At 40.9% G+C, this 58578-nt stretch overlaps 5 protein-coding genes across 6 annotated transcripts; 2 read left to right on the forward strand and 3 right to left on the reverse strand.

Moving 5' to 3' along the window:
• The first annotated feature begins 6207 nt into the window (after positions 1–6207).
• Positions 6208–9870, forward strand: LOC115736652 (BTB/POZ domain-containing protein At3g19850). Of its 2 annotated transcripts, none has more exons than XM_048284630.1 (3): positions 6208–6741; positions 6849–8000; positions 9186–9317. In XM_048284630.1, exons 1-3 carry the CDS (start codon positions 6679–6681, stop codon positions 9273–9275), a joined length of 1305 nt encoding a protein of 434 aa, XP_048140587.1. In that variant the 5' UTR covers positions 6208–6678; the 3' UTR covers positions 9276–9317. The 2 variants fall into 2 exon arrangements, with proteins under 2 accessions (XP_048140587.1, XP_030524311.2); XM_030668451.2 differs by having other exon boundaries at positions 6212–6741; positions 9286–9870.
• Positions 9871–12613: 2743 nt separating this feature from the next.
• Positions 12614–18359, reverse strand: LOC115736651 (inactive leucine-rich repeat receptor-like serine/threonine-protein kinase At1g60630). The gene is made up of 3 exons (XM_030668450.2): positions 16727–18359; positions 16157–16636; positions 12614–13511 (listed from the first exon to the last, which is right to left on the reverse strand). Exons 1-3 carry the CDS (start codon positions 17613–17615, stop codon positions 12853–12855), a joined length of 2028 nt encoding a protein of 675 aa, XP_030524310.1. The 5' UTR covers positions 17616–18359; the 3' UTR covers positions 12614–12852.
• A 9040-nt stretch (positions 18360–27399) lies between these two features.
• On the reverse strand, positions 27400–33459 carry LOC115736789 (TIMELESS-interacting protein). Its single transcript, XM_030668652.2, has 5 exons — positions 33040–33459; positions 31776–31898; positions 30038–30140; positions 29083–29213; positions 27400–27907 (listed from the first exon to the last, which is right to left on the reverse strand). Exons 1-5 carry the CDS (start codon positions 33367–33369, stop codon positions 27713–27715), a joined length of 882 nt encoding a protein of 293 aa, XP_030524512.1. The 5' UTR covers positions 33370–33459; the 3' UTR covers positions 27400–27712.
• Positions 33460–34598: 1139 nt separating this feature from the next.
• Positions 34599–39912, reverse strand: LOC115736757. Its single transcript, XM_030668588.2, has 6 exons — positions 38560–39912; positions 36794–36849; positions 36471–36701; positions 35432–35723; positions 35091–35287; positions 34599–34998 (listed from the first exon to the last, which is right to left on the reverse strand). The coding sequence occupies exons 1-6, from the start codon at positions 39748–39750 to the stop codon at positions 34845–34847; spliced, it is 2121 nt and encodes a 706-aa protein (XP_030524448.1). The 5' UTR covers positions 39751–39912; the 3' UTR covers positions 34599–34844.
• An 8677-nt stretch (positions 39913–48589) lies between these two features.
• On the forward strand, positions 48590–52309 carry LOC115736654 (eugenol synthase 1-like). The gene is made up of 5 exons (XM_030668454.2): positions 48590–48827; positions 49116–49250; positions 50578–50806; positions 51497–51700; positions 51942–52309. Exons 1-5 carry the CDS (start codon positions 48630–48632, stop codon positions 52142–52144), a joined length of 969 nt encoding a protein of 322 aa, XP_030524314.2. The 5' UTR covers positions 48590–48629; the 3' UTR covers positions 52145–52309.
• Positions 52310–58578: the final 6269 nt, after the last annotated feature.

The following is a 58578-nucleotide window of genomic DNA, read 5'->3' on the forward strand; positions in this document are numbered from 1 at the left end:
GGCGCCGACACAGTTTAGGCTCTGCCCTTGCTCGGCCTCAACCATATTCAATCATGCTTTCAGTTTAGGTCGACTCGACTGGACTCGATTCTGTACCTTGCATTTTATATATGGTGTGTTTCCAAGATCACCTCTCGGGTCGTGCCCGTTTAATTCAGAGGTGTCAGGTAGAAATCACTTTCTAGTTAATTCGCTCAATTGCAAATCCCCGTATTCTCTTTCTCTCTCTCTCTCTTAGGTGTACTCTCTTCTATGAATTCCAGGACACAGGAAAGAAGAAGCTTTCCTAATATTACACACACCACAAAGGCCATGGGATAATCCAGAGAACGATGTGCCAGAGTGTAATTAGCATCTTCCATGGGTGTTTGTGATAATCTCTCTCCCTTCAGGATTCATGCACAGGTCATCCATGCGCATCACCGAGCCGAGTGCCGCATCATGCTCCGTCGATCCTCGCATGCACGGTCGCTGATCTCGCCGAGCACTCCCGTGAGTACGCCGAGCCCGGCCCTAGCTGTCGCCGTCAATCACCGTTCAAACTTGGAAGCTTATCCCCAAGATTAGGTAGCGATTTCATCCGAGAATATTTAGAATATTTGTTGCCTAATTTGAATATTGCATATCTAATCATATTTCTTGCAGATATTGTCACACACATTTAGAAATGCAGTCTTATATATAAGATAATATTGTGTTAAAGATAACGCAATATTGCCTCATAGATAACCCTGCACTTTATCTATTGTTTACTCCGAATCGAACTTTTTATTTATCTACTTTATCCCTTGATTTATGTCTGCATTTATTCATTACACATTTATTTGCTTGTTTATTTTATTGTTCATAATGCATGCTCCCATGATGTGCCTATGTCCCGAGGAATATGTGCAATAGGGCGAGTATCTGACTTGCACTTGCACATGAAATCGTCCACCACTTCCACTACTTGTGGATTGGGTTCATGATTTCAAGAAATAGAGTTTTACTATCCGACCCAGAATATCTGGATATGATTGTAACTCTATACGAGAATTCATCATCCGACCCAATCTACAGGGTATGATGTGAATTAAATCGAAAATTCGGCATAACAGGTGTATTATGGGCAATATTTGCTATTTGCTTTTTTGAAATAATTGTTTACTTAGTTTAAATCGTTTGCTATAATTTTTTTTTAAAAAAGGTTAGACATTGCTTAGGTTAGAATGCGTTTTTATTAGAATTGCATGTTAAGATAATATTTTAACATGGGATTACACTTTGAGAAATCAATTTCTTAACTTACATTAAATGTAATCTTTCTTAGAACATATTTTTATTTTAGTAGCTTATTTATTTCGAATTTCATGGAAAAAAACCAAAAGAAAAATCATCATCATGTTTAGTTCACATAGCTTAGGTTTCATCATTATGTGTATGCCGTGTGCCACGTGTGTCAATTTAATGTCATAGGTTTTGCCATGTCATTAATTGCATTACATTTAGTATGAATGTCTAGGATAATTAATTTAGAATGAATGCTAGGTTCATTTAATTATCATTATGTCATCGATTGCATGCCATATAATTTGCATGTTTAGTACTTTTTGCTTGTCATAATAGCGTAGAATTTATCGTTATGCAAAAAGAACTAGGAACATTTAATTGCATCTCATATAGTATAGCCTACATTCATTTAAACCCAAAAAACCGAAAAAAAGATTTCTTTGATGCGATGCTAATTAGAAATCATGTTAGTACTGTCTGAATTTACTTTTGCTTAAGGACAGTACACTTCTATCCCTCGCTTGCAATTTTTTTATGCTTTCATTTATTGATTGTTCAATAATGTCAGCACACCTGCATGATCACGACTTTACTCTAAAAGTAATCAAGCTACCTACTAAATGATTTTCATGAAATAATGGTATCGAAGGGCATTAGAGAAATTTAGTGTAATCAAGTCCCTAAACTAATAAATCTCTGGTTCGGAAATGTAAAATAATATCTCATTATTTTACTTAGGTATCTAATCAACCTAGCATAAATGATTAGTGGCGACTCCTATGGAAGAGTTTGGGAAAACTCGAACTATGTTATTTAATTTAATTAACTTGGTAATCCATCATTCTAGAAACTCAATTTTTAGGTCACGAAAGAAAGTTGTCCAAAAAATTTCTAAACTTAATGCATTTTTTTCAATTTAATCTAAACTTTTTTAATTTTGTTAATTAAGTCATAAACCTTTTCGATACCAATTGAGTTCATCTAGTCAATTTTGGCCAAAAATCGCTAGCATGGATGCCGATTGTCCTTTGTGGCATGCTCGGCACTGACATGAATAATTCTTAATAATATTTTAATATTTTTAAAATTCATTTTATTTTCTCTTTCTTTTTTTCCTTTTCTTTTCTTTTTGTTTACATCTCTGGCTGACGAGGTTGTAGGCCAACCACAGCCAGCCACGGGTGAGGGCCTCCGCGCCCTTGCCAAGATCTAGGCGAGGGTTTCGGGCCCTCGCCCGGACCAAGCAAGGGCGTTGCGGCCCTCGTCGACCCATACGTGAGGGTGTCGGCCCTTGCTTGGATATGAGCGAGGGCATGACTCCCTCGCCGATCCTCGTTCGTGGCTAATGATGGTCGACCGGCAACCTAGCCGGCCATAGATGAAAGAAAAAAAGAAAGAAAGAAAACGAAAAAAAAAAAAGGGAGAAAAGAACAAACTATTAAAAAAATAAATAACAAAAAATATTATTAAAAATTGTCCACTCAACATCGGCCATGTCACATAACCGCCGGTGTCCACATCAATTATTTTTGGCCAAAATTGGCCGGACGAACTCAATTGGCAAAACATGAAATGTTTAGAACTTAATTGAAGAAAATAAAAATAGGACAAGTTAGTAAACGTGAAATAAGTTTAGGATTTTTTCGACAATACTTCCCGCCACTACCGCTTTATTTGTTCTTGAGGCCCGATTGACTCAGACGGGCCGAATGAGCCATCGGGCCCATGATAAAGTCAGCATCTCTAGCTAGATCTTGTCTTTCAACCATCTTCTCTGCTTTCAGTTTGTCCGGTAACGAGAACCAAAGCATAGCCAGGCCCCATCGACGAGAGAGTTTGGGCTCTGCCATATATTCGAAATCGATAGGCCTAGTCCACGCTCTTCGGCCACCCAAACTTTCACAAAATTATCTTTGGACACTGATCGACTCGACTTGGCTCAATTTCATACCTTGCATTTTATGGTGTTTTCAAGATCATCGTCTAAGGCCACTGTTGTTAAATCGGAGATGTCGGGTAGAAATCACCTTCCTGATTGCATTCATAAACTCTTCAATCTTCTATGCGGGCTCCTATATTCCTCTCTCTTTCGCATTATCGCTTTTAAGACTTCCAAGAAGCTAGAAACAGAAGCTCATCTCCCCTTTCTACTCCTTCCAATTCTATTACCATCCCAATCGATCATAACAGAGGAACGACTCTTAGCTCGAAGAAGACCCGAGCAATGCCAATCTCATATTCAAAAACCAACCACGACAAGAAGGCAGCTTTCCTTCCTACCGCCTCGAGAGCACTGAACGACTTCTGCCCTCGCTCTCGTACATAAGTAGGGTTTCACATTTAATTAAGCCATGGAAAGGACATCCAATTAGGGGGGATAATCCGAAAACCATGTGCCGCAGTGTAGTTAGCATCTTCGATGGATGTTTATAATAATGGCCGGTTCATTAGGGCTCACGGAAATGGAATTAGGACCAAGGTTAGGTTCGGCTTCCCAATCACTCTCCTTTCTTTATTTGGAAGGTCTCTTTTAAGCTGGAGTGGGCTATTAGGGCAGAAATCCTGGTTTCAGCTCATGAAAGAATCTCGTTCCTACACATTCTGTAGTACCTTTGCAGACAAATGCTGCATCACATGAAATAATGTCATTAGATCTGTCGGTTGATTATGTTAAGGAGAGATTGACTAGGCATTCGATGTATTAGCACAAAATCCAATTCTATTATTGTTGCGTGACAAACCAAACATGAGAATGGGATCATCATTCCATTCCCATCTCTCATTTCTTAAGTTGCCATCAAAACAAAACAAAAAAGTGGGTGGATCATACCCAAGGCTCAACCTGCTTCAAATCCTATTTCATTCCGACTTGAGTCGATCATGTAAAATTGAGGCAAAATCTAGCTATTAGTATTAGGAGACTAAGAATCTTAATCGGCTATCGAGCTCACAAGTAGCTAAGGGCCTATTTGGTAATGCTCATATTTCTCTGGTTCCTATTATTTTGTTCCCGGGGGAAAAAAAAATAGAAATCTATTTGGTAACGTCAGTCAATTTTTCTGTTCTTGAGAGCATATCGGAGGCTAGGGAACAGATTTGGAACAGAAACAAACAAAAAAATCTACTTCTTAGTTCTCGAGAACAGAATTAGAACAAACAATTTCTGCTCAATTTTTTTTTTTTTAAACAGAATTGTTACCAATCGGACTCTAAGTGTTATCATAACGTGAGACTCACATGCAAATGAGAGAGCCCTTCTACGGGGTTAAAGAGGTATCTTGCTCTTTTATTTGAACATAAAGAAGTGTGAGGAGAAAGGACCGGTCCAATAATCCCTTTTGAAACATTGTCCTAAAGATATTGCACACACTATGAAATGGTTGATTTGAGTCATGCTATTTCACTTGTGCGAAACTTGAAGGTTTGAGGCTGACTAGCTAGTGAATAGAGGTGGCAAAATGGGTTTAGAACTCATGTTTTAACTCAGATCTAATGGTGCAAGTCATAAATAGGTTTCTTTATGTTTTAAAACTAGAATTCAGTGGGTCATAAATGGTTGAAAACAACTTAATGGGTCTTAAATGAGTTGATAACTAGTTGAAAACAACTTAAATGGATCTTAAATGAGTTGATAACTAACTTATTTCAAACCCATATAAAAAATTGTAAAAGTTTTTGCTCGTCTTCTAGTAGCCCTAATGCATCAGTTAGAGTTGGAGATTTTAGGGCAGCATTTATAATTTTCTATTTTTTTAATTTTCTGATTTTTCATTATTTTATTTTATATTTCTTTTTGGTTTGTCTTTCAAAAATTGTCCAATAGATTTGTATTGCATGGTAGTGTTTTAGCAGTATTAAATTTTTTATAAGAAACAAGTTTTCATAGAATAGGCTAAATATGGAACTATTATAGCAATATGTGCCGAGTCAAGAATGCATTAGGTATGAATCACTATATTTGTATTATATGAAAATGAGTCAAAACGGGTTAAGTGAATCAATTTGGGTCATATCATTTTTTACCCGACCTGGCCATTTGACGGAACTACCAATAACCATAGCCTTCCGACGCATTTAAAGTTCAAAAATTCTCTCCGGACCACAATAAAGCTACCTAACAACTTTTTTTGTTTTTTTGGGCTTAGATGAATGGCGATTAGTTCAAGCCATTATAATATTGAATATGCGAGAGTTTCTAAATGAGGTGCTTCGTCCACTTGCATTGGTTTGGATTATTGGGAATGGTAGAAGAAACCATGAACTCCTATACACTCGATACCGCTTATCCAAAACACACGCGAGAGGCAAGACTCATTTTTTATTTCATCAAATGCCGATACATATTAAGAGAAAAATCACCGATTAATCATCGGTTTTGATATCACATGTTGGGCAAGTATATGCGATTGGACTTATATTCACTCAACAATCTAAAGCAATTCATTATGGGCCAATGAAGATATATTAAGCGCTCAACACTGTATCCATTCGGATCCATACGGGGAAGTGTTTGTACAACGTTCATCTCATCAAAGGTCAAATGCCCACAACTGAAAGCACAATTTGCAGATGTCACGTGCGTTTTTCGACAGGCAAAAGATTATTGAAGGCCGCCTACTCTTTGTAGGCTCTGATCATTATTGATGTGCCAGAGCAAGGCCTACCGCATCCCCCATTCATTGGCAATGGCAGTTTCTGAGGCATAGATAGGCAGCAAATCTTAACTTTCCTATAACTGGGGTGACTTGTCAGATTGGCTTGGATAATACTTGTTGGGATTTCTGGTCACCCTTTTCCAAAAGTTTGTCCTTTCGACGGAGTTTTGAACATTTAAGTTCGATTTTAACCCTTTCCAATGCTACACAAAGTCCTCCAAATTTCATCACTTTGGTCATCAATTTGAATTACCAAGCTTAGCATCAAATAAAGACTCTCTCTCTCTCTCTCTCTCTCTCTCTCTCGGGGTCCACCTTCACGTGTCCCGAATGAGGAGCACGTAAATCCAAATGCATGGAGAGAAACTAAACAGCGTATGTGCCAAGCCAAGGGAATACCAAGAACTCAAATGGAGGGGCTTATACTAAGCGACAAAACCCTGCTCGCTCATCACTTTCTTTCTTTTCTCTTCTCCAATTCGTTGTACCAACGTGGTTGTCTTCCCCTGTTTTTGTAATCCGCAATCTGAAGGAGGAGAAAATATTCTGTCTCCCATTTTCTGTTCTGCTAAAGAACAACGCAGCTCGGATTGTTTACAGACGCAAAGAGAACCATATGACAATACAATAGCGCGGGCGTGATTCGAGTTCTGACACCTGTAACTGAGCCACGCCACCAAACCCAATTTTCTGCCATTGAAATATATAACAGCCTTGAGCGTTGCTTGTGGTGTCATTCGATGCAAAGAAAAACATGTCGCTGCACTGTGACCTGCAGATTCACGTCAACGGTCAACAGACATTCTTCCTGGACGAGGTAAAGCTGAATCGCTCCAACCGAATTCCTCCTCCTTCTCCCTTTCCCCTGTCTTTGCTCTTCCAGTTCTTGATGGAAGTTAATAGGCGCCTCCGGTTTCTTTGCAGAAAATCGTATCGGCCTACTCGGGGAGGTTGAGGAAGATCATCAGGCAAGAGAAGAGGAGGACCCAGATCAAGAGTTCCGGAATCGAGGTGGACAACTTCCCAGGCGGCTCCGATGGGTTCGAGCTGGTTTTGAGGTTCTGTTACAACCGTGGCGAGATTGGGATCACGGTCTCCAATGTGTCCCTCCTTCACTGCTCTGCAGTCTTCCTGGGGATGTCCGAAAAGGTCGCCGCTTCTAATCTCATGCCACAGACTGAGAAGTTCCTGGAAGACATGTTTTACTGGTCCTGGAATGATGTGATTGCCAGCCTCAAGAGCTGCGAAACGTTCCTCAGCTATGCAGACTCGGTAGGCCTGCTCCCGAAGCTCGTCTGCGCGCTGCTGGCAAAGATCGCTCAGAATTCAGACCTTAACCTAATTAATTCCTCGTCTTCGTCGTCGTCGTCCCCTGAAATGGCTTCCAGGTTCAGGTTCTCCTCTTCCGCAAAGACGACGCCCGACTCCAAGAGCCCATCTCGGTCGAGCAAAGCATGGTGGTTCGATGATTTGACCATCCTGTCTCCGCTGATAATCGAGATGGTAGTCAAGAGCTTAGGGGCTCATGGGAGCGAAAACAACAGCCTGACCCTCACAAGATTCCTGCTCCATTACCTCAAGACAGTGTCTCAAAGGAAAGGCAACACGACAGAGTTTACGGCAAGCACAAAGTCCGACTACATCGGTCTCACAGACACGGTGGTCCACGGGGTCATCCTGGTGGGGAAAACTGCATTTTCTTGCCGGGGGCTTCTCAGGGTGCTGAGAATCGTGTCGGGATTCGGAATCAGCAAAGATTGCAGAGTCGGCCTGGAGAGACTTATCGGTGGGATGCTCGATCAGGCAACTCTGGATGACCTCCTGGTCTCTGGCCATGACAGAGGTGTTTATGATGTGAATTTGGTGGTGAGGCTGATCAGGGTGTTTGTTAATGGCGATGGCCGGTCCGCACAGAAGATCAAGAAAGTGGCCAGGTTGGTGGATAAGTACTTGGGCGAGATAGCCCCAGATCAGAACCTCAAGATGTCCAAGTTTCTTGGCGTTGCAGAGAGCTTGCCAGACGCTGCAAGGGACTGCTATGATGGGGTCTACAGAGCCATTGACACATTCCTTGAGGTGAACAACTTCGTTGCCTTGTCTCTCTTTGCTTTTTCTTATACATATGTTTGCCAGATAACAAAAATGATTGAGAACCATGGGTTGGACATGAAAAGCTAGTGAGATGAAAGATGATGAGAAAGATAGTAGATAAGACAAAAGATGCTTTTGCCATAATTGTCTTATCATCCATTGATGGTTTCTATCACCTAAAGTTTCATCTTTTCCCGTTTGGTGCTTCTAATCCAGGCATGTAAGGCTTCAGTGAGGAATATCTGCATTTTTTTTGTACTTCTGCTTTTTCTTATACATATGTTTGCCAGATGACAAAAATGATTGAGAACCATGGGTTGGACATGAAAAGCTAGTGAGATGAAAGATGATGAGAAAGATAGTAGATAAGACAAAAGATGCTTTTGCCATAATTGTCTTATCATCCATTGATGGTTTCTATCACCTAAAGTTTCATCTTTTCCCGTTTGGTGCTTCTAATCCAGGCATGTAAGGCTTCAGTGAGGAATATCTGCATTTTTTTTGTACTTCTGATTCTCTCGGAGGTACCAACTTGCTGAGAAGGTGTTAAACACTCTCATATTATACTAAAGATAGAATTTTTAGGGAGTTCCAATGCTACAGCATAAATGGCATCCTTTTTCATGGTTCTGCAGCAGACATCTTGTGAAAACGTTAATTCAGAGCAGCATCAGTAATGTAGGGACCAAGACACTTTCACATGAACTTCATGAGTGCTGTTCGTCGAGCGCGATTCAAAAGGGTAGGACAGTTTTTCCGGTCACTAACGTAACTGCATCATGTCTTGTCTGTGGCCCAGATATGACTCGGCCAATATCAAAACAAATCTGCTTCTATTAGTTCATCTCTCTCTCTCATGCCTGTTGCCCAGTTTTCATTCACGGACGCTTAACTCGCTGCCGCTAGTTAGCGCTTTCGTGAATTGTCCTCTACTTGAGAGTACACCTGCATAATACAATCTTCTATTATGCGCAAGTGTATCAACTTGATTATTCAATTCACGCCCACCTTTTGACAAGAATGCTCTAGTATGATCATTGATTAGAAAATACAAAACTTGTAGGACCAACCTGAATGCCCCGAAACATAGGGAATCATTCACTTGTTGGAATGTCCCAATAAATGCGTAGGCTGCATCCAATAGTTCCATGAATTGCCTGTGTTTGGGAGTTAAATGTTCAAGCAGTGGAGTCGCCCAGCATAGTTAATCATCAAAACAGATCAATCATTTGGAACAATTTCCCTAATGTTTTTGGCTGATATTCTGCAGTCGCACCCAAGCCTTTCCTTCGAGGAGCGGTCCAGGCTGTGCAGGTGCCTGAACTACGAGAAACTAAGCCTCGAGGCCTGCAAGGACCTGGCAAAGAACCCCAAAGTCCCTCCGAGAATCGCTGTACAAGCACTCATGTCACAGCAATCCTATGTGCAGCCTGCCAAAGACTTCCTCCCACAAGAAATCGCGAAAGAGAGCCCCACAACCATCGACGGGCAGATAGTGGTCTATGGCGGGATCGACACCGAGAGCGTCGAAGAGGAGAACCATGACATGAGGATGAATCTGCAGAGGATGCAGTGGAGGGTGAATGAGTTGGAGAAGGTGTGCAAGCAAATGCGGGGTCGGATGTCCAAGATAGTGAAGCACCCAAGTAGCAGCAGTAGCAGGAGTTTGCCCAGACTCTGTTGAGATCAGAGGCCTTTGCCTTTTTTGTTTCTTACATTTTGACCTTCAACTTTGCAGATATGTTTGTGGCTTGATGTGTAAAAGTTGCATTCCAATGTGGTTTGAGATGGGAAACATGTAGATTCCAAGTTTTATCTGTAAATTATTTACTCGAGGAATTGTGATTTTCTAGAGGGCAACTTGATCCTCAATCATGGACCATCCCAAAAGAAATTATACAATAAAATAAAACTATATTATTAAAAAAAATTAAAAGATCACCAAAAATCCTAAGATATGTTGACTGTGACACATTTTCCAAACTTTTTTGTGACACAGAAAACTTCAAGCTTATACCCGTGTCACACATTTACTCCAAATATTTTCTTGTGACACCAAAAACCTCAAACTTATACAAGCGCGGCACATTTATCCCAAATTATTTTTTTATGATACCAACAGCCTCAAATTTATAAGCATGTGACATATTTTCCTACATTTTGAGATAAATGTGTCGAACGAATGTAAGTTTAGAATTTTTGATATCACAAGAAAAATTTTGGGTTAAATCTGTTATACCAATACAAGTCCGTGGCAAATGTGTTACATTGATACAAGTTTCGGATTTTTTACGTAAAAAAAGAAGAAGAGAGTTTTGGATAAACGAATCAAAATTGGCATATTTTAGGATTTTTATGACCTTTTACATAAAGCAAAAAAAAGAAAAAACGCTTTTCACGTGCACTTGACATAATTTAATAGTGAGCATAGCTACAAAAAAGACTATTGGCTGAGAAGTGTTTTGAGGGTCGTGTCTGTCGTCAATGTTCGATGTTCATGTGACTAGTAATGCCAGCACAAGTTTAGTCCCGTGATTAGCATCATCTATAGCTTCAAAAATATGAACTTTTCTGAGCCAATTAACAGATTATTTTTGTCTTCCATCATCTTTTGCTGTACTAGTTCGTGCATGCAGTACTGGCTTTTTTTTAATCTTACACTCCCGTGTTCTTCCCTCGGACAATTCATAACGACTTGCCATTTGCAATGTTTTAGGATTCAATTGGACCGTCAGATTATTTTCTTGGATAAATGGCTCTTTTTAGCAATCTCATCGACCATCCACGAGAATGATTCTTGCAGAGCAAATCATTGAGAAGATCTTGTCACTGTCAATTGCTCAATTCCTCATCTTACAAATAGTAATTGTGTTAGTGATCCGTGTACTTTTGGTTGCAATTTGCCATGTGGAGAGTCTCGTGAGTAACGAGTGTTAAAAGATTGCCCGAATACGAAGTTGCCCATAAAACAAATTAGGGGTGAGCGGTTTCCGATCCGGTCCGGTTCCCATACAAAATCGGGAACTAAACTGGTGGTCCCGGTTCCCACTTTTCGGAACCGCGGACCGGACCAACCACCCTCGGAACCGAGAACCAAACCGGACCGTCGGTCCGGTCCGGTTCCCCAGCGGTTCTAAGGGTTTCCGGTTCGCGATTCCGAAGAGTGTATGCACACTTTGATAGAAGACGTGGTCGAGCTCAAGGTTAAGGAAACAAGGGTCGGTGTACCACGAGCTCGGCGGAGTCAAGGTCTCTTCAATTGGCATCTCCAGATCGAACTCTAAATGACATAAACCTAAACAACAAGTAAATGTTAGGTTTGTTTTTTTAAAAAAATTTTAAAAAAAAAAAGGACCGGTCCGGTCCTGGGCCCTCGAACCGGACCGCCCGGTCACCGGTTCCAATTTTAGGAACCGGGAACCGGACTGGATCCCCCTAAAATCAGGAACCGGACCATCGGTCCCGGTCCGGGTGGTCCTTTTTGCTCACCCCTAAAACAAACCAAACATATAGGTCCTTTGTTTCGTGAAGGATAAACTATTTGGGTGGGTGCCAAATATGTTGGCGGTGTTATGGCTAGCTCTATAATATGGACGGGTAAAGGGGTTATATAGATGCGAAAGTAATCAGATGATATCAGGTGCGGTATGCTTCTATCAAACGAATATGTAAATATGTAGAGAGAAATAGAAGAGTTGCAAGCTGATCTTTACAGTGGTTCTATTTAGATCAACCCCTTGTCCACCCTTTCAGACTAACCGACACCGGTATGCTGAATTCTATTAGTAACATTTAAGAGGTTATGATGAAGCTTGTGCTGCTTCTACCAAAACTAGTAGATCACACTACCAATTCCCTGGCATTGCCACTACTACGAGGCTTGTAGACTTCTCAATGTAAATAACAATCGTTGAGTCGCTCTTACTGATAGTCAACAATTTTCTCAACAAGAGTGTAAGAATGAGTATCTCTCGATTTATAAAAAAGTTCCCGCGATTCATGTATCTTCAACATGTGCCAATCTTCTTATATAGTTTTCAAGGTCCACAATGACAGTCCAAAAATCATCTTGAGATAAGTTGTACAATCACCAGGAGATTTGTTCGCTCGTACAATCAAATCTACTCAGTAACCGCGAAACTTCCACGGAATATAACAGCTTATATGTTAGGAACTTAACAGGCAAAAGGCGAAGTCTAGTGCTAGTTTCATACGTTTCCATTTGATCACGTCCTTACTTGAAAAACAGAACTATGCTTCGGTAAGATTATAGGGCGAAGTCTTAACACAGAAGCAGAAAGCAACTTCTTGTAAGAATAATAAGATGCAGTGAGAATAATTTAAGGACAGCAAATACCAGGAGTTTCAGCTGACAAGTTTATGACAACAACTATCCATCGATGCAACGGCGAGACCCAATGAATCGGACAGGTCAAAAGAGTTCGACGCCATGAACAAGACAGTAGAATCAACTGCAAAAAGGAAAAAGAACACAGAAAGGGTGGAGTTTCATCTTAAACAGGTATTGGGTTGCACCTTTGTTGGAGTCACTGCAAGAAGATGGCAATGCATAAGAGCTTCTGAACTTGCTCAACGTGTTTTGAACATTCTAAATTTCATTAGAGCCATTTACTCAAAAGTTTCATTCCAAATTGTCCGATGCAATCAAGTTCCCCGGACCTAAATGCAGTCATCGTGAATCGATAGGAAGGAAAAAGAGCACCGGAAACAATGGTGAGGATTTAGTATCTTTACATCAACAGACTTATACCGCCTGGTACTGCAAAAAAAAAAATCAAATTAATGGGTGGAAAAGAGAACATTGGAGCCTAAGCCCTCATATGCTCAAGTGTTCTTCCCTGGGCAAGCTCTGCACCGTGTCTGACCATCGCCCCGGTGAGTGATCGCTACTGTTGGACGAAACTTGAGCCTCAGATCTCGCATCTCTAATCATCTTCAGAACCTCTCTCATGGCAGGCCGGTTCTCAGGGACAATGGACACGCAGGCCATCGCTATGTTCAAGAGAGCCTGAAGTTTTTCTTCAGAGGCCTCATTACTAGAGGCAGGTTCGTCCCCAGATTCCGTTTCCTCCTCACGGACCGACCGGACCCACCTCGGGATATCCGATCCGTGCGCCTGCACGAGGTCCTGAAACGGGGTTTTCCCCGTGAGGAGCTCCAGGAGGAGGACGCCGAAGCTGTATACATCCGTCTGCTGGGTGATGGGCCTGCGAGGGTCCCGGCACTCGGGGGCCCTGTAGAAGAGGGAAGTGGCGCTCGGTTCTTCAAGCGAGTCGGGGTCCCGGAACGACATGAGGCCGTAATCTGTGAGGCAGGACTCGAAGTCGGGGCCGAGCAGCACGTTGGAGGATTTCAAGTTCCCGTGTGTCAGGCCGTGGTTTTGGTGGATGTAGAGCAGTCCAGTCGCCAAGTCCTCGGCTATTTTGAGGCACGAGGTCCAGTGAAGAGGCTTGCCGCCACCTGAAGTCCTTGATCCTGCAGAGAGAAATGAAATTTCCATGTAAATTCTGCGCAATAAACATGCTTCACCGACTATCTGCTCTACGTATGTTCAGCGCACAAATTCGAATCAGCAAGCGATCAGTGAATCCACCCAACATGATTCAGCAACAACCGGCCCTGCGCGCTAGGCAATCTTACAATCTCGGCGATTACCTTCGATGTATTGCCCGCAACATAGCAAAAGTTATCCAATTGAATATGCAAAAGATAGAACTGGTGGTGACAAATGAGATAAGAACGGTATGAGAAATCCAAGTCGGTAGCACCCAAGAGCAAGACGAGAGGACTAGTACGAGACAGCAAAACACTCACAAATCTTCTGACAATTCCAAAAGAAAAAGCAAAAGGAAACAGATGCAACGAACAACGACCAGACCAGAGACTGATAAGCAGAGTGCAGAGTGATGCAGCATGCACACGTCAATGTGAAAATACTAACCAAACACTCACCGGTGACAACATTGTCATGGGATTTTAGACAAATTTCATGCTGTCAAAAAGCCTTTTTCTCGCTTTTTTTTTTCCTTTTTCGACGTACCCAGTCTTCGAAATTCGAAAATCAAGCATTGACGCGGAGGCGACGGGAGGACAGCAGGGAAAAAAAAGGTTCGCCTCACGAGATCAGCAATGTGCAATCAACCAGTAACCATCCTTGGGAGAAACGTCCACAACCTCTAGTTATTGCACTGTAGCTGCTCTGGTGTGTGCTAACGCTCATTGTTCAAAGATCCCAAGATGGGTTTAACTTTTCGTACTTAAAACAGCGGCAGCATCGGACATTTTCATGCAGCCTAGATGGTAGATTGATCACTTACCAAAAATTCAGGGTTCACATTGAACAACTTAAAAGTTTAAAGACAACATTACGCATTTGACAAAAGTTTGGGGACCTCCGTGCAATTATCCCAATAATGAAACAACCCCTCCGGACCCTTCTGTGATTAGCTTGTTCATGATTTTTTTTTTTGGCCCTGACAATCAACCAGACAAAGCTTTCGCTTCGTTGTCGTATCGACTGGAGGTGAGAAAGAGCCCCACCAACAGTTTGAAGTCGGCGTCCTCACGAGACAACTTTAAACATGGCGGACGGTACAAAAGCGAGTTGGCAATTTCGAAGCACACTTTTTCTAAGAAAATTTAGATTATTATTCTAATTATAAAAAAAAAGCTAAATAAAATGTCCTTGTTTACCTAACAGACTTGAGATTGACTGGTGGATATTAAGAAGATTTCGATTTACAGAGTCTATGGGTGAAATTCTTTTCAGCACTGCAAAAAAAAAAAAAAAACCCAATTTTAGGTCAAGTCTCAAATCTGCCCAAGACTTTTTTTGTCTCAAAAAAAAATTCCCAATTTTAGGTTCAATCCCAAATCTACCTCAAACTCTTTTTTTGTATTAGAAAAAACCCTAAACTTCATGTTCAATCTCAAATCCATCCCGAACTTTTTTTGTTTAAGAAAAAATCACCAATTTTTACTCTAATCTCAAATCTGCTGCATTAGCCAACTTTCCAAAAATGGCCGTGTGGTCGTCCCTAATTCTCACATCCTAGAACGGATTCATCTAGGATGATTTCTCTATTTGGGTGGATTTAATATCGGCTAGGAAATGCCGCATCAAATTGGAACTGGGCCACAGGGTATATTTGAGAGCATATGAAAAACTTGTGATTTTTGTTAGACAAAAAAAAAAAATCGTGGCAAATTTGGGAATATACCTAAAAAAGGGAGAAAAGCAAAAAAAGCTTTCATTTGTTTTAGAGAACAATCGAAGGATCCTTATTCATATGAGTAAATCTAAATATGGCTAAAGGAAGAAGTACATATCGATTGAAATGGAATAATCCAAGAACGTCGTTGGAGTGGAAAAATTACCAACGAAATCACGGACCACTATTAAGGATGTCCACCATCGTCAGATCCGTGGGTCCCGCGAGAGGTCGAGCGGTGTGGGGCCCACCGATCCAATCAATGGTTCCCCCCAACAACGTTATTTTTAAATATAAAGCTTTAGGATGACAACACAACTCGACCAAAACATCGAACGTGTTAGTTGTTTTAAAATAATAATAATAATAATAATTCACCAAGATTCACGTGAGGTTTTTTTATTTTATTTTTTTAAATTATTTTTCCGACGAGCAGCTTTTATCGAAAGATGTGTACCTCACAAAAATTCATGACCAACATGATTAAAGTTTAGAAATCCTAAACTCCAATTTATACATGTTTTTTTTTTTTTCGCTACACAAATTTTCTCCCAGTATCATTCGATTTTTCCTATATATAAAAGTTTGCCTCCCATTTAATCAAAATGCTCTAATTATATGCTACATAAAAATAAATAAATAATGGGTGAGAATATTCCCACAGATTATTTAAGATTATCACATATGATATATGCACATGCACATAAAAACAAAATAAAAATGGCAGACAAAATCGGGTCCCCTCTTTTTTTCATTTTTCTTTTTTTTCCATAACCAAATTTGATTGGCCAATTAATTAAAGCAGGGCCCCCCAAAAAAAAATGAAAAATTTAATACGAAGAGCCAAACGCAAACATCAAATGGACCGACAGACAAGACCAGCAATGGGGGAGGGGTGGGGGACATTACCGTGGATGAGAGTGAAGAGGCTGCCGTTGGGGAAGTAATCGTAGACCAGCAGCCGCTCCTCCCTCGCCTGGAAGTAGGCCCGGAGCGGGACGATGTTCGGGTGGCGCAGCCTCCCGAGGCCGTCCATCTGCCCCCGGAACTCCTCCATCCTCGGGTACCGGGCGTCCTTGAGCCGCTTCACCGTCACGATGTACCCCGACTCCATCACCGCCTTGTACGTGCTCCCCAGCGTCCCCCGCCCCAGCGTCTCCGCCGACGCCTTCAGCAGGTCCTCCAGGCTGTACCCCATCTGCTGGTCCCCGGCCCCGAGGAACACCAGGCTCCCCAGCCCCTCCCCCTCCCACGAGAACCCCGCCGCCGCCGCCGCCTTCCCCGCCCCGTTGTTGTTGCTGCCCGCGCCGCCCCCGCCGCCCCCGCCTGTGGCGGATGCTTCCCCTGCCTCCTCCCCTATCTCGACCCCGCCCTTGGATCTCACCTCGCCTAGTAATCGACATTGGGTTAAGACATTTGGCAACGATTTAACTTGACGCGAATCGGTAATCTGAATTTGACAAGTAAACATGAATTGACCTGAAGTCTTCCTCTGTCCGCGACTCCGGCAGATCAAGCACAGCAGGAGCAGGCAGATCAACAGCAACGCTAATCCACCGGCTGTTCCTGCGACGATCTTGATGAGCCTTGAGCGATTAGAATGCGATTTCTTCGCCGTCGGGTTCTTGGGATAAGCAGGGCTCATAGACGGGCCTCCTGACCCAGTGCTGTTGCATGGATTGCCGAGCGTCGACCCGCAGAGATCCACATTGCCAGAAAAGCACGAGGCGTTGAACCTCGACAGTGCGGTAGTCGCCGGGATCTCGCCGGATAGCCGATTGTTCGAGACGTTGAAAAACCGGAGGCTGGTCTGGTTCAGCGGGGGGATCCCGCCGGTGAACCCATTGTCCTGCAAGTAGAAAACGTATAACCTCCTCAGGCTGAGGACGGACTCGGGTATCTCCCCGGAGATGCGGTTCCCGGCGAGGACGAGGATCTTGAGGCGGTGGAGGCCGGTGAGAGAGGGGGGGAAGCCTCCAGAGAGGGCGTTGCCGTTCAGGTAGAGGGACTTGAGGTTGACGAGGCCAGAGAGGTCGGGGATATCGCCGGAGATGGAGTTGTCCTTAAGGCTGAGGACGCGAAGCTGGTCGAGCCGGTTCAGGGCCTTCCCGTCCAACGTGCCGGTCAAGTTCAAGGACTCTAGGACGAGCTTGGTGACACGGCCGTTCATGCAGTCTCTAACCCCCGGCCAAGAGCAGACGGCGTTCGCGTTCCCCTCTCGCCAGGGCAGCGAGTTGAGGGGGTCGACGGCGGACTTGAGAGCAAGCAGAGCCTCGGCGTCGCCTGATCTGGCAGTGGGAACTAGTACAGCGAGGAACAAGAGCAAGAGCAAGAGGAGAGAGGAGTACCCCGAAAAGAAAGACCCCATTTTTTCGAGTTTTTTTCAATCAGCTATAGTTGAATCAGTATGGATCGATCTTGAAGAAGAGAGAGGGAGAAAAAAAATGGGCCCTTCAGATTCATCGCTGTGAAGAAGAAAAAGAAGAAGAAGAAGACCAAATGCTTGTCGAAATGTGAAGAGAGCCTTCATGATGATGAGGGGAGAGAGAAGACCCGCCAATTTGGGTCATTTTCAGAGAACCTAAGTTCGTGCTTTCTTCTCTTCTCGTTGGACTGGACTGCTAAACGACAAGGCGTGAAAAGGGAAGGAGCTGATTGGGGGGAGGGAGGGGCAATAAAGAAAGCGCATCTACTCAAAACTGTAGCACCAGCTGCTCTGCTTCGGCTGCTCTTACGCCGACCACTCACTCTCAGCCGCGGATGGGGGAAATGGGGAAGAAAACAAATATGAAACCCTAGAAGTTGCAGTTGCAGAGATAGCATTCAAGGGGCGAGAGAGGGAGCTCCAATGGTGGGAATCGGACTGTGAGCTCTCTCTTCTGGCACATTCCATTCAAATTAGGAGAGAGAGAAACAGAGAGAGTGGGGGGGTTGTGTGCAGCATCGTTTCTCCCAACCTTTTTCTTTAATGGATGGCATGAACTCACGGATTATTACGGGGGCGGAGGACGCACAAGCACAGAGGACAGAGAGACTTTCACGTGAGCTGAGCTGATGATCTCAGAACCCTCTGTTTTCTCTCATCCAACGATTTCTTTATTTCGCCGAAACCTGCAGGCATTATTGAAACCAGATAATCATCCCCCAGTACTAAAAATACACACCATCTTTTACGATTAGTTTAACTTTAAGTACTCTTGATGTCCCCCTCTTCGCTTTTTAGTCACAGCTGAAACGGAGCTTTTGAGGCTGCTGCTAAACAGTCGCCGCTCCCAATCATCGATCTTGAAACTTCAGAAACAGGGATCGAGCAGCCATGGCCGAGATCGAACGACCCACCATGCTCTGCCACTGCGATCTGAGCGCCCGCGTCGCGCCTCTGCAACCGCAAGCATCGCGGCGAGAGAGGAAGGAAGGAAGGAAGGAAGCACGAGAAGGGTGGTAACTCGAAACGAAAAGCCCTTCTTCGATGATGGCTTTCTCAGGGAGGTCGATGCAGCCGGGAGAGAATCAGTCCATTAAAGCTCTGTTCTGTTAGAAAGGGGAGAGAGAGAGAGAGGGGTATTGGTGGAGGGCCTCTTTCGCAGAGACACCATAAATACAGGATGGATCAACAAAACGTTGGGCTCAGACTAGATCGCAGCGGGGTTCTGGGGTCCAGAACTTCCATTTGACCGAGAGAGAGAGGACATGAAACGCTGAAAAGAACTAATGTTAATGGTGGGTGCAGGTGTTTCTGAATTCTGATTACCTCCTCGGCGGTCCCTTGTGCTCGAAACATTGCCGCAGCGATCGAGAAGGGTGGGAAAGTTCTGGACGGGATCCCGGTCCGTGGATTGGATACGTCCTCCGCCGTCCAATTCGATCCCATCCGATCCGATAAGATACCCCGTAGGATTGAGCTTCTTCGCTTGCGACTCAACGAGCACGGAGAATTCGTGGGTCAAGCGCACGACACAAACTCGATTGTCCAAACCATCGTGTACAAACATTTCTATACGCTCTTTACCAAACAATCGAATAGCAATTCAATGAGGAGCAAACTACGAATAAATTGTACTTTGTGGGCTAGAATGCAAATGAACCAGACACCACAGTAATGGGGTGCGGGCGTACCACGTTTTAGAACATGACACCCTAAGGTTGGTAGTCATGATATAATAAAATAGATATGTTTGGTGTCTGCTCAAGACCAAACAAAAATGGATATAAGAAGAATATTTTCCACATAAAATTATTCCAAGGAAGGTGGGATAAAGATGAATAGATCTAATATTCATAATATAGGATTAATTTCTCTCTAATAACAAACTTCTTAAATTAATTAAAAAATAATATTTGAGTTCTAACAAAAAAAAATTAAAAATAACAGAAATAAGTTTTCATTTATTACTATATTTATTTAGATATTTGAATTTCTTCATATCTTATCATATAATAAAAATATGTATAATATTCAAATTTATTACATATTTGAGGTATTTTTGTATTTTAGGTTTATTAATATAGTTTACTCTTTAATAAATTCTTATTAGAGGAAGGGAAAAACAAAATAAAAAATAAGAGATTTTTTATAATAAAAAAAGAGAAATATATAATAAAAATGAAGCATGCAAGGGATTCGTAAGAGATTCTTACCATCTCCGTTTATGCAATTTTTAAGCTCATTTACACTAATATGACGTTTAAAAAAAATAATGAAATTGATAGAATGTGACAATATCCGAATTTATTTATGCGATTTATCAAATAGTGGATAGAATATATCAAAATTCCTGAATTTTATATCATATCATATCATATCATATCATGTCATATCATGTCTAGTCTTATCTCGAGCGTAAATCCGGACAATCAAATGTTGCCTAAAATATGGTACAACGTATATCAACCGAGGCGGGGGTGTATAGTTAGTTGGGGTATTAGGAAAATCGCATTGAACTTCCATCAAATTCGCCCGGAATTTAGGTTTATCCAGAAAATCAATCATCCCCGCAAAATCTCTTCTTCAAAAATGGGTTTAAGATTGAAACACGTGTCTATTTACTTCTTCTTCTTTTTTCGAAATAAGACTATCGATACACAATTTGCCCGGAGTTTAGCGCATCGAAGTTTTTTTTTTTTTTTTTCCACATAGATTGGCCCTTTGATCATTGAACCGGTTGAAGTGGATAAAGTGAGCTTAGAATCATACCTGAACTTTGAGAATTGGTAATTACAGATAAGCGTACCTTCTTGATGGAAGATTCACCGGATCGGTCTAAAGGAATGATAACATTCGAGATAATTATCCTCCACCTCAATTCAATCGTAAATATTTATAATTTTTTTCAATTTAGTTTTAAATCTTTCTGCGATATTCCAATATAGTAGCCAATTTTTTCTGAAAATCGCTGATTTGGTTGTCCAGTCATCGCCGACCATCCTACACAATACACGCCACATTAACGATTTCATTCCGGTGAAAATTAGCCAAAATGACTACATTGAAATTAGGAGTGATTGAACAAATTTTCCCGTCAACCTTCCCGGGAGGGGATTCAAGCGGTACCCGGGCACGTGGATTGCACTTTAGGGCATTTAAATTTGCTAATTCAAACTCGCCATCGTCAAACATCGACTTTCTATTGTCGTGTTGGATTTTCTGTTGCCATGCGTTGCTATAGCTATTGGCATTTAAAGCCATCCGCAATCCGCGAGATGGACAAAAATGTCGCAAAAAGCGCGGCAAGGAGATGATCTTCCATTGGCAAATTGAATAGAGAGAGACAGAGAGAGGACAAAGTAAATTTACCTGATTCAGCGAGAATCACATAATAGCTCCAAGATTAACGGTAGCGGTAATACTAGGGCCCATGTTGCGCTATTAGAAAAGTTGCTTGACCTAAGTAAGATTGACTAAGGGCTCACCCTAGCATGTCTCTAGTTCGTACTAAGAAAGTCCACACGAAAGAAAGAGGTCACGCTAGACTTAGCCAAAAATGATGGGAACAGTCAGCGGCATTCGAATTTCCTGAGCCCGCCACGGGAGGTCGGGATCTGTAAATAGAAGAATCAAAGGAAGGAGAGGCGCAGGCTCGATGAGATGGTTATGTCGTGCCACTTGAGCGTTAGTCTTAACACTTTAATACCCTTTACTTTACTTTAATCTCCGATCTTGCACTTTGGATTTCCTTTAGATTCTAGCTTTACGCAACTTAATTTTCACGCATTTTATCTTCTTTTTTGCCTCCATTCGGGTCAATTGTAACCTCTTGTTTCAATGTATTCTACGGAGGTAAAGTGATATTGGGAAAGAGAAAAAAAAAAAAAAAGTGAGCACGACATTTGATATTTGGGATAAGCGTACTGAAAATCCTTAAAATTTGTTGTGAAAGTGCAATTGAATCATAAAATTTTGAAGAAGTGCAATCAAGTCGTAAAATTTTTGTGCGAATATGCATTTGAATCTTAAAACTTTCAAAAAGTGTAATAAATTCTTAAAACTTGTTGGTATTTTTCATTTGTCAAATTGGACGAAGTTTCGACTAAAAAAAAAAATTAGACGGAGTTAACGGATAGACTCAATTGTACCAATTTGATTAGTTTGAAAACTTGATTACATGTGCACGGGACAATCCTCTCTTTCTTTTCTTTTTTTTTGACCTTTTTGTCTTTTTCTTTTCTTTTCTTTTTATTATTTTTCATTAAACTAGAAATTACTGGTGACCCGTGTCGTACTTACACGTGGCGAAAAGTGAGGTGGAAGTCACGCTTATTCTGATGATCCCAGCGACCGATGCCAGCTGTGTCTTCTGAAGTGGGCCCGGAAAAAGAACGACTTTTACTTGCCTCCCGAATATGCATCAACTTATTCTGACCAAATATATATATATACTCATCAAACTTTTTATACAAAAAAGAGAGAGAGAGAGAATATGCATCAAGATTTTCAGACAATTTTTTTAAGATACCGGTTTTTTATTTTTTATTTATTTATGAACTTTTGGCACACGTTCAAAAACTAAATTGAACATGTACCAAAAAGTCGATAGATCACATTAAGCAATTTAAAATTTTAGATATCACATTACACATCAAATTAAAATTCATAGATCAACCATCGTATCATTGTCCCTTAAGATTAGATATATTGTTGGCACGGGGTATCCCGATCTTTTCGGTGTAGGTACGTTGGTTGCGCTTTTGGCATGTGATCAATGTCCGGAGCATTGCATGGGCCCTCCTTCCAAGTTCAAGTCCGATGATTAGAAAAAGCAATCGTTTCCTTTTTATTTTTATTTTATTTTATTTTCAAGCGTTTCCTTATTTATTTTCTCTTTCTTGAAAAGAAAATAGAAGAGGGACATCAATTCATCATGCGCAATTCATTCAAACTGCAACCATTGGATACTAGAATTTAATCCGTACAAATACGCAAGGGGTCCAGTTACGGTCCATCTCGGAAAATGACACAAATGGCCTCGTAAATATTATTTCCAAAACTAAGTTATCACAATCATTTGTTTCCCCCAAATCGCAGTTGTTCTTCAAACCCTAACCCTACATTTTGAAAATGGGGAAAAACTAAAATGGCTTGGAATCATTCTTCTCCACCATGCTTTACCTAGTCTCAAAAGTTGCGGAATCTAAGGGCACTCGTGGTAACACTTCTGAAACATAAATCTATCTGATTGCGTAACTTTATTTTTCTACTTCTGAAGCAATTTTTTGCTTCATAAATAAATTTTAAACAACTTTCAAAAGTAAAAAAAAAAAGTCACTTCTCTCCGGAAGTTAAAATCATAAAGAGAATATCTACCGCCCATTTTCGTCATCATTTGCCGTTGGTGATCGCCGTCCACCACCACTGATCTTCTCTTATCGTTAAATAAACAATTATATTTAAAATAATAATAAATGATTTTTTTTAAAATTCTTAAAATATTTAAAAAATAAAAAATTACTCAATTTTGTATTGCACGAAAGTGTTTTAGCAATATCATTTTTTTTAATGAATTTTAAGAAATAGATGTTCCATGATTTGGTTAAATAGCGTTCCGCAAAGACACAATCACTACAAAATGGATCGAGCAATTGACCCAAGTGGCATTCCACGAATATTTTTAAGTAGATCGAGAAATCCCACATAGATACAATTATACTATTGCTGTTGTCGTCATTGCATTTCTCAAGTCATCTGTTTTGTTTCTCGGACTCTTAAAGCAAGGAAATTTGGTGTTGAGAAGGCAAAATGCATATATGTTTCTATTTGTCAATATTCTTCACACCTTTCAAAGCATTGTGCAGGATTTGTAAATGTCATTTTCAGATACACTCACTTGGAATTTCTCCTTAAGTTCTCAACGAGTACCAAACCAAATTGTTGCTTATCATAAACCAACTCCTCCAATGGTATAGTTTACTAAATACAACATGTTGCACCTCTAAACTACAAACGGTTCAGGCACGAAGAATGTTTATAGGCAATAGGACACTAGGAGCGCCAATATTTTTGTGCGACGCTCATTTTAATGCAAATATTTTTTTTTATCACTTAAGTGTCAATTTTTTTTTTAAAACGGTTATTTCAGTACCAACTCCGGTGAACTTCATCGGAAATCATACATGGCGTCTACATGACTTGCCGTAACATCCTAGTCAACAAAAAAAAAAAGAATCAATAAAAAAATCCACGTAATATTAAAAACTAAAAAATAATCTAAAAGTAAAGAATAAAAAAGAGAGCGGTTGCGGCGGCGAGGGTGCCCTCGCCACCGCCGTCACCCTCCATCGCCGGCCGGCGATGGGTGGAGGAGTACCTAAGGAGATCGTTGAGGTGAGGGCGGGCGGCGGCGGCGAGGGTTGCCGCTACAACTGCAGGTTTTCTTTTTTTCTTTTTAATTTTTTAAGTTATTTTTTATTTAATTTTATTTTTTAAAAAAATTAACCTAATTTTTATTTTAAAAGTCCACATGGGCTGAATTAAAAAAAAATTGCTACGTTGGCGCCATGTGGGCAGACTTTTAAAAAAAAAATCACATAATATTAAGAAATTAATAAAAAAAAAATGCCACATGTATTGCTTCGCCGGAATTGGCACTTAAGTAATCTTTTTTGGCCCGAATTGGCACTTAATTGATTGTTTTTTCTCCGATTTGGCACTTAAGTGATTCGAAAAAATATTAGCACTAAAGTGAACGTCGTACACAAATATTGACACTCCAAGTGTCCTTTTGCCAAGGCTTATATACTATGCCCATTGCGATATCCGTACTTTTAGCGTAGATATATCAGCTCAACCATTATATTTATTGATAAAATTTTTCCCATAAAATTAGTCCCCATTTACATAAAATAATTAAATGATAAATTATATGTAAATCCGTTAGCATTTGCATTTTACTTTTCTCGAATAACATGCATTTTAGGCTATGATTAATAATTTTTCGGAGAAGATTTTGTGTCAATAATATTTTAAAAGTAGAGATTTTCAACCATTATTAAACGAATTCCGTTCCAAAAGTAGAAATTTGGTCATGTTATTAAACGTCTATCTCTGATCAGAAATTAATTTCTGGAGTAGAAGTAGAAAAATTAACTTCTACTCATAAGTAGAGTGAAAAAATCAATTTTTGTCCAGAAGCTAATTTCCGAAGCAGAAGCAGTGCCATGCTCCTCCTAAAGAATTGACAATACAAGGGGGACTCGATGAATTGTAGTGGTGAGCCAACAAAGATTGAATGGAAATGTCATAGTCATTTCATCCATTTTTCAGTCTGGACTAAATTTCTTTCAAAAAAATAAAAAAAAAACACGTTGGACTTAAAATTTCATCAAAAAAGCCATGTAGAATTATTTGTTAGAATATGTAACACTCAAGTAATCATTTTTTCACCAATGTAATATTTAAGTGATCGCTCGAAAAATTTTAAAAAGGAAGTGAGTATCGTACGAAAGTTATAGCACTTTTTTTTTTATCCTTTAATTTGGCAAACAAGGGACGTGCAAAATGTTGTGGTAAAAAGTCGAATAATTTGTCTAGAAAATAGCAAACGCATGCAATATCTTCTATATATTGCTTTTTAATTTACCACATAATGGTCGATTAAGCTAACAGAATTTGAGATCAAAACAAAGTGTATGTGTTGAAATAGTTTGTTACCGTAAAAAAAAAAGTGATTATCCCCACACAATGGTGGGGATAAGATGCTTATTATCCTCAATAGATGCGTTGATCGGTTGTCTGCAAACACGACCAAATCATACATTGTCCAATACACGTGTTCAAGAACAGCAACCTTCTCTTCTCCGTAACTTTATCTTCTTCACAATATTCACTATTATTTTGTCTTTTTCACACACAAATTTGACGAAACATTCAAGAAAAAATTCCAAGAGAAAAATTGAATTATTGTTAAACTCTTTTCTCCACAGCTTTGATGTATATCCTAGAGGTATATTTGGTCTAAACCCAATAGTAACAATAATGGGGGCGAGCAGTTCATCAAGGACAGTAATCGTAGTTATGCATCAAAGTATCAAAGTATTGTACACTACTGCTCTATTTTCGCCGGCAATCAAATTTCTCCAACGGTACATAAGTCAACTACACAATCTGTACTATCTCATCATTTCATCTTTATACATAATCTTACTAAACCATGGAAACAAGGACAATAAACAAAGCTGCACTGTTGAAGGGAAATATCTGTTAGCAAATTACTATTTCCTAATGGCGTGAACGACGTCGTCAGGAAGCAAATATGACTTTCGTGTATAATAGGACCATAGACTTTAGGAATAATCTCCAATAGTCCCTTTTTTTTTTTCTTTTGAATCATTTTTTGAGTGGCTGATGAGACTTGGCAACAAACCCTGATCAATAAATTATAGATAATAGGTGAATTTAGGTCAAGATATTGTGAAGTGTAGACCCGCTCAGCCCTGTCCAGTAAGATACAGACAGCGTTTAGGTGGATTGTCAGAAAACTTCACGGCCAAATTATAGGGCACCAAATCTTCTGAAAAGTAATTTTGAGTGTACCTTTGTCTGACTTTTTAAAATTTTTTTGGGCAAATGTATTAGTCAGTCAACTAACAACAACTCCCAATTTTCCAAAAATTTCCACGATATTTCATTTGGAAATTGGGAATTTCTTTAATTAGCATGCTTAAAGTACCGGTCCACTTGAACCTTTTTGGTTCATCAAGCAATTGGGATGTACTCAACCGGTTAGATTAGATTACAAAAAACGGGTGTCGTGAGAAATAATGCGGCAAGCAGCATTAACTTCCATTGCTTTCTACGTTCACGGGAGGGTGGTTGAACGGTCTTAGGAAAAGCTAATGTGGGACTAAGATTTGGGGTCCAATTGGAGTGCAATGCTTGTCTTTGATAGGTCTCACGAAAGAACTATTTGAGCATTTATGGTCATAGCTATCTTTCGTAATAGCCTGAGGTTGGCCAAAGCACCGTTTTGTTCATGGCAAGTTATGACAAAAATTGACACTATTGTAACTACAATAATTTCAAATAATGGCCCGAAACGATTCCGAATATCTCAAAAGAGCTTTCAAAGCAAACTTTATGTCAAATAAGGCCATGAAGTGACTAACTTAATCTCAAATAAGGACGTGAACTCATGAGCTTGATAGCCGTAAATAATACATACACATTAGCACAGTCTATCATTTCATCAATTCAAAAGGTAGAAAATCCAGTTTCCTGCCCAAGGCTAAGTCCGGGTTTGGTTGTGATTGTGATGCAAGTTACTGTTGTTGTGGAAGTGTCATGGTCATCTCATTTTACGTGTTAACTCACTAAAGATTCTCAGTATGTTTACGACAAAGCTTGATTTTTTTTTTTCCTTTCAATTTTGTCTAAACTTAATAAAAGAGCCACCTGCCCTAAATACATTGGCTACTTCTGGATTTAATTTTGGCCACCATATCAAAGGCTGAGAATAAACTACTCGAATAAAGGATGGAATAAAGACAAAAACGTTGAGCATAACAAATATGTTTTTAAGCACGTGTTAGCGAGGGTTCCGGAGTTGGCATCATAATTTAAGCATTTCAGCAATTAAAATATACATTAAATAGGAACATTATTCGGAGTTGTTTTTTAAAGGAGTGCATAGAATGCAAACCTGATAGTTTTCCACTCACGGTTCACCTAAGAAGCCCATTGATTTTCTGATATCAACAAGTCACCTCCAATTACAGTCGTAGCTAAGACAAAACTGCAACAATGCGATCACCATGTAGAACAATCCGTTTTTCTTGCTTGGAAAAAAGAGCAAAAGTTTTGGATCAATCGAAGAAGTAATGGACTTCACATCCTGTACGGGAGAAGTCACAGATCAAGATAATAAAAGATTTCAGCGATAAAATACTTTCCAGATATCTAGAATTCCTGGTGTGCCATGCCCATTAGAAGCAACAAGTAGCATTGGAGGACATGTACGATACAAATAGCCCGAGTTAGCTTCCTTGTTGAGAACGAGAACGAGCTGCAGCCTTCTCCAATGCCTTGAGTCTGTTGAGTTCCATGCGAGCTTTTTGCTCATCCGAGATCTGGCTTTTGGTGTGTTTACTAGTCACCGTATTTGTAACTTGATTCTGTGATGCATTCACCAAATCCAAGACATCATGCCCTTGGGTGCTCCGAGGTGCATCCTGCAGAAATCACAAAAAAGAGGGGGCAAATACTAAGCCTCTAAGTTCTAAGCGTACACATCATACAGATAACCTGACTTCATCACACCTCAGGCGATAATGTCCAGGACGTGATGACATCATATGACAAAGGAGCAGTAATACTGCCTAGATTGGGCAAATTTATGCTAATGCAGACAAACCCATTGCATCCAATAAGAATGGAGACCATTAAGCTCCCGTTTGGTCGGCTACATATAAAATTGGAAAGAAAATGATTTGCCATGTCTTCAGTCAATTAATTGGATTAACACCTGAGGAAAGCATTTATGGAGAGAAGGGATTGCCTTATCCTAAGCTGAAGGGTATGAGAAAGAGAGAAGCAAAACAAGGAGAGGATGAGGATAATAAGACAGATATAGATTGAATTAACATATGCAAGACCTGTTTGTCCAGTTTGTAATTTCGTTGGAGCCAAATACTACTTATTGAACCTGATCATGTGAACATAAGGCCTCACATAGATCTTACCAAATGTAAGCCAGCTCTTCAAGCTGCAGCATGAAATGTACCATGGAACAAAAGCCTTGGTCTAACAAAGAAATTATTTTGCAAACAGTAGATATGAAAAATCACTATGGTGGATGACGATGTTCTTTCTATTTTTCTTTTTCCTTGGGAATCTGGAGATGCGCTGGGCACTCAGCTTTGAAGCTGATAAGGCAGGACTCATTCTAGATATAATAGGTCGCCAGTCAGCTCAACCGAGTTTATGTACATGCGTGTGTATGGATGTATATTTAGGACTTTGCAGTACTCTCCACAATTGTTGGAGATGATTTTGAAGAAGGGGAGAGGATGGACTGTACAGCCAAAATAAAATCAGATCTTGGTTTTCTAACCACAATTAATAGCGCAAATATGACTTGGATATCTGGAGAAGTTTCCACATACTTGAGAATAGGAATAAAAGATCGTCTACGTGATAGCCTGATCCATCAACCATAATACCAGATAACCGAGACAAACCAGCTTTTGTCAATATATTCAGTAAATTCTGTCACGAACGTAATATAAAACAAGTCAACCTGGCATGGATCCACTATTTCCAATACGTACTGAAATCTACAGCTACCGACAAAACATTTTGAATTCTTTAACTTGTGAGAGTCTACATATAGAGAGTTGACACTTACTTCAAGAGCTTTCTCATAGATCTCATGAAGTATGTCTTGTGGTAAGTCATCAGCATTGGTGTTATTTGATGATTCTCTCGCATGTTGTCTCGTTTCCTCGGTATCTGTGGGTTCGAAAGGTGTTGAAAGTCCTACAACAGAGTAGTACAGGATTAGGGGCAACCAAAAACATGCTGCTTTCAGATACAAATCTTGTTGCAGAAAGGAAGTTCTAGGTTAGCTTTCAGAATTAGTCCAATGTTCTGTACAGATCCTGATTGCTCAATTGAAGCTCCAGAAAAAATGACAATACAGTATTGATCCTCGTCAATGATTATTAATAACCCGCTTATCACACCACCAGAACCTGGGCTGCCAGCATAAAGCTAACACTGACAATTCTTCATATTAGCACGTAGAATATTAAAGATAGCATGATCTGATTGGACCAACAAGATCAAACAAACACAGAAGACAACCAAAAAATGGGTGTTCCTGAAAATACTAAGCCAGAAATCTGGAGCTGCAACAATGTTGGTAATGGTGGCAGATTATTTCTAGGCTAGGCATAGAGCTCCATCACAAGGGAACGAATTTCAAAATCCGTTCTGTAAGCATTTACTCTCATCACAAAGAATGACATTCCATTAAGCTGGCAAATAGAGCTAATCGTCAATCTTAGGGCAACAGCTCGGAAGTACATGAAGATCAACCCTGTTATTATGAAGTAGCAGATTTCCATATGCAACACCTATTGAGTCTCTGTTAGGAGCTAATGAGGCCAAAAGTGTTTATCCAAAAAGTTGTAGACTACATTACAAGAATCTAGCAGGGTGAAAGGAAAAGGTACAGATGGGATCTGAAATGTCAAGGAACAATTTGCAAGCAGCAACTGTTTGCAAAAGACATGCTCCTAGAAAGACAAAAAATTGAAAAATGTTTTAGACCAAAAGAAATGGCAAACTAACTCTCTCACCTTGGTCATTGTTTACACCATCTTCCTCCGGTGAAGGTGATTCATGCAACTTCGTCAGATCCCTACCACTAGCAACTCTCTCCCTTAATTCTCCAATGCATCTCTGCCAAAATATCGAACAGAGAAATTATCAAAAGGATTATTTACTGAAAAAATGTACCCAGTCCACATTTTTCAGTTCATTCGCTTTTCTTTGCAGATATCACTAGCACTTGCCTATCCTCAAGCTACCTCCATACATATCAAATATCAGATCTGTCATCTGAAAGTCCACAAGACTGAAGTCCCTTCAGTTCAGGGATTTTAGAAATCACATTAGAGAGGCTGATGTAACAGAAGCATTTGATTGGGATCATAATTCATCACACAGTATCACCAATAAAGGTTAAATCTGCAAGAATTGGCTAAAGATAAGCGCTGAAAGTACATTACCAAGTGATGGCTGATCTTAGCCAAAAGGTGGATGGGATGGCACTGACTAACAGCAATTTTTTTTTTTGTTTCGCCTTCTATTGCAATATTGACTTTTTGAAGAAATTAAACCATACGGAGCATTGAAATCCCGATGTGGCTCAAACGAGACAGATATATCCCTCAAAACAGATTACAAGTTCAATAGTTACTCTTCAGCCTGGTGTCCAGCCTTTACTGGACCAATTGCGTATGTGATAGTCATCATCTCTTCATATTAGAGGTCATATGTCAGTTATTTCTCGTAAATAGCAAGAGAAGGAATTGAAATAAAGCATCAAGTAGGCAATGATATATAATCTATACAGGATATCAACTAATAAATGGAAAATTCCTTTGCTTTTCTTTTTTCTTCTTGATCAGTCAAATAGCACGAATGCCAATTGCAAACACAACAGAACTCGCCTTCATATTCCTTGAATAAAGCTGAAAGAATCACTATACAGTATGTGTATTTGAGACTATAGGAGAAAGAAGCATGTGTGGGGAAGGGAGGAAGAGGAAAGAAAGAACCCATCAACATCAATGTAACTTTAAGCCCTGAATTGTAGTTTTTAAACTACAGTATTCGATCTTAGCATGGCCAAAACAAATGATAAAGACGATCGAAAAAAGTGAAGAAAGTGAGCTTTTGCACATCATGAATTAGAAGCCATAACTTTAATTAAACAAGTAGTTCTTCTCCAAAAAGAAATTCGGTAACCCACAATGGCCAATTATATTTATGGACATACCAGAGAGACAATCACTGCAGTTCACAGAAGAAAATCACCTAGCTTTCTGAGCACCATGAAATTAGATCACTAACAATCTAGCAATCAGACGACAATTCACAATTCCACAGAGCCATGTGATTTCTGAGATCAACTAATTCAAGGGCAGAAAACAGCTTCCTACTTTGGAAAGGGTTATTGTATGGTTAACATTTTATTACGGCTTGATCTATCAGGGGTCTTTCCATTAATTCAAGACAGAAGTAACCAAGAATAGCATATTAGCGAATAAGTGCTAGTAAAATACGCTCAACAGGTTTATTATGGCTCGATTCATCAGGCACTTTCCAGTAATTCAAGACTGAAATGACCATGAACAGGGTATTAGAGGATGCCGACAAAGTAGACAGTCCAGATTCACCATAAAGAGAAATATTTTTATTAGTAACTGACTCAGTCACGTAATAGCTATAAAGCTAAGTTACATAACCCTGTATTATTCAAATGAAGTACAATAATCAGTTCTCATCTCTTTTCTAATTCGTAGGAATTACCTTTACTTGTTTTGAGGCAGCCACTTGTTCTACCTTACGAACAAACTGATCAAATGAGTAATAGGGAATCAAATGAGAGTGCCATTCCCGGTACATGCCAATTAAGTTTCCCAGATCACTAACCTGCAAATTTTGAAAAAGAGCATCGCTATAATTTCCACTTTACAAAATTATATTTTAGCAAAAAGACGGAAACAGCTCATAATATCGTCAAAGAACTGAAATTATAAAATGACAGAAAACAACAGGAACGCGGATGAACAAAGATCTAATCTGCAACTTTTGTATGAAGTACTTCTGCATTACTTAGTAGATAAGCCAGAAATTTGAAGTTGGGAAACTGACTAAAAGAATATTTTACCCTGCCCTCTGCTTGGAGAAATCCTACTTCCCTTGTGAACAGAACAGGATACAAGAATCACAATGCTACCATCAGGAGATAAGCTTGCGCTTAGATGTTTTTCATATAAATTGAATGCGGATCTCACTTATCACTTGATTCTTATGTTGCTCTAGCAAAGGTCTTCCTGGTAATTCGAATTACAAATTAATGATCAATCCTCTCTAGCAAAATTATTGAAAGCATCGAAAGTCAATTATGGAGAGCTCTATAGACCAATACGTGATAAAAATTCATGAGGTTTGGACACCATCACTCCAGTCATATGTGACATCTTCAACTGAAACAACACATAACTTACTTGTAAATATGTAATGCAATTAGTGAGTGGGTGATTGAAACTTCTGTGTTAGGACTATATATTTCCACGGGTTAAAAAACCTGTATAAACATACTGGGGGGCAAAAACTGTGGAATGGTTTATAATGTACACTGCAGTAGTAGGAAATTTAAATCTTAGGGGGACCAAATCCCTCAGTAGTGCCACCCTTGGCACTTCTAGGTTACATAATTAGCTAGTAAACTTTAACCCGTGATGAGTGTGCTAGTTTGCAAGTATGTTGACACCAATTTCGGTCAGACCCATCTCTGAAGTGAAACAGAATAGGCGATATAGTTTCAATATCTTACTGTCTCCTTCTTCTCTCATGTCTCAGGCACTATTCGGGATATAACAATGGGCATCGGAACAATGGAAAGTGCGACGTAGAAGGTGACAGATCAAGTGCTTAGAACAACGGATCAGCCGTCGATGCTTTTGAAAATCTGCTAGACACTTCTTCACAGTAACTTGACACAAAATCGAAAAGCAAACTTCCGAGCACTAGGTTTCCAGGACAATATCATGACCCGAAGAAGGAGAACCTCGTTGCCGCGGCCACGATACTTGAAGTTGCGAGGGAAGTGGCGAAGGACATAACCGAGGCCGTCGTCGGATAAGAGGAGCTCCGGCGTGAGCTTGGGTCGCTTCATGGGGACCTTCTTCGGCTTCGCCGGTTTGTCTTCGAAGCTGGTGGCCCTAGCTGCGCCGGAGGGATGGGGGATCGACGAAGAAGGAGGAAGGCTAGGTCTAGGGTTAGGGTTTGAGTTTGAGTTTGAGTTTTGGATGGGATCGGATGGGCAGTCGCGGGACCAGTGGCCCGGGAGGCCACACTTGTAGCATCCCGTCGGCACTGATTTTCCGGCGGTCTCCATTTTCCTTTCCGATTGGGATCTCCGATTTAGCTGTCTCTGACTCCGTCGCAGTTTTCTCGGGGATTTCTATTGAAATTTCAGAGTAGCCCCAAACGCTATTTTCCCTCCATCGGGTACGCTGTTTTGGCGGGAATAAATTTGGTTTGGAGGAAGTCTTTTGGGCCGAATCATTCGGCCCGATTCCCATTTTTTTTTATTTATTTAAGGTTAAGCAAAATGAACCGATTGAACGGGAAATCTTCGATTAAAGAAAAAAGGGGAAATCACTTGAAACGGACCAATTCGGAGGTTCCCGGTTCCATAAAATTAGAATCTGTGATTCGGTCCCCTTCTCTCTGCAAACCCGACCTCCGGGACCAAGCCGACTATTTTTTATTTGATTTTTTTTATTTCTTGAATGTAAACTTAATAATCCACTAGCCATTTATTTTTATTTCTCAAATATAAACCTAATTTTAATTAATATATTAAAATTAAATTCAGTGTTGCACACTCCTATTAATAATTCATTAGTTCCATTGGACAGTCAAGACCGGTTGGTCCGGTCCGGTCCGGTCCGGTCCAATTCTCGATTATTAGGCGGGACCAAACCAAAGCGAGAACCGATCACTCCTATTTTATTTGGTCATATCGTCAAAGTACGGTGTTAAATCAACTTTCAATGTTATTCCGATTGAATTTTCAGCCCAAGTAAAAGCCCAAACTATCCCCAGACAGTTTGCATGTCGTCCAATATTCCATGAAAATGCATGAGTATCAGCTTGCGTGGCTGACGACTGCAAGACAAGTCTCACCTGGAGGATGACAGAGCCAACGTGGAAATTTCACATATATTAATACGTATGCAATTTTTTGCGAGACGAAAGTTAATTCTGTATTTGCTCATGAAAACCCTTTATTTTTCAATGCACTTTAGAATTACAAACTCTGAAGTGGTTTACCAGCTAAATTGCTTGGGGTCTGTCTCACTTTGATTTTTTATCGTCGAATTTTCCTCCATTCTGTCCATGCATATTTAACGACGAATTCATCCTCAATCTTTAACCAAAATAGCTGGAACGACGTCTTGTGACCCCAGCGCGATCCACTCATCCCCATTTCAAAGTGCAAATCGTCAACTTTAAAAGCACGGCGTTCAAACAGTTGAGACTTTGTTCTTACTTCTTGGCAAGTCTAAACGCTACTGTAGAATGTAAAATCACTGAAACGAATGCACAACAAAGCCCAGATGCCTGGGAAAAGAATAAGACAACTTGATAATTTGTCATCTTCAGCGCCCCTGTCGAGACAAACAAGCATATAACCTCTATCGTATCCTCGAATTTCCATTTTAATGGCATGGGATGAACTCGAAAAATTCAGCTATATACAGCAATATAATTGGCATCACCGCAACTTTGCTCATCTCTAAATGTGATCTCATAAGTTTTAGTGTTCTTCATTCTTCTGCCCACAAGAATGGTGTGCCGGTCGCATCAGGAATTTACAGACCAGTCATAGTTTTGGTAGGCGAGGTGAATGGGACCACCGTCGCTTAGGAGATGCGTCAAGAGACCTGCCTTGGTCGCATCCAAGTAGTTGAGGATCCACCTTGGGATTTCCCTGTCCTGTCCAAAGTCGGCACTGAACCTGAAACAAGCATGCGGAGAGGCGTCACGTTCGAGAGCCATTTCAAAGTAAAATGCAGACGGGACAGAAAGGCTACAATAGCGGTCACGTACCACTTCATGATCCGAGTGAGTTTAAGTGTCCTCTTATCTAGGTCCACATCTACCCCACCATTCTGGAAGAACTCCCTGGCGGCGCATCTGAGTTCAGATTCAACTCCTTGAGGGGAAAAGAATCTCACGGTTGGGCTCGACCTCGTGCCATCACACAGACCAAAATGTATGAGGGGGTTTACTTTAAGAACAGCAAGCTGCAAGCATATGAACTAACCGTTAGAAGATTTTTCTTCGTACACCAATTCAAGATCTGCAAGAACAACTACTATAATATGATCAAACAGTTAATTTCGATATGGTATGTGGTAAGAACTTGCTTATGTGAAGGCACCAACTACCTCTAAGCGCCTGTCTCCAGTGCCAAAAGGCTTGGTCAACGAGTAAGGAGGTCTCCGGTTGTTCCTCAGTATTCCATTTCTTATCGTGCTAAGGGAGAAAGGATACCCGCCAACTACATACTGGAAGTCAGAGTCGAAGGATCTCCTATCCAATATTCCTTCTGGTAGGCCGACCCTTATCACAGCATGAATGACCATGGCGTTATGTAAGTTCAAGAAGAACGCCAGCCTTTCATCAGGTGAGAGTTCCAGTAGGTCCACCCGGTGAAGCTTTTGAGACAAATTTACATATCTGCATACCATTAGAAGTAGGAAATGAGGAGGTAAAACAGACATTAGTAAAATGTCTATTAGCAGCAGCCTATCAGCCTTTAGCTGCAAATTTAGTAATGGATGGACGACTCCTGGAACAAGAGCACTATCGAGCTAAATGTTGGCATTAGGTATAGCACAATATATGAGCAGATGCAAACCCCGATGTCAGACAAGGTAGCTCAGAGAACATACTAACCCCGGGCAAATAAGATCAAATGGACGGAAAGTTATGCGAAAATTTCTATTTTAATGCGTCCCAAAGAGGAAGTGTAAACATTTTTTATGCTTAATACTTGTTAACTCATTGCCCTGAGGGAACGTAACAGATGCAAGCCAAATGCACAAAGAATTTGACTGCTGTGCTTCAGTTGAAATCTGAGTTGCTGTCAATATCCGAAAGAAATTTTCATCACCAACTCAAAAGCAACCTTCTGTGTTTAGTTCCTTTACACATCTCTAAGATCATCAATCTTTTTTTTGCGCAAAAGATAGCTTACTTTCCTTACAAAAAAAAAAAAAAAAGAAAGCTTACTTTCCTTATTTGAGAAATGCGGGTACTTTGACCTCTGGCAACTAAACCCCTGTTAAGTCTCAGTTTTCTCATTCATCAGTCTAGCCAAAATTTTTAGGGAAAATTAGATATACTGTAGTCTTTCAATGATCTCAGCTAATGAATGCATTGCCTATTAAATCAAGATAAATGAATGTTAAGGAGTCGCTGTACCTTCTGAATTCTTCACTTTTGCTTATGGCTCCGTAATCAAGATGGCGCCTATCTTCAGAAGCATAAGACTCAAGTATGGCAGACATTATCTTGGTCATCCTCAAGCCAACTTCAGCTGCTTGCTTTGGTTCACTGTCATTTGTAGATCCTCGGAAATTGAAGCATCTGGGAATATATGGTTCGTGCTCAATGAAACGATAGAAGTGGTATCCATCTTCAAAATCATTCTCCCTGCAATAGCAGAAACACCAAAGAAACTATTAAGTATAAGGCAGATTATTGACAAGATCATAGAACTAGCCGATTCTGCCAAAACCACTTACCCAAAGACATGATGGAAGAAGTGTTTCTTGGCTAATTGCCTTCCAATCTCAACAGCCTATCACGTGCAACAGAGGAGAAACTCAGACAGCAAGAAAGTATACAAACTAATTAAGGACAGTTTTGGGGGAGTTTTGATGGATCAGAAACAAATACATATGCTTTCAGCAAAAAACATTATGATGATGTTGTATACATGCATTTTCTCGGTAGCAAAGTAGAGCATCCGACACAAGGTCTAAATGAAAAAAGGATCATCTAGACTTCCTTTTCACCTTAGTTGTACTATTGCTTCTATTAGTATCTGTCTTAACTGTGGCAAAATTTCTATTGCTTCTAAACACAAAAATACTTCAGGAAGTTTCTGAAGATTCACCGTATTATAGCATATCAACAGTGGAAAGTTTTCATTCAGGCCAATTTCACTTAACGGGTAATGATAGAGTGGCTGAAGAATGGAAGACAGCGAAGCCATTGAACAATAATTTTTTTTTTTGGGTAAAAAAAAAAAAAAGCATGAACAGTTCAGGGTCAAAGGGTTGCTTTTCCCTGTGGGAAGGAGCCAGCCAAGGCTTGGGACTGTGGGAGGACCTGGGAAAATTATGACATGGACCAGACAGAACGACTGTTTTTTGAACCCTACCAACCCTTCGACCTCTTTAAGGTATCATTCCTCGTCACGTGGCTGGGGCTCCCCTTCATCTTTTTGTTTTTTAAATTCTCTTCCTCGATTAGAGCAATGATTTCAGCTCACGGGGCGAGCCTCCAAAGGGCTGACAAAATGACGACAAAAATCCTCTCTTACTTTTCGCTTTTTGTGGTCGTTCGAAAGTTATATTTCCGTTACCAGACAAAACGAAGAATCATTAGATGCGTCTCGAAGAAGGCTTCAGAAATACGGAGGATGATTTCAATTGGGTCCGAAACCAATTATAGCTAAGACAACTAATTAAACCACGACACAAAAGGAGGAACAAACGGACATTCAAATGAAGATCCAAGAACCCTCCCTCTGTCCCCTCCTACTCGGTGTGCTTTGATCTAGTTAGTTTGAGTTTGGTGAGCGACGCTGCTGCAGTCATGCAACCAAACTCCAATAATGTAAACTGCCCACGCCCTACCCTCCTCGTCTCCCACTTTTTGGGTACCCATCAAAGTGGACAAGACCTCGATACGCCCCCAGCGAGCACATATTTGGCGGCTCTCTCGCGAATGGTTGACGAGCGCTCTCGAGGCAATTTATCAAGTACATTCCAAATGGAACAATTCAATTTTCAAGACGCCGATTGTCCATAACACGAGGCAATCGGCAGGTCGAAAACTGTGAAGTGCCCACGGATCGCCAACATCGTCCCACCAAATTATATCGACAAGTAAAAATACTCATAAAAATATAAGAAAACGACTGCAACAAAACTAAATGCGGCACGATCCTAAAGTCTCCAGCAATTAGCAAAAAAATGCATCACTAAAGTGAGATTTTGAAAAACGACGGAAGTTAATTATGACACCGCGTTCGCAGGTGCGACCTTGCTTTTTGTCCTCGACATCATGCCCACTGCTTGCGAGTCATTATTAAGCCGAGGGGGGAGGGGGGTGAGATGGTCATTTTGCATTACCGTGGACGGGGGTAAGCTCTTTGCTAGTTTGCTTGGTGAATCTCGAGTTCGGTTGAGTTTTTGCACGAACCTCACGTGATCCAACGGACTCTGTGCACGTGCACGTGCACCCGCCCACTAACAGTCCAGAGAGAGAGAGAGTGTGTTACCTTTTTCCGGCCACAGTCCAAGTGGTGAATGAGCACCTCCACCATCTCCGCCCCGGCGAAGCAGTTCTTCACGATCTTCATCTTCATCAGCCGGTCCTGGATCGGAAGCCTCTGCCTCACCACCCTCACGATCCCCACCATCTCGTCCGCCCGCTCCTCCTCCTCCTCCTCCGGGTCGTCGAACCCGTACACCGGCGGCGCCGGCGCCTCGCCGGAGCACCTCCCCCGGAGCATCTCCTTCAGCCGCTGGTCGAACCCGCCGCTGTTCCTCAGCGAGTTCAGCGCCACCAGCCCCCCGAACAGCTTCTCGTTGAAGAAGATCTGCGGCACCTGCGAGCTCCCCGTCCGCTCGATCAGCTCCTTCTCCCGCTGCGGGTACACGTCCACGTTGATCTCCACGAACTTGAGCCCTCTCTCCCTGAAGAAGCACCGCACCGCGGTGCAGTCCCGGCAGTTCGACCGCGAGAAGAAGCTGATCCTGCCTCGGAGCTCCTTCTCCGGCTGCTCCTCCGTCTTCAGCCTCACCACCACCTTCAGCCCCGAGAGGTTGAACTCCGTCACGCCGTCAGGCTGGAAATCGGAATCTCCCCTACCGTCGTCATCGCTTCCTATTTCCTTGAGAGACGAGAGCCGCTTCGCGATCGCAGAGGACCAGCTGTTGCTCCGGTCCCTGATGAACTTCCCAATGGCCGGCATGTCGACCGCCGCGAGGCCGCCGGTCAGGGACTGCGATCGGCTCAACATGCGGGCGGCGCTGTCGTTCCGCGGCGGAGAGCCCGACATAGGCGGCGCCTCCGGCTTCGGGAGCTGCGAATGAGGCTGGATCACGCTGATCACGTCAGAGCCGCCGCCGTGGCCGACCTTCGCCCCGTCACCAACCGCGCGCTCGCGATCCTCGGCCTCCGCGCCTCTTCTCTCCCCTGATTCATCGGGCGCAGGCGGCGACGCCGGAGCCGCCTCCCTGGCGCTGGCGTCGGCTTCGGAGACGAGGCCCTCCAGGATCGCGCGATCGCCGGGATTCCCGCTCGGGGGTTCCTCATCTCGGCGGGGGGACAAATCCACCTCGCAGAACCCGTCGGGCTGAGGAGGAGGCAGCTTTCCGCCGGCGAGGTCGGAGTCGGAAGCGGGGGATTGACCGTCAATGGCCGCGTCTCCGTGGTGGTGGTGGTGGCCATTGATCGTCAATTCCATAGCGGGGAACAGGAAGGAGACGGGGCGACGAGCTTTGTCCCTCAGGATGGAGATGCGGGCATGGAGGGAGAGAGAGACAGATAGGCAAAGAGACGGAGAGAGATAGGGAGAGAGAGCGGTGAAATCGGAGAGGGGGTTTAATGGAGGAGGAGAATATTGGGGGAGAGGGGTTTTAAATTCTCTCCCAATTTATAACCAAAAAAGGGATTTGTTAAAATAAAATAAAATACGAACATCGTAGATATCCTCAGAATGTTTGAATAAACAGAAAACGGGGAAGAAGTCAAAGACGCGAGGTGAATACATGGAGAGAGAGAGACCCCGCTCCGGATAGTTGTTGAAGTGTGAAAACGGGCTCGGTCAGCTCCGACCCAGTCCGGCGGTTCGATGATACTCACGAAAGACACATCGTTGTCGCCGGAGCAAACGATGATCTCCTGTGGGGCCCCCTAACCCCCTCCTCCTTCCCCATTTCTCCTCCCATTTGATTTTGACCGAACTCCCCGTCCCTCCCCAATCGCACGTCGTGAACTCTTTAATTTCCAGCCTCTATGAGCAAGAAGGTCTTAACTCCGATTTCACATGGAGCTTTAGCGATTCGATGAAAAAATTATAAAATTTATGATTGAATTGACATATGTACAATAGATGTGCGATCGATCCGTTAATCATGCCCATTACAAAGAGCAGTGCGGAAGACTAAAAAAGAAAAGAAAGAAAATCATAGTCATTCCCTACATTGTTGCCACCAATTAGATAACTTTTGATGCGTTCTTTTTATCGGGGCTAATAGTGGAAATTTCCTGGACGAACTTCACCATCGATGACTGTTCATAATTCTTTCAATAGAGGATATTCATTTGTATTTTTTTTAAAAAGGAACCCCATATTCACAACGAGCAAATGGGACATCCTTTGAAAAGCCTAATTTATAGGGATGAGCATGGTTCCATAGTAAAACTTTGAACCTGAAATCGGACCGGTAGAGAACCTATATGATTACGGGTTCTAAGGTTTGAACGATAGGTTTCGAGTTTCAAAACTTGCTTCAACGGGTAGGTTACAAGCTCTATATAGGTGGAGCCTAAAACTTGGAAGTTGTAATAAGTTTTTGTGATTTTTTTTTTCGTATATTCACGCATTTCATTTGTATTTCACGGCGTCCGATGATGAGTGTGTAGTCCGGAACTACTAGTCCAAGTTTTCACTTTCAGTAATATTTATGATTGAGATTTTTACTATATTAATATTTCTTATTTATTCCTATATCCGAATACGAGCTGTGGTGAAGTAGGTCGTACTATTGCGGCGACAAGTTGTGGTCATTAAATGTGACGATTCATTGCAATCGTTCAATTAATAATACAAATGTAACCAGGGAGACCATAGAACCGATCGTGGAACTTGTACATGGTAGGTTTCGGGGTATATAGGGTAAGAATCTGTTCCGACGGGTAAATTACGGATGAAACCTATACGGAACCTGAAATTGGTCATCTTGATGTATTTATAGAAATTATTGAACAAAAATCCCATTTTCGCGGTGAAATCTTACACGGCACGAGGGTACTGACGTCATTCGCAGGCAGTGGAATCGCGGGCCGTTAATTCTGGGGGAGAGCCAATCGCGGGAGCATTTAGCCGAAACGACCCAACGGTGGAAGTCGTTTCAACGGCACTCATCCGTGGGAGAAGGGCGGTTCCAGTCCCACTCACTGAGTGGACTGGACCGAGTCAAAACCCCCTTTTTTACGTCGTCGTCCCACGACATCTTCCGACGGTGCTCATTCCCATCGTTTCCGATTCCCCAATCCAGAGCCAAAGTCCCGAGCTGTTGCGCCGACGGTCCGGTTTGACACGTCATCCCACGGACCGAGTCTCGAACGGAACAAAAGTCACGAGTTACGAACTTCGCAAAGGACTCAGCTTGCCGCCTCGTTTCACGCCGTCGCACGTGCCTGTTGTATCACCCCACTTCATGTTTATTCCACGTACGATGAAACGTAATTTCCACGAAAAATTAATTGGATAAAAATTCAAGTGCTGAGAATAATGAAACAGTTTTTTTTATTTTAAATACTAGCCGAAAGTGCAATATTGATATTACTTTCCTTCCTAATGTAGTGATTTCGAATCATTCGATTGAAGTGTCTTTCTTTATTTTCATTAGCGGGACATTCGGTTGAATGAGACAAGTGACTAATTTTTTTCCTTTATCGAGACTTATTTCAATCAATTGAGCTAGAATTCCTTAACTGTATCAATTGTACAATCTCGCTAAGCACTGAATAAACCGATCGTTGATCAAGAAACCGATCTCTTGATGTCTCGATAAATCCCGTGGACCATTTCTCCGATGCCCGAATTCGAAAAAATTGCGCTAACAAATGATCATTTTCACTTGCATGCGTGGGTATTAGTTACGTACCGATTCAACGTTACGTGTGGTTGGTAAAACGAAATTGGTGGTTGCTATTTTTTTTCTTTTTTTGTTATGGCGATGTATGGTGAGACGAATGTGACGTCAGATTGAGGAGCTGACTTTTCTCTATGTATATATTTTTTATTATTTTTTATTATTTTTTAGGGTTTTGATATGACCAAGACTGTCGTGGTGCGATTGGCACGCGGGCGATGATGATGGTGATTTTGATGAATGTGGCAGGCTATTCGGACGTTGATTTTGGGCATCGCAAGTGGCAGGCGATGGTTATGGCTTACGAGTGGTTTTGGATCCACTTTGTTGAGTGCACAATGGACGTGGATCTAGTCTACGGCTTTATTAATAGATAACCATATTTTCATAACTCTCGGAAAATGTTAAAAGTACGAATTAGATCGATATTTTGACCTGAAAGGGACTTGTCATTAACATCGAGCTGAAACGAATGGAGAATAAAGAATTTTGAATTAGGACAGCAAGATATGTAATTTTTTTTAAAAAGGAATATCGTTTGATGTTCGAGAGATGTTGCATGACTAAGGGAAACTCCGATCGCTGAAATTTTGATTGATTGAAAAAAAATAAACAATAGATCATCATGTTAGCATGTTGTCTACGTTAAACGGGAGGGCTTGATTACGTAAGTCGGGACATTTAGAAGGCTCGGGTCTAGCGAAATAGAAAGTCGGAGTACCAAATTGCAACCGAAAGGGGGAATTTAGAGGGACTAGAAGATGTGCTCGAGCCAACATTTGATTTAGATCCTCGTCACAATCTGGGGAGCCGACCTGGGAAGGAGGCCCCGGGGGGGATGTTTGTGTTATGGGACTGGACTTGGGGATAAATATCCATCTTCTCGAGGGCCTTTCCCTTTTGGCCCACCATTTTCTTCAGCGTTCCGATTTTGACCCCTGCCCCGATCCGATCTTTATCGTTTTCGTCCCGCGAACCGAATTCCTCGTGGCGTCGTGTCGAACTTGCCTTTCGATTCTGCAAAAATTTTGGGGAGAAAAGTGCTTAAAAAACCATTGAAATGAAGGACTTGTTTAGAGACCTTTACCCATCGTCTCTCACGTAATCATGGCCAGCGCCTCTTCGTTTTTGGATTTGATTTTTTTCGAGAGAAGTATCAAAAAAGTCATAAACCTATCGCATTGATATCAATTCAGTCATAAACCTTTTACATAGGTGCCAATTCGATTTTAAACCTTTTATTGATTCCAAATCTGTCATAAACCTTTTGTATTGTGTCAATTCGGTCCTAAATCTTTTATATTTATGCCAATTAAGTCGATTCGGCCAACTATAACTGAAAATCGCCGACATGGATGCCGATTGCCCTATGTAACACTGCCGGCGCCGACGTGGGCATTTTTAATAATATTTTAATTTTTTAATTATATTTTTAAAAACATTTTTAAAAAACCAAAAAAATGCTTAAAACATTATTAAAAATACTAAAATAATATTGAAAAATATCCACGTTACCGTCATTTGTGCCACATAGGACAATTGACGTCCACATCAGCGATTTCAAGCTAAAATTGATCGGATTGACTGAATTGTTAGAAATGCAAAAGATTTAGTACTGAATTGGCACAAATGCAAAAAGTTTACAACCGATTTGGCACCAATACAAAAGGTTTAAGACTGAATTGACACAAAAAAAAAAATTTAGGACTGAACTAACTCAAATGCAATAAGTTTATGAATTTTTTTTTTTTTTTTACACTTCTCCCAATTTTTTCCATTCGACGTTCCATCCCCATAACCATAATTTGTCGCTTCAACTTCTCCGTCAATCCTCTCCATAATCGCTTCACATCACCTATTTCTCTCTCTTCGCAGACGCCACTTCTCTCTCTAAACCATAATTTCACCCTTGACTCTCCACGTCAATCCTCTCCAGAATCTTCATAAACGCTCGTAACCACCATCATTTCTTGCTTCATTTGCTCCGTCAATCCTCTCCAGAATCTTCACATCGCTCATTTATCTCTCTTCATAGACACCGCTTCTCACTCTCTCTCTCTCTCTCTCTCTCTCTCTCTCTACCAATCTTCCATCGATCCCCCCTCATCTTCAATTTCGCCCTCAATTTTCATCCAATTTGAGATATAAATTGTTAGGATGCGCATGTGAATTGTATTAAAGAAATCACACGTAAGAGAACAATATGGTGTTGAGTATTTAATATATCTTAGTTTATCCATAACTCATTGGTTTAAGCTTTTGAGTGAATGTGAATTTAACTGGATATGCAGATGGGTTCGGACTTGAGCTTTCTCCTTGTGATCTTTCCGAATAAAGATATCAAGCTTCCGCTGCGGAGTTTTAATGGAGAATGGAATTGGCTTTACTTTCCATGGAAAAGAGCATCTCCATTTCTCCATGAGTTTCTTTTACCATACAGAACATAGATAAATAGATAAATGGACGATAGAACCACAATTACATTTTAATCTCAATCCTAACTAGGCGGCGAGCAATCTCAAAGTATTTGGTCACGTGGTCACAATACTCGGACATTAATCATGAGTGCCAAATCAATTACTAGCATCTTGTTTTTGAATGACTTTTTCATAATTTAATGGCACGTGCGCATAGACCTATTGCCTAAAGATTCACGATACACTCTGCAAAAAAGTAAAAGAAAAAACCCTTCTGAGTTTTTACTAGAGGTGATCGATTTCGAAGCGTTATAATCGTTTCTCAATTTTTGGAACCTACAACCTACCTTGTTTTTTGGAACCGGTTCTATAACCTACCCTGTTTTTTCGGTCTGATTTTAGGATCTACTCGAGAACCCATTTTTTTTCCTTTTCTTTATTTTATTTTTTTCAGCAAAGTAATATGAGTAATAAAATGCCTCAAAGTAAAAGATGATCAACATAAATTCCTATCCGCCAAACACGTGATCACGTGCACCTATAAATGATGAAAATTCCAAACATGTAGCCACGTACAATTATAAATAGTAAAAAGTTCAAACACGTAACATAAAATATAAATTATAAAACTCAGTTCTCTATTCATTAAAATATTTTTTTAAACTCCATTCATCTACGAAAATATTGCTCCAAAGAGTAGAGAGAGATGCGACAAAGAATGGAGAATAAACAAATGCGGCGACGCATAGTTACACTCAACTTAGAGAAATTATGTTTTTTTTTTTAGCTAAGAATTGGTTCCAAAATCGGTCTAGTTCTCGGGTTGATCTTCACTTTGAACCGAAAACCGGACCTGTTCAAACCGGTTCTAAAAATTTAAAATCGGAAACGAGACCTGTTCACGTTGGAACCAAAAATCGGACCCGTTTTTCTGGCGGTCCAGTCCGGTTTCTCATTCTACCCCATCTGCTTGTACACTCCTAATTTTTGCCTCTGTTCAGCGAGTTCACTATGCCATTTTTCTTTTCCGAAACATCCTTGCTTTCTATGCTCGACCGCTAGCAAACTGGTAGGCTAGCACGACACTGAGGCCCATGGGCTTACCGGTCAACCCTTGACCTGGTGCAGTGTTGCACTTAAAAGAAAACAAAATGCGGCCCAACGGGCCAATTTTAGGGTCCGTATGTTTCATGGAAAAAATCTCCCTGGAAAACATTTTTTGGATTTTTCAATGTTTGGTTCACGGAAATCAATTAGTCAAGGAAAGTATTTTTCACTCATGGAAAAATCACATTTAAAAGTGGGAAAACGATTTCCTTTTTTTGAAAGGAGAAAAAATATTTTTCTTCATCTTTTTTCCCTGCACATTCCTTTTCTTTTTAATTATTTTTAATTTTATAAATTTGATTTTTGCATTTTCTTTTTATCTTTTCTTTCTTCCTTTGCCGGTCACCAACGACGGGCCATAGGCGAGGCGAGGCTCGAGCTCACTGGCCATAAGAGGTAGAAAGAAAAGAAAAAAATGAAAAAAAATAAAATACAAAAGTTAAAAATTTACAGGGTTACAAAAATTATCCACGTTAGCGCCGGTCGTGCCGCTTAGGATGGCCTGTTCCATGTTAGAAATTTCCGACCAAACAAGTATGCAGAAAATCAAATGAGATTTTCCATACCAAAAGACGAAAAATATTTTCAATTTATTTTCAGATCTCAATCAAATATAGAAAATATGTCATTTTTATAAAAAAATTTTTTTAAATAATCCTTTCGAAAATGTCACATTTTTTACGAAATAAAGAAGCCTTAGCATTTAGGGATACGTCACTCCTAAAACTTATCGCGAAAGTGCAATCGAGTCCTAAAACCTATAAAAAGTGCAATCAAGTCCTAAAATTTGTCAAATTAATTCAATCGAGACATTTATTAACACTATCAATTTGTGTAATGGAAAATACAGATGTAGCATTTTTCAATTAATTTCATTATCCTATGTGGCATTTTTAATTGTTTTCTTTTCCGAAATCTTATTTGCATTAGATTAAAAAATGAAAAAAAGCTAAAACATTATTTGAAAAAAAAAACCCAAACTAGAAAAATGGGCGGGCGCCTTGCCGTCGTCGCCTATTGCCTAGGGGTCGGTGGAGGTTGCCGGCCCTTAGCGAGGTACGGCGGACCTCGGGCGATGCCTCCCCGGACCCGGGTGAGGGCCGGTGAGGCCTCGCCTAGATCCGGGTTGAAGACCCCTCCCTTTTTGCGCCTCTTTCTTTACTTCACTTCTCTCTGTCTCTCCTCCTCCTCCCCCGTTTGAATCACCGAGCTCTAATCTAATCCTAAAGACCGGGGAGGGAGTTCCCGGGTCTTGATTTTCTGTTGAGCATTGGCATCCCACCAAGAAGATCTTCTGCAATTTTTGTGTTCCTGCAAATTTTTGTTTACTCGATGAGTGAATTTTAATCCTTTTTCGACAAAAAGTTGCCATTTTTAAGACAAAGTACGGATGTGGGTAAACGATCGTTGTCGGTGAACAAAGACTAGGTTCGGATCTACGCTGTCGTCGACCGGTGGCAGACGCTGCTATTCCTCTCATTCCACACCCTCCTCTTCAACCCAAATCTGGATGAGGCCTCGCCCGCAACTAACGAGTCTCGTCGGCCCTTGCCCGGGGCCGGAACCACCGTTGGCCCTTCGGCAATGGGTAGTGGCGGTAGCGGGGCCTCATGAGGCCCCGCCTTTTTTTTTTTTTTTCAAGTATAGTTGTTTTTCTTTTCAAATAAATTTCTAGCTTTTTTCAATTTTTAACTTAATATAAATAGATTTCAAAAAATAAAATAATTAAAAATGTCACATATGATAAGGAAATTAATTTAAAAATGCCACGTTAGCATTTTCCATTTGATAAATTGACGGTATTAATAAAAGAACTTGATTAAACCAATTTGATATGTGTTAGGACTTGATTGCATTTTTTTACAAATTTTAGGACTCAATTGCACTTTCGTGATAAGTTTAAGAATTTTTAGTGAATATATCCCTAGTATTTATATTTAGGGCCCCGGTCGCCCTCATGCGAAAACTCAAGTGAAAGGAAACAGAGTTCGTAAACAAGGGGAAGGTGCACCCAAAAAAAAAAGCGAGGGAAAAATTATAAAAAAGTTCTAAACTTATTATAATTATGTCAATTTAGTCATTAATCTAATTTTTTTTGTCATTTGAGTCTTAAACCTTTTTCATTCCCGTCGATTCAATCCATTCATTTAATTTTGGCATGAAATTACCGACGTGGACAACGGCCTTTTCACGTGTCGACGCAAGTGCTGACATAGACAATTTCATTATTATTATTATTATTATTCATTTTTTTTCTCGTGGCTGGCGATGTCGTCGGCGACCCTTGCCCTCGTCGGATCTAGTGAGGTCGGGCCTCACCCATGGTTGACGAGGATGAGGATCGCCTGCCCAGTCACCGGCGAGGGCGAGGGCGAGGGCAAGGTCAACCTCACTTAGCAACCGTGAGGTTCAAAAAGAAAAAACACATAAGAAAAGGAAAAAAAAAGAGGGAAAAAATCATAATGAAAATTATAAAAGTTATTATGCCGGTGTCATGTGGCGTCATGTAGGATGACTAGCGTCCTCGTCGGCGACTTTCGGTCATTTTTTGATAGGATAGGCTGAATTGAAACAAATGCGGAATGTTTAGGACTCAACCGGCTAAAAAAAATGAAATTGTTATCGATATTTAAATTGTTTTCCATCGATTAATCATTTCAAACGGTACAAATTATCACTTTTAAGAAAGGAAATTCAAAATGATTTATTTTTCGATGGACAAATGATCCCTTTCCTTTAATCACGAGACCAACTTTGTCATATGAGATAGATTTTTTTCAAAGGTACATGTCCATTTTGTGGTAGATATTGGCTTTTGATACGGCCGACAGGGAGAAAGAGCCCCCACCTGTCCCTGGCATACAAAATTCAGAGCACCCAAGGCAATCGAACCGGCGAGCCAAATAAGAGAGGAGAAGACGAAGAGTTGGGGGGCAAAAATGGAAAGCGAGGCAGAAAAGAGCAGGATCCTCATCTTTGGCGGCACCGGGTACATCGGCAAGCACATGGTGAGAGCGAGCGTCTCTTTGGGCCACCCGACCTCCGTTTACGTCTGCCCCGCCGCCGCGCCCCGAACCCGAACTTTGAGCCTCGACCTCCGTCGCGAGTTCCGCTCTGCGGGCGTCCGCATTATCGAAGTACGCTCACATCTTTCTTTCTCTCTCGTGCGATAGGATCCCGACCGGACTCGTTTTCTTTTTTTTTCCATTGAAGAGGTAATGTAACGACCGTGTAGATTCGACGCGCACACGACTGTTGACAAAGGTTATGTTTTTTGACCGTCGTGCTGTACGTTATGGATATCAATCACCTGCAACATTTTTACGATCCATCGATCGGGAGACTGGTTTGGAGGAACGGGAACGAAGCAAAACCGGCCATTAAAGCATGTGCTAACATTCCACTTTGTTGTGGCAATGAAACAGGGAGAGCTAGAGGAGCATGAGAAGATGGTGGCGGCGCTGAAGGAGGCGGACATAGTCATCTCCGCTCTTGCGTACCCTCAAGTGCCCGACCAGCTCAAGATCATAGACGCCATCGTCGCCGCCGGCAACATCAAGGTAAGTTATCTCTCGCCGGTCTAGTAAATCGGCCGTTTGATCTCTCTCTCTCTCTCTCTTTTTTTTTTTCCACGGAGAGGTTCTTTCTCTCTTCTTTCTCAAAGCCGAATTCACCCGGTTCAACCCCAAACTAATACACATGTGATAAATTTACCTTAAACTAAATTTTTTAATCACAAAAACCTCCAAATAGGTATTTATATGATAAATTTATCCCAAATTAATTTTTTTACCACAAAAAACCTTAATTAAGTTTACCTATGAAAAATTTGCAACAAATTAATTTTTTTGATTACGAAAGACCCATAACTAGTACACTCGTGATAAATTTACCCCAAATTAATTTTTTAACAATCAAAAATCCTAAACTGGTATGGTTGTGACAAATTTACCCTCTGTTAGTAGTCGTTAAATTGGACTAATACCACGAATGACTCCAAACCGATACATTTGTGACAAATAGAGGGTAAAAAATATAAATCGGTACACCCATTAAGCGCCACGTGTCATCCAACTCACCAATTTGATTGTAAAATGAATTTTTGGTGGTAAAAAAAATTAGTTTGGGGTAAATTTATCATAGATATATCTGTTTGTGATTTTTGGTGGTAAAAAAATTTAATTTGGGATAAATTTGTTATAAGTGTACCTCTCGGGGTGTTTGGTGGTTAAAAAAATTAGTTTGGAATAAATTTGGCCACATGTATATTAATTTGGAGCGTTTCATGCTATTAATTCATAATTATACTAGAGAGCTCTAGATTTCTTAAGTACATATTTTGGGGGTTCGATCCAAGAGGCTATACTTTCTTGCATTCAAAACCATGGTCCAAAATTATTCGTGAAAATAATGTGTCAGCTTGGCTTACCCGCCTTTAGTGCCATTATAAATATAGTCAGCCGTATGGAGTCTCGTCTTTGACGTCATGTAATGAATGTTCTACTCTGGTACTTCCTATGCATCCAAATATTGGCATTAGGTTAGGTACAAATTGAGGAAAACGATGAGATAGAATAATCAGATCAAATACTTGAAGTTTAGTTATAAAGTCTATGGGGATCGACTGACCTTTCAATTCGATAGATTCCCATGGACGTTGTCATATGTTGGAATCGGTCAAATCATAAGGTACCGATGAAATTCTAGGGGTTAATTGCATAACCTACCTCGTCTGGTTGCTTATTAGGATGACCCGATAACAGAAATTTTATATCTCACTCTCATTCTCAAACTAGATTATTATTATTATTATTATTATTATTATTATTATTATTATAAATGACAAATTTTCCTTCCTATCATTATTGTGATTATTTTTTGGGCCAGAGGTTTTTGCCGTCTGATTTCGGGTGTGAGGAGGATAAAATAACGCCACTCCCTCCATTCCAAGAATGCTTGGAAATGAAGAGGAAGATTAGGAGGGCCACTGAGGCTGCAGGCATTCCTTTCACCTTCGTAGCGGCAAACTGCTTTGCCGCATACTTCGTCAATATTCTCCTCCATCCGCACGACCTCCATGGTGAAATTGTTGTCTACGGCAATGGTGAAGCCAACGGTATATACTCTCTCTCTCTCTTTGAAAGGCCAGAACGGTTAAATCTTTATTGGTCAAGGCCGACCTCGCCGAGACAATTAAATATGATCTGGGCGAGGCCGAGCCTCGCTACTGGCCCTCGCGTCTAGCTGTTAACCAATATGGGGATCGACTGAAGGAAGAAGAAGGGGAAAAAAGAAGAAGAAAAAAGGCAAAAATATAAATAATAAATAACTTGAAACCTATTAAAACATTATAAAAACTGCCTCGTTAGTGTCAGCAACGCCACGTCATCTTCGACCGGTTAAAGTTGGTCGGATGGACTAAATTAGCACAAATACAAAAAGGTTTATGATTCGATTGGTAAAATAAAAAAAAGAATTTGAATTGACACAATTATAATAAATTTATGATTTCTTTAATAACTTTCTCCAAAGAATGTCGTTCTAACTTTTTTGCTTTGGTAATGTTGTCCCTGAACATTGTTTATCTGTGAACCATATTTTTATCCCCATTAGTTTTTCCGTTAAGAAATCGTCGAAAAAGTTTAGAGATTTTCCCGCCATTATACTATTTATTTTCCAACTTTAAGTATGATTGGCGTATGTGTGTGTACATACATACATACATACATAGACACACTTAAAGTTGAAGATTATATTTTCCATCACGTTGCTCATGTGACGACTTGAAGATTATATTTGGTGTTAGCCGTGCTTAATTACGAGGAAGACGTAGGGAAGTACACGATCAAGGTGGCAAATGATCCGAGAGCGCGCAATCGGGTCGTCACTTATCGCCCCGAACCCAACATAATTTCTCAGAACCGACTGATTTCGCTGTGGGAGGAGAAAACGGGTCGGAGCTTCAAGAGAGTCTACGTCCCCGAGGAAGATCTGGTCAAGCTGTCCCAAAGTAAGTCCGAAATTTTATCAAAATGTCGCTAACTATTTGATATTCCCTCGGCGCCCCCCGGCATTGTGCATCAATTGCGATAACGTCCTTGCATTCATCTTAATTAGTCGCGATACCCCCCCGGCAATTTCTTGAAAAACATCGTCGCCGCCCCCGACATCGGCCTAGGCATGATTTTTTTTTTTTCGAATTGATTCAAGAGAAGTTGCTGACACTTTGCGGTTTTATGTCCTGTGTTAAGCTCTGCCACCTCCAGACAACATACCTGTCTCCATACTTCACTCCATATTCGTCAAGGGAGATCTGATGAGCTACGACATAAATGAAGACGACCTCGAGGCTTCGAGATTATACCCGGAAATGCAGGACACCACCATTGATCAGCTCCTCGATGTCTTCCTCGCAGATCCTCCAGAGCCACCAGCCATGGCTGCTTTCAAATGAGATGATTCCCATAAGGTCGAGCTCCAGCAGTTAGCTGGAGCACAAGGTGCTGAACTACAACCAAAGCATTGCTTTTCTTTGTTTCCCTTCGTTTTTTTTTTTTTTTTTGGTCAGTTGAGACTCGGTCCCGTTGTTCCGAGCCCTGCTGTTTCTGTCCGTTGTATGGAGGAATAACAGTTTTTCGCGCGCAGCGCTAGGATGATTAGATAATGTCAGCTCGTGACAAGCCACTAGAACAACCTAAAAGAACCACTGCTCACTTTTCTCGTAATATCTCCTCTGAGAGACATCCTAAGCCGTTTGCGGAACATCGAACCGTATACATTCGGAAAAAAAGACGTATTGCTATAGGTACGCGAACAAGACTTGGCATGGAGTTTGCTTATTACAGTGAGCCGGCCGAAGAATTTCCAGGAGGTGAGAAGCAAAAGCTTTCCGTGGCGACAAAAGTTCAAGAGGCCTGTTAGTCGTTCAACATGTGAAAAGGCACTGAAAAACAGGAAGACATGAGAACGAGGGGTTCGCAGTTGATCCATTCGGACCAAAAAAACCAGATCTGAAGCCATTTAATCTCCTACAAAGCTGCAACTTTTTCAAGGTCATGTCTCGTTATGCTCTAAATATTGTAGTGAAGAATGCATTGTAGTTGAACTGAAGTGAAGCATCTGACATGGAGAAATATAGACTGGTGGTGAAACTACTAGTGGGCATTGATCTGTTAGAAGCTGCAAATGGGATGGCAACTAGGAATGAAGTATCCCGTCCTAAAGTCCGGCTTAGTAGAGGAAGGATGTGTGAAATAGGATATTTTCGAAGTTGTGGAAGCATCAGTAAAAACCCACTCGAGAAACTCCCCGGCAAATCTACGTAGTGAAGGAAACAAAATTCGAGAGTGATTCGGAAGTGATTACCAGAGAGTGAATAGAGAAAATGTTCCCGGCCGTTGGAAAATAAGGCCTCTGCGGATAGACATGAGTAAATGAGCAAGAAAGTTCGAAGGCATGGATTGGAACCAGACAGGAAGGATGAACACGTATAGATTGGGGCTAGTCATCGTAGTTGAAAAGAAGAGCCTTAGACGAGAGGCGACACGACCCCAAGTCTCTTGCTAGATCACTCTGTTATTGTGAGTTCTGTAAAGGCCCCTCGGTCGGGCCAAAAACCACTTCACTTTGCACGATGTACAGGCCAAGTTCTGCATACACCAGTCATTAGCATATCCGACCAAGCAACAGTGACAAAAGTCTCTTCTCAGGTCAAAGACAAGGCTTACCTCCGTAGCCAGGTACAGTTAAGAAGACGGTTTTTTCCTCTCGTGTACCCTGAACAGAAGTCGACATACCTCTGGGGAGCGCAAACAAACTTGGCTTGGTCAAGAATAAGAATCCTAGAGTGTTCTGAAGATAGACTGAAGGATCGAGTTGTCAACCAACCTTCAATCTGATAATCGTGCCGCTAACGTCGGCAAGCTTTTGTTCAGTCAGCACGGGGATTTTATTAGCTAGAACAATAGAGAGGACTAAATTTGCGAGATGAGTGATGCTAGGTATATTAAGATTAGTCTCTAACACTGATATACTAAGTACTTTAATAGACTGCAAGCAGGCAGTTTAACAAGTGATCCAATTCAACACTCGGTGAAAGTTTGCCACATCCCAGTATATCCGTCAAATAAACCAATCTTCATGTACCTAGCATTGTTCTTGCTTCTTAACAAAGGAAATGAGCTGCTTCTCTAATCAAGGCCTCCTGCTCGTAAACAGGTTTAAAGGTCGGTTGACCATACCTTGGGCGGGCTCTAAACTCACTAAATTCATTTAGCCGTTGGGCTGCAAACTCCTACTTATCAACTGCAGAAGCTGAGTATGTAGCACTAGGAAGTTGTTGCGCTCAAATCCTATGGATGAAGCAACAACTGAAGGACTTTGGTGTTGAAGCTCACAACGTGAAAATCAAATGTGACAATACAAGTGCTATCAACCTCACAAAGAATCCAGTTCTGTACTCGCGAGCTAAGCATATTGAAATCAAGCATCATTTTATTCGTGATTATGTGCATAATTGTGATGTTAACATTCAATTTGTTGATTCTAAATATCAATTAGCTGATATATTCACTAAGGCACTTGACAAAAATACATTTGAGTACATTAGACAAGAATTGGGTATAACCATGATTCCCATTTGAGCTGAGATCTAGATAGGAGAAATTGCCTCCGAACCTGAAAATATAATCTGAAGACCTTCAGCAGCTTCAAAGCTTGAAAGCATTATCGGAAGGAGCTTAAGGATCTCAGAACTTAAAGGATCATCTGAAGACAACATCTTCTGAGCAAATACGACAAAATACTTAATCGTTCGAAATCTTGGCGCGCAAGTCGTTTTTATTTTTGGCAACAAATAAGTTACACATCAACACAATCTTCCTAAATATTCGGCATATATTATGTGATTGTGTTGATTATTCTGATTGAATATTTGATTGTCTTGATTGAAATTAAATTGATGGAGTTGAAAAAATTCTCAAAATAATTTTCAAAAGAATTTCCTATTTTATGAAAATCAGGATCATCTCTTACGAAATCTCTCTTTCTTTCTAAATCGAAGTCATCTCTTCAACTTTAAAAAGGGGTGGTCTTCACACCCACTTTCCTCCAAAGCCTTCTATAGTCTTCCATAATCTCGGATTCTTAAAACTATCAATGCCCTTCAATCCTCATGGACCCCAAAAACATCACATTCTCAATAAAATACCCTGATCTTTCTCAAAGTGATCTAGAGAATGATGATCACCTTTCCCTCAACGAGTTCGTTGAAAAAGTCAAAAAAGAAAGAACAACAGTCATAAAGGCAAAACATGGAATGCTGGAAGAAGAAGACATCTATCATAAAAAGATGTTGGCAGAATACCATGATGCTCTGGTTGAAAATCGCGAAGAAGAAACTGCCGATCCAACGCAACTAACCGAAAGCCAAGAAGAAAAATCTCAGGGGGAGAACATGGAAACAGAACTAGGCATTGAGGAAGAAGAAATGAGTTAGAATAATGACTCTGACTTGTTAGAGGATGTCATGTACTACTAGAGTGAGATGAAGTACCAAATCACTGGAATGTACAATTTGCTCTTTCGGGAGACAGGAGAAATGAGAGAAAGGCTGATGGAAGAGTTCGGTGCACTGGTACAGGACCTCTCGGAGAAAGCAAGACAAATCATCTTCAAAACCGACAAATTAACCAAGACGACGGATACACTTCAGGACTCCATCAACCAAAAGCTGGAAGAATTCCCAAAACTGGTGGTGATGAAATTCCCACAAAACTTTATATTATCCACAGCACCACAAAGCTCAACACAACCAACGGGGCAAGAATCTGACCGGCGTTACGAACCGGTAAGATCTCTCATTGCTAAAAGGGCTGCTTATGATCTTGAAAGAAAATAAGGCTAGCCAAAGTTGTTAGGAAAACAATTCTTACAACTTGACAGAAAGAAGACGGTGAGGAAACCGTGAAAGCTTTGATAAAGCACAATGGGTTCGTCTCGGAGCAAGAAGTGATCGAATATGCAACCAAGCCAATCGAGGAAGAATTGAGGAAGGCCTCACCGCAAGGAGTTTAAACCGATAACGAGTTGAAACCGATAATGATTTCCACATTCATGATCTTCTTTACTTCTGCAAGGAAAATGAGCAAAACTTTGCTCAAGCGGAATGTGCAAGAGCAAGAGTGGAAGAACGCAAATTGGATCCAAGCTACATCTTGACCGGAATACAAGCTTTTGAAAAACTATCTACTGAGATGAATAGGGATATCGTCCAAAAGATTCAACAAGATAAACATGATCACACTCGGGGAGATTGGTGTCATTTCTGGGAAACAAAGAAACAAGAAATCTCTGACACGGACAAACTATGTGATATTCTGTTTAAGCAGAGTAAATGCAAAGATAACCCGAGGAAGTTCAGCAGAGAATTCAACATTGAAATGACTGCGATCAAAGAACAAGCGAGTTTGAAGGGACAGACCCTCAAAGAAAATATGAACAACAAATATCATCTCACGGGCCTCGAGCTCGAACAGGCTGAAAAGAATCTGCACAAGATAGCAAGTGAAGTCAATGAAAAGCTGTCTCAAATGACACGAGCTGTTGTGTTTCGGATCTACTAAATAACCCTCCAACACCATAAAAATCCCTTTGCCTAGACTTCATCTTGACCTCGTTGCATTGAATAAAATCCTCATCTGTCATACTCAATCCAATCCATTTCTTTTTTGATTCATTTGATTGAATGATTCATTATCTAAATGTTGGCATGTTTGATTTGAGTATACTGCATAGCCGACCTGAATAGGCATTGAATTCGGGGGGAGCAAAGTTTTATCACTATCCGACTATGCATGTTACACCCTTTTGCTAATGACAAAAAGGGGGAGAATGGTATATTATGCGAGATGAGATATGTGTGATACATGCGAGATGAGATATGTGCAATATATGACTATGTGAGATATATGACTAATTTGTGATGTCGTGATGTGATATGTGACTCCGAAAAATATGTGATTGAATCATGTGAAATCAATCGTAATATCTTTGGCAAGAATCCATCAAGTACGGGATTTCGGGTTAAGCATGTTCCGCAAAATACAAAAGCATGATTTGTGGAAACATCATCTGAGAAGGAATACTCTCTCTTAAGGTGAGCGGTGAACAAGTTTCTTTCTTTCAAGATTACATATTTCACAAACTTGAAAGCTTTGGCTAAATAAGACAAGCTCTGAGCATCCGACGTAACGTGATGCTGCGAGGAGTTACAACCCTCATACTTGCTTCGTATATGAAACTATCACATATATGCATTTAGAATACAAACTCATCAATTGAGATGGCACAAGTTCTGAGTTTGCTCATCATCGTATGCAATTTTTCGGAACTTATTCTTGCTAAAGGTACAAGGAACAAAACGCTAAAATTATTCCTTATCAAGATCCTCACCGGAGTAACTTTGTTGAAGTTGCTCATCTTTTCTAAACTCAATTGCTCGTTACTATTGTGGATCGTTTTGTCATCATAAAAAGGGGGGAGATTGTTGAGAAAAATCCCTAGAAGGTTTTGAAGTTGACAAAACAATCCAAGTACTCTTGTGTTTTGAGATAATGCCATGATTTACTTGTTTTGCAGATTATTCTTTGGTGCGGGATGCACGGGATTGAATCTGGCAAAAGGATTTAGCTCAAATGTTGTTTCTGAGAGTCTCGGACGTGGTTCGAGCTCGGACGATGAGCGGGGATAGCTCAAACGTTGGAATGACGCTCAAGCTCTGAGAGAAGTACTTCACGAGCAGTAATTAGAACTTCAAGAGGAATACAAATTGAGCTTAATTGATGCATATCAACGGACGCCATCGAGTTGGATCATTTTTGAAGATTCTCGGTGTGAGAGATCAATCAAAGATGCGGAACCAAGAAGACAAACAAAGACTTTCCAAATGGAAGAAACCATCTATGGAAACCCTGGATCATAATTGTATGGGCGATTTGATCCAAGCGGGGAAGACTTTCCTTTGGCGATCCCCAACGGTTAAGAGATCTTCTTTTGGCAAACATCTCGTCCAAAATGGTAGATTTGGAGAGATCTCTTCTGGATGCCTTGCAACGGCTAGATTAGAGGCGGAAGAGTATAAAAGACATCTCGAAAACGAAAGGGAAAAAAGATCGGCGTAAAGAGGGAAAAGTGTCCATAATTCCTAGATAGAGTGTATTCCATTTCAAACACACTTCTTGATCCATCCATTGTAATTGTGAGGAGGTGTACACACGAGTATTGAGCGTTAGGTTTGAAGTCCTGCGTATTAAGGAGATCACCGATCCGTAACCTCCGAGCAGATTACTAGTGGAATCCAGCCGATTGGTCGTAAGCCGAAGAAGTAGAAGTAGGCTTAACCAAAGCCGAACCACTATAATCCCCATGTGCAATTTTCCTTATCTCTTACTCTGATCATTCTAAATATTTTGTGATAACTAAACTACACACGAACAACGCGCATCGATCCTATTACATATCCCGCATCAATTGAATTGTTTGATCATCCGAGATCTCCGTTTTACGTTGTGTGATCTAAATTCCGCAATAAAATCTTAACATCAAACTTTATCACCTATTCACCCTCCTCTAGGTGAAATCTCTAGCCATCAACACTATCCACAAGCATATCAATGTGCGGAAGTGGAAAATCATCCTTAGGACTAACTTTGTTCAAGCCCCGATAGTCAACACAAACCCGAACCCGACCATCTTTCTTTAGTACCGGGACAATGTTAGCAACCCAATCGGAGTATTGAGTAGTCTCAATAAATCCCACATCGAGGAGCTTCATAACCTCTTTTTTGATCTTTTGTGCCAACTTTGGCTTAGTGCTCCGTGTTCTTTGCT

Source organism: Rhodamnia argentea, chromosome 8, assembly GCF_020921035.1.
Source record: "Rhodamnia argentea isolate NSW1041297 chromosome 8, ASM2092103v1, whole genome shotgun sequence".
NCBI classification, from domain to species: domain Eukaryota; kingdom Viridiplantae; phylum Streptophyta; class Magnoliopsida; order Myrtales; family Myrtaceae; genus Rhodamnia; species Rhodamnia argentea.

Bases quoted from the DNA above. Each gene is read 5' to 3' on its own strand.
- LOC115736652 (XM_030668451.2), top strand. From the start codon at position 6,679: ATGTCGCTGCACTGTGACCTGCAGATTCACGTCAACGGTCAACAGACA. The intron at 6,742-6,848 runs GTAAAGCTGAAT...GTTTCTTTGCAG, and splicing joins AGACATTCTTCCTGGACGAG to AAAATCGTATCGGCCTACTC. The intron at 8,001-9,285 runs GTGAACAACTTC...GATATTCTGCAG, and splicing joins CCATTGACACATTCCTTGAG to TCGCACCCAAGCCTTTCCTT.
- LOC115736651 (XM_030668450.2), bottom strand. From the start codon at position 17,615: ATGGGGTCTTTCTTTTCGGGGTACTCCTCTCTCCTCTTGCTCTTGCTC. The intron at 16,637-16,726 runs GTCAATTCATGT...GTCGATTACTAG, and splicing joins CGGACAGAGGAAGACTTCAG to GCGAGGTGAGATCCAAGGGC. The intron at 13,512-16,156 runs GTAATGTCCCCC...TTCTCTCTGCAG, and splicing joins CCTCTTCACTCTCATCCACG to GATCAAGGACTTCAGGTGGC.
- LOC115736789 (XM_030668652.2), bottom strand. From the start codon at position 33,369: ATGGAGACCGCCGGAAAATCAGTGCCGACGGGATGCTACAAGTGTGGC. The intron at 30,141-31,775 runs GTAATTCCTACG...ATATTTTGGCAG, and splicing joins CTGCCTCAAAACAAGTAAAG to AGATGCATTGGAGAATTAAG. The intron at 27,908-29,082 runs GTAAGTGTCAAC...TGATTTCTGCAG, and splicing joins TCTATGAGAAAGCTCTTGAA to GATGCACCTCGGAGCACCCA.
- LOC115736757 (XM_030668588.2), bottom strand. From the start codon at position 39,750: ATGGAATTGACGATCAATGGCCACCACCACCACCACGGAGACGCGGCC. The intron at 35,724-36,470 runs GTACAGCGACTC...AATGGTATGCAG, and splicing joins AAAAGTGAAGAATTCAGAAG to ATATGTAAATTTGTCTCAAA. The intron at 35,288-35,431 runs GTAGTTGGTGCC...ATATGCTTGCAG, and splicing joins CTGGAGACAGGCGCTTAGAG to CTTGCTGTTCTTAAAGTAAA.
- LOC115736654 (XM_030668454.2), top strand. From the start codon at position 48,630: ATGGAAAGCGAGGCAGAAAAGAGCAGGATCCTCATCTTTGGCGGCACC. The intron at 49,251-50,577 runs GTAAGTTATCTC...TTTTTGGGCCAG, and splicing joins TCGCCGCCGGCAACATCAAG to AGGTTTTTGCCGTCTGATTT. The intron at 51,701-51,941 runs GTAAGTCCGAAA...TCCTGTGTTAAG, and splicing joins TCTGGTCAAGCTGTCCCAAA to CTCTGCCACCTCCAGACAAC.